Genomic DNA, 72,089 nt, shown 5'->3' with positions numbered 1-72,089 from the left:
TTTACACTTTGGTGAAGAGAAGCAGTTTTGGAAACGCAGACCTCTTCTAAATACTGTATGATCCTGGCTCTAATTGGCTAGCTCCTTCTCAGGTAACACTGTACATCCGCAGTGATTTATGCAGACAGAGTCTGCAGCCTGGACACTGTGCCATGTGACTCCTGTCTCCCACCCTTTCCTTGAGGACTAGATAGCAGAGCCTACCCACCACAGTGGTCCCATGAAGAAGGGTTTGTTACCTGTTGATTCAAGGTAATGAGGAGGAGGTTCTGTTTGTTCTGAAATAGCAGCTTTAGAAGCAGAGGAAAGAGCTGCAGGGAGAAGCATTTTCCAGGAAGGTCATCCAGGGTCAAATGTCATTGAGGATGTAGCATGAGGAGGAAAAGCTTGAACAGATCAGGAGAGCTCTGGATTTAATCCCGACTTCTAGTACAGTAACACAATGATTGGACAGGTCATTTAGAACCAATGTTTCCTCCTAAGAAATCCAGCCTGTGGAGAATAAAAATGGTAAAAATTTACATAATGCTTATCCCTAGTTAGGCACTAAATGTTTTACATTTATTGTAACTTAGTTAATCCACTCAAGGAGTCCTGGAAGCTTGTCAGTCTTAGACAAAATTCTAAATGCTCCACAACGAGCTATCACCTCATACCTGTCAGAATGGCTATCATCAAAAAGAAGAAATAACGAGTATTGGTGATGACGTGGAGAAGAGGGAACCCGTGTGCACTGCTGGTTGGATTGTACAATAAGTTGGAGCAGTCACTACGGAAAACAGTATGGAGGTTCCTCAAAAAATTAAAAATAGAACTACCATATGATCTGACAATTCCACTTCTGGGTATTTATCAAAAGAAAATGAAAACACGAATTAGAAAAGATATATGTACCCCAGTGTTCACTGCAGCAGTATTTACCATAGCCAAGATGTACATACTATATATATATATATATATATATATATATATATATATACACATACAATATATGTGTGTATATATATATCCACATATACACACTATACAATGGAATATTACTCAGCCATTGAAAAGAATGAAATTTTGCCATTTGTGAAAACATGGATGGACCTGGGCATTATGCTTAGTGAAATAAGTCAAACAGAGAAAGATGAATACTGTATGTTTTCACTTATATGTGGCATCTAAAGAACAAAGCAAATAAATATGGAGATATAGAGAACAAACTAGTGGTTACCTGAAGGGAGAGAGGTAGGAGGAGGGGTGAAATAGGTGAAAGGGATTGAGAGATACTAACTACCAGTTATAAAGTAGGTAAGTAGGATGATACGTACTGCACAGGGGATATAGTTAATATTATATAATAACTTTGTATGGTGTGTAATCTATAACAATATCAAATTCTTTTTTGGTATACCTGAACTAATATAACATTGTAATATACTTCGATAAAAAAAATAAAATAAAATGCTCCCCAAGCTTCCTGCCCCCTTGTGTTTATACCCTATGTGATCCCTCCACACACACTTGAGTTTGAACAGAACTTATAAGTATGAAGGCTACCACTCTGTGATTATTTTACTTTAAAAGGTGAGAGAATTTTGTAGATGTTATTAAGATCCCTAATTAGCTGGCTCTGAGTTAATCAAAAGAGTGATTATCCAAGTTGGGCCTGGCTTAATCCAGTGAGCTGTTAAAAGGGACTGGGTCCACCCTAAAAGAAGGGATTCTGCTGCTGACCTTGATCTAGCAAGCTGCCATGTTGTGGAGAGGACCACGTAGCAGGGAATAGCAGGCAGCCTCTAGATGCCTAGAATAGCCCCTTGATTTACAGTCAGCAACAGAGTGGAAACCTCAGTCATATCATCACAAGGAAATGACCAAAGGACCTTAGAAGCAGAGCTTTCCCTAGTCAAGACCCCAGACATGGACGTACCCCACTGACACCTTGACTTCAGCCTTGTGAAACTCTGAGCATAGTACATATAGGCACTAAAATGTGCCTTCTGACCCACAGAAACCGTGAGATAGTACATTTGTATCTACAGAAACTGCTAAGTTTGTGGTAATTTATTATGCAGTGATAGAAAATGAATATACCTGTGTATTGTTACCTCCATTTTACAACAGGGAAACAGAGGTGCAAAGAAGTAGACTAACTTGCCTAAGGTTACTAAATCAGTAAGTAGTAGAACTTGCATTTGAACCTCGATTTCTGGCTCCAAAGTGTATATACTTAACCGTGGCATTGCACTAAGCTCCTGCCACCTGCCTTCTCTTTGTTTCATGCTCCCTGCAAGTTACCACGGCCAGAGTATACATAGGACCCCTCCCTCTGGTATAGTTGGCTGGAAAGCCATTTTTTTTTTAAAAACATCTTTATTGGAGTATAACTGCTTTACAATGGTGCGTTAGTTTCTGCTTTATAACAAAGTGAATCAGCTATACATATACATATATCCCCATATCTCTTACTTCTTGCATCTCCCTCCGTCCCACACTCCCTATCCCACCCCTCTAGGTGGTCACAAAGCACTGAGCTGACCTCCCTGTGCTATGCGGCTGCTTCCCACTAGCTATCTGTTTTACATTTGGTAGTGTATATATGTCCATATATACACTACCACTCTCTCACTTCGTCCCAGCTTACCCTTCCCCCTCCCCGTGTCCTCAAGTCCATTCTCTAGTAGGTCTGTGTCTTTATTCCTGTCTTGCCCCTAGGTTCTTCATGACCACTTTTTTTTTTTTTTAGATTCCATATATATGTGTTAGCCTAAATACCATATGCTAACACATATATATGGAAAGCTATTTTGAAAGCAGTAACTCTAGCCCCTGGCCTCTAGCCAGTCCTCCACTCTGTAACAACTCCCTTTTTTCATAGATGGGAAATCCTAGGCTTCATTCCCAGAGGGTGTTTTTTTTTTCTTCTACTTCTTTTTCTTCCCTTAACACTTCTCTTTTTAAAAAAATCTACAGTTTTTGAATTGTAGCCCTGTGGTTAAGGGACATGACATTTACTGGGGAAGCAACTTGTTATGGTCTTAGGTACTCTGCCAGATGCAATGAAAGGGGAGCTTTTAAATGTCATTTATACATTAAAAAGATTTAAAGAGACACTGAAGAATATACCCGCCTGGCATTGACAAAATCTGTAGGCCTTGTATCCACAAGTGCCCTGAACTAAAATTTAATTTGTTCTTTCATGGGTGAGTAGAGTACATTCTGCCCCAGGTCTGAACCAAAATGTTTAAAAATCACACTTCATTTAAAAGGATTCATGGAGACATGCCAGATCTACAAAGAAGTGTAGATCTGAAGAGTAGGCAGAAGCCTTCATTGCCTAGAGAGTTTTCCTAGTTTTGGAGGAAAAAATAGTAGGAAAATGAGACAATATTCTTTTTTTTTTTTTTTTTTTTTTTTTGCGGTACGCAGGCCTCTCACTGTTGCGGAGCACAGGCTCCGGACGCGCAGGCTCAGCGGCCATGGCTCACAGGCCTAGCCGCTCCGCGGCATGTGGGATCTTCCCGGACCGGGGCACGAACCCGTGTCCCTTGCATCGGCAGGCGGACTCTCAACCACTGCACCACCAGGGAAGCCCCGAGACAATATTCTTTTAAGTAACAGAACTGAACCTGCAAGAGTTTTCTTAAACTTTTTGAAAATTTGGACCGAACCTCCTCTAATTTAAATAAAAGATGACTGAGGTCCAGTTATTTAATAATTGTTAGGAAGTAACCAGGTAGTAATCCAAATTCCTCGGCAATGGTGTCGAGTTAAACCGAGTCTTGACAGTGGCTAGTTTGATCTGATCCCTGTAGAATGAAGGTTGGAGGACGATTTAAAATCTTGAGGATGACAATGGTAATGGTATCGCTGCAATGCATTTCAACCCTTGTTAATTAATTACATCTGTGGCCTTGAATACATTAGCATTATATATATCTCTGTAATTTCATTTTTGTCATTCACGTTTTTTGCTTGTAAAATGCACTTGAGAATCCCTCTCCCATTAAACTTCAAATATCCTAGATATTTATAGCTCATTTACAGCCTTTCACTTGCTTTGTAAACAGTGGCAAAATACTGATACATCTCTCACTTTGTGAGGTTAATGCAGCACACTGACACATTAAAGTGAAAAAAGGGTCTTTATATGTAAAAGTGACATGAGCATCTCGGTATCAGTGGGCTGTGTACATTGAGTTGCTTTCATTATAGGTGATTAATTTGGGTCAAATCATCTAATGCCTTTTAGTCTTCTTTGTGATCAAGAGCATGCAGCATTTTATAAGACCTTCACCAGGAGTAAGTGTGTCCTGGAATGGATTTGCTCACCATACACTGATGCCACAGGCTTTCAGAAACAGAGTGGAAAAGGTTACAAAGGTGAAGCTGTGACTATTTGGTTAAGAAGCTTAGGATGCTAAGGATTAGATATTTTAAATCTAATTAGAACTTAGTTGTATTTGTATAGAACAGGACCTGCATCTTAATAATACTGTTCCCTGTACACAAAGCAAAGCTCTCTTGAAGGTGCTGTCACCTACTCATTATTGTTGTGATGAATTTAGGAGAGAATACATGAGACTGTATGTAAATAATGCTTGGCACCTGGGATTTATTTCATTGATAGTGAAATCTAAAAAACAAACAAAAAGATTTTATTGCATGCCCATCAAATGAATGAACACAGGTATAAAGCATTTTAGATAGTTACTAACAAGTAAGTATAGGATTTGGGGTAATGTGACTATATCATGTTTTATTTTTTATTGTTTATTTATTTTTAACCTGATATCTGGAAGAGTCCTTTTGCTCTTTTTTTTTTAACATCTTTATTGGAGTATAATTGCTTTATATTGTTGTGTTAGTTGCTGCTGTATAACAAAGTGAGTCAGCTGTACATATACATATATCCCCACATCCCCTCCCTCTTGTGTCTCCCTCCCACCTTCCCTAACCCACCCCTCTAGGTGGTCTCAAAGCACCGAGCTGATCTCCCTGTGCTATGCGGCTGCTTCCCACTAGCTATCTATTTTACATTTGGTAGCGTATATATGTCCATGCCACTCTCTCACTTCATCCCAGCTTACCCTTCCCCCTCTCTGTGTCCTCAAGTCCATTCTCTATGTCTGCGTCTTTATTCCTGTCCTGCCCCTAGGTTCTTCAGAACCTTTTTTTTTTAGAATCCATATATATGTGTTAGCGTACGGTATTCCTTTTTCTCTTTCTGACTTACTTCACTCTGTATGACTGACTCTAGGTCGATCCACCTTACTACAAATAACTCAATTTCGTTTCTTTTTATGGCTGAGTAATATTCCATTGTATTCCACATCTAATATTCCATTGTGCCACATCTTCTTTATCCATTCATCTGTCGATGGACACTTATGTTGCTTCCATGTCCTGGCTATTGTAAATAGAGCTGCAATGAACATTGAGGTACATGACTCTTTTTGAATTATGGTTTTCTCAGGGTATATGCCCAGTAGTGGCATTGCTGGGTCATACGGTAGTTCTACTTTTAGTTTTTTAAGGAACCTCCATACTGTTCTCCATAGTGGCTGTACCAATTTGCATTCCCACCAACAGTGCAAGAGAGTTCCCTTTTCTCCACACCCTCTCCAGCATTTATAGTTTGTAGATTTTTTGATGATGGCCAATCTGACCGGCGTGAGATGATACCTCATTGTGGTTTTGATTTGCATTTCTCTAATGATTAGTGATGTTGAGCATCCTTTCATGTGTTTGTTGGCAACCTGTATATCTTCTTTGGAGAAATGTCTATTTAGGTCTTCTGCCCATTTTTGGATTGGGTCGTTTGTTTTCTTGATATTGAGCTGCATGAGCTGCTTGTATATATTTTGGAGATTAATCCTTTGTCAGTTACTTCATTTGCAAATATTTTCTCCCATTCTGAGGGTTGTCTTTTTGTCTTGTTTATGGTTTCCTTTGCTGTACAGAAGTTTTTAAGTTTCATTAGGTCCCATTTGTTTGTTTTTGTTTTTATTTACAATTCTCTAGGAGGTGGGTCAAAAGGATCTTGCTGTGATTTATGTTATGGAGTGTTCTGCCTATGTTTTCCTCTAAGAGTTTTATAGTGCCTGGTCTTACATTTAGGTCTTTAATCCATTTTGAGTTTATTTTTGTGTATGGTGTTAGGGAGTGTTCTAATTTCATTCTTTTACATGTAGCTGTCCTGTTTACCCAGCACCACTTAATGAAGAGGATGTCTTTTCTCCATTGTATATTCTTGCCTCCTTTATCAAAGATAAGGTGACCATATGTGCATGGGTTTTTCTCTGTGCTTTCTGTCCTGTTCCATTGATCTATATTTCTGTTTTTGTACCAGTACCATACTGTCTTGATTACTGTAGCTTTGTAGTATAGTCTGAAGTCAGGGAGCCTGATTCCTCCAGCTCTGTTTTTCTTTTATATTACATTTTAAAATAGTGAAACATTATTTAGGAGAGTTCTTGACATCATTTAGAGCCTTGAGACTGCCACATTCTTTTAGATAGAGAAGAACTTACAGGAAGGGAATTTTGGATATTTGAAGAATCTTGTGATAGGATAAATGGTTATACCAAATTACATAATCTTTAATCAAATTATGTAATGACAGTTGTTTCACAAAGATCTTTCCTGGGTTAAAATGCCTGACCCAGGAGCAGTCAGAATGATATCTTTGTTGATAATAGGCAGTATTTTATCATGCACATCAGTGAAAGTCTGACTCAAGCAGAAGAAAAGCCCAGGGGGAAAAAGGAAACCTTTTTCTCTGAGAACTCCAGCTATGGCCTATGGCCAAGTACGCTGCTTGATACTCTGGACTACTTAAAAACAAATTATTTGAAAAACAAAACAAAAAACCAAATAAGTTGTAAGGATATTGACCAAGTCCTTCTATTCCAGGATCTATGACCCTGCTGTAATTGACAAATAGGTCAGAAAAGCCCAATCATATTATTGTGTGTGAGTCGTTATAAAGTTGAACAGTTTTAGTTATTTAGTTACTTAATTTTTTTTTGCTGGATACTCTTGATGTTCTTTCTTCTTTAAATGTTATTTTTAATGAAAGTTTGCATTTGTCACTCTTTTGTAGCTGGCCAAGTAGTGTAATTGGCAAAGAGTGTTTCTCAGGTGTTGGAGCCCTTTAGCCAGAACTTGCTGTCATTCTCATTGTTCTGGGGAAAAAGAAAACAAACATTCGGAAATGACAGTGGATAAGCCTGAGCCTTGGTTTAAGCAGTGGAAGGAAATGTAGTTAGTAGTTTCAGCACAGAGGAAATCTTCCTTAAAAAAACTGGACTGATTCCTTTAAAAACTAAAAGCCAAAGTGCTCTGTGGGGAAGGTGAGACACTTGGTGACAGTGAGCTTAGCGATCAGCGCAGTCACAAATGCTTGCGAGCCTGGTGACGGCAGTCCGCAGAGGGATCTGCCAGGATAATGGACAGCTAGGTCTAGGGCCTGCTCTGAGCAGATAAGTCATCAAGTTTGTCTTCAACTGCACCTTCACCCCTCACTGCCTCCTTCTTTATCCTCCCTCTCAATTCCAAGGTTTCTTTTCTCCATTTTTTTCCAAAGGCTTAAGGCATTTTAATTACTTGGTTTTTAATTGTTAAAAACATTTTATGTGTTTTCGTTTTGTAGTTTAAAATTCTCTAATCAAAGGAGGACAGTAGTTTGGTAAACTGAATTCATACTAAGGTGATAGAATCACAGGGATTTATTATTTATTTATTTTACTGTTTCCAGGGATCTTTGTACTAATACTTGGAAAGGAATGTGCTTTAACTTAAGAGATTTTCAGATACCTGCGGACGAAAGTGGAAGAGATGAGCAGGCACTTATGGAGAAGGTTAACTGAGTGAACGAAATTGTGCAGTGGATGCCAGCGAGACTCAAAGTGTTGCGTTCCAAATCTGTTTCTGAGGTCTTAAAGAAAGATTATTTCTCCTGAGTAATATATGAAGTAGGCTGAATTACTAACTCATTCTGTCTCATTTCATTTTCATTGCTTCTCAGAGGACGTTTATACTTCTATAAGATCTCATGCCCTATGGAAGCATGAACATTTTTTCTGACAGTGTTTGCCATATAGAGCACCCAGCCATTCTTCCATTATCTTTTTCAACTTTTGTTTTTGTTCACATAGGACTTCGTAGAGCTTTGCATTATACTGAAACTCAATAATATGGGGTTTGAATCTTTTTTGAAGAGATAAAGATGTACTTACACACACCCATAAAAAGGGCAGGTTATAAAGAATAGATTCTGTCCAAGTAGAAAGGATTCCAGAATAGCCATAAGCCATCAGAAAATGCAGAGTCTTTAGCCTAACCCAAAGAAGAAATATATCTCAGTAAGACTGAAGTCTCTTTCCTGGTGTTTTTTTTTTTTTTCCACATAATTACAGTTAACACCTTATTATCCATCTGGGATGTATCTGAGTAGTATCTATTGGGAAAAGAGATTTGGATTTGTAGATGTGAAACTGGGTATTTTTACCTAGTATGCTGCTTCTCTTCACCTCCTCCAGATCCACTCCATCCTCCACTGCCCACTTCTGTGCCTGACTTTTTTTTGGTTGCATCATCCAGTATCTTTATTCTTTAGCTTCTGGTTTATTTTGGTCAATGGGAGACGCTGGCAGAGGAGTGGAGGGTGAGAAAAGAAAAGGATCTGGGTATTTCTGCACTGGCATTACGGTACTCTGCTTTGCCACAGCTCTGGCAGTATCTGTGTCCACCATCCTGTCAGGCAACTCCTCTTTCACAGTGGAACCTCTCACCAAGCTCTGGGAACATTATTCTCTCTTCTTCAGGCCTAGGGGTAGTTGTGACTTTCTGCTTTTTAGTCCCTGAGTGTTTTACATTCCCTTTTTGGCCCCTTCAATCAATTATTTTCAGTCAAATCCTTTAGGTAGGCCATTTGTTTCATGTCAGAATGCTAACAGATACATTTAGGTTCTTGGACAAGTCAGATAATTTCTCTGACCTTTTATTTTCTTCATTTATAAAATCAGATAATATCTACATTGTTTATATCGAAGGGTTGCCAAGAGGACCAATAATGCATGTGAATTAATAAGGTGTCATAAAAATGCCCGCTATGAATAGCAAATGATCTGCTAATATTGAATCTCCAATCAGCTTTCCTTAGATACTTGATTTGTTTTTCATTACCTGTCTCCATGATAAACTGATAGAAGCTTTGAGAATGAAATCTTGGGTTGACCAAAGGCAAGCAGAAGCAGGAAGGGTAATTCCCTACTGCATATGTTCCAAAGCTAAATATATGCTAGCCTTAGGTTTTTACCATACCTGTGTTCCCCTTCTCAGCAGTATGTAATTCAGAGCTGGGAGGGCAATATAGATCATCTTATACCTTTGTTCCTACCCGGCATTTGTACGCTTGATAGTGACTTTGTCAGACATTATTTTCTTGTAGTGTGTCTTGTGTATGTCTTGCCCCTCTGTGAGATTATAAAGTTTCTTTACAGTGTTCCTGAAGATGGGGATCATATCTTACAAGTTTTTTATGAGAGGATAATTCATGTACTATTAAGCATATATTTGATAAAGCAGACACTTGGGAAATGAATGGTTGGTTATTCAGTGCACAGCTCTTGATATTCAAACTTCCAAAGCCTGATCAGGGGCATTTACTGGTTTTATAGAGTGTGCTCTCCCTGATTAGCATGATCCTTTTTACATGCATGGAAAGTGTTTGTTTAACAAATGAAGACTTTATGGACATCTGTTGTGTTTTATATGTGTATTTTATTGTGTGGTTTGGCACATGTAGGACTTAAAATTCAAGAGGAGAAACTCTTTCTCTTTGTTTCCATCTTACTAGGTTGGCGCCTAGTAAAATGATCTTAAAAAGAAAATAAATGTTTATGATGAAAACAACTAATGTTTACTCCATCCAGTCTTCCCAATGCCAATAAAGGAAAGTAATGCTACTCCTGAAGATCAGGTAAACCCAAACTCACACATTCAGGAGAAACATTTAAATTTCAGAATAACAGGCGTGGGAATAGTGACTGCTGGTTTATCCACTGAACCAGCTCTAGAAAGGGCACACGGACAATGGTACAAGAGGTATTTGGCTCACTGATTCTTCCTTTCTTTGTTTTCTTATTTCTGAATAGGCACAATGCACTCTAGAGAACCCTTGCTACTTTTTGTTCCCACTTTCTCACTCCTTCAAAAATAAAAAGAAAAATAACTTAGGTAATCAGGAGCCATATTAAAGGCTCTTGGGAGGCCTAGACTGATCCTACTAATTTCTCTCAGAGAGAGGCCATGTGAAAACAATATCAACAGCCTAGTTAAAGGGATGGTATAAAAGTCCCTTAGCTTACCGAGGTCACCAAGGTGCTGAAAAAAGTAAAGAAATGCTTAGACCCTAAAATATCTTAGGTAAATTGAAGAACTAGCTGGAAACAGAAGACTGTAGGAATATATGTATGTACATATGGTATGAAACTAGAACATAACAGAGGGGTCATGGTAGATTAGCAGCTGACTGAGAGTAACACTTAAGTACAAAAGGAAACACAGGACTGCTGGGAAGTCCCAAGAAGAAAAGAGAATGCACAAGCTTGTTAAATTTCTGATTTATTTGGTATAGACAATAATACCAGAGAAGTTTAGAAAACGGAGAGATTAAAATGGAAGGAACCATCAGGGAACATTCATTGGAAAAAATGAGCCTGAAATTGGCCTCTGAAGGGTTGGCTTGATATAAAGAAGAACAATGGGGGTGATGAAATGCCATATACCTTTTCATGGGAAGATTTATACATTAAAGCAAAAAAATTGTTCAAATAGAATGTCTAGTAAAAAGTAATGAGGTGATATTGGAACGTCTTCTCTAGACCCCTGGGAAGAGAGAGAGGCAGTGTTCTGGATGGTCAGTAGTGATGAGGCTGAGGAAGCAGTCATTTCCAGAATTCTTAGTCGAGAGGATGCAGGGAGTGCCTTGCTTTGCTCAGGGTACCACGACAATCCCATAGACTGGGCAGCTTAAACAGAAATTTATTTCTCTTCCCCTTCTTATTAGGACACTAATCCCATCATGGGGACCCCATCCTCATGACCTCATCTAAGCCTACTTATCTCTCAAAGGCCCCACCACCAAACACCATCATTTTGGGAGTTGGGGCTCACTGTATGCGTATCAGGGGGACACAGTCATTCAGTCTGTAACAGGAAGTAAGTCAGGTGCATGGAAGGGAATTCATTATTCTTTTGGGGGCATCAAGAGAAGCTGTCATGTTAGAGGAGGAAAAAAGTAGATACAGAACAAGAGGAATAGCATAGTCCTGAATACATGGCAATTTAAGAAACCGGGCCCAGAAAAATAGATGAGGAGTTGTGACCTATCTCAGAGCATAACTGACCAACCATAGGAACTAACTAACTAAGGACTGCCTAGTCAGAGAAAAGAATCCAAATATGCAAAAAGGTAATTGGCTAGGGAGAAGACAAATGTGGGGTCTGGTTTCTGCACCTAGAATTCAGATAGAATTAATTTCAGGGAAGGAGATTATAAAGTCTATAGAGGTTGTTTTGGTTCCCAGAGAAGAACACTGTGGGGTTATGTGGGGAATACCCTTTCTCATATAGGGCCAGGAATGAATGCAAAGAGACAGCTGCGGAGTGAGTGCAGAATGATCTAAATTCAAAGAGGACAGGGCCGTGGAGCAGAGACCTGGTATACTGAAGGAAGCTAACTGTATTGTCTTTGGTGGAAATGGAAGGAATAGTGAAAGATTAACACTCTTGGTATGGGGTTAAGGCAAGGATATATTTATAGAGTGGACTAAGCGTCTTGCATAAGCAAAGCCCAAAAGGCTGGTGAGACATCTTAGGAACAAATTAGGACATAGGCCAAGATGAGACATCAGTAAAGAGATCATAGTCATCCTAGGATCTCTCACTTCTAAGCATTGTCTCATTACAGACAGGAGTAGCCTTTCATGTCATACCTTTGAAGCTCTATTACTTCTGAACATATATCTTCTTTCTTTTCTAAGCAAGTTCCTAAGGAAGATAGTGGCAGTATAGAAGGGCAGCTGAAATACTGGGGGTCTAACACGAAGAAGAAGAAACAATTAATTTGATGGATGAAGTAGACTGATGTTGCTTAGTAGAGTAGAGTGGACCTCAAACATTAAACCAGTTCCTGTATAATCAGTGTTCTCCACAGCGAGTAATCTAGCATGCATACTCTTCGTATGTTCAAAAGTGCATTATCGTAATATTAGTAATGTGTTATATTCATGATAAATTATGATATGCTATATATTAATACCGTCACATTCATGGTAAAAAAAACTAATTGGAAAGGCACACTAACAAAAACATTTGAAGCTATATAAATTTAAGGCAATGTGAGCTATTAATTTTTTAAAATATTTATTTATTTATTTATTTTTGGCTGCATAGGCTCTTAGTTGCGGCGCACAGGCCTCTCTCTAGTTGTGGCGTGCAGGCTTCTCTCTAGTTGTGGCACATGGGCTCCAGAATGCTTGGGCTCCGTAGTTGTGGCGCGTGGACTCAGTAATAGTGGTGTGCGGGCTTAGTTGCCCCACGGCATGTGGGATCTTAGTTCCCCGACCAGGGATCAAGCCTGTGTCCCCTGCATTGGAAGGTGGATTCTTAACCACTGGACCACCAGGGAAGTCCCTAAATTTGTATTTTTATTTCTGCCTCTAAATATGTCATTTTGGTGGCCTAGTGGTTAGGATTCAGGGCTTTCACTGCTGTGGCCCGGGTTCAGTCCCTGGTTGGGAACTAAGATCCCACAAGCTGTGCAGCCTGGCCAAAAAAAAAAAAAGTCATTTTATTGGGGTAAATTCCACAAATAGTTTTTCAAGGCTTTATAAAAAAATATTAAAACTTTATACTGCTGCTGGGCCTATAGAATCTACATTATACTGTGACCTCATTCTGAGCAAGTAAAACCTGGGTAAGTTAAGGTAAATTAAAGGAAATAGAGTAAATGAAGACGACATATATACACATACCCTCTGTATGTGTCTTTCTTTTTACCGCTGAATTTTGAACTGTTTTCCCCACTCTTTGCCCTACCATTCTCTCCCATTTCTCTGTCTATATGAAAAGAATCAGAGCCCATCTCAGTGATTGTGAAGTTGTAAGTCTTATCTCTGGAGCAACCAATGTAAATCAGAATTTAAACCCTACCAGCCAAAGGCTGACGAACAGTCTCAGAATGTAGTGTCTCTACCAATGTCTGTTACTTGAGATAGACGGATTTGGTTCTGATGTGGTCATTTTCTGTTGGCAGTAAGGAGCTGTTATGAGACAAAGGGTGCTAGGAAACAAACAAGATATTTCAAATAAAAAATTACAGAACTCCTGTATCCAGAGTGATTATTTTTAAATTAAAAATTATTAAAATGGTACGTTTGAATTTTGGAGATGTTCTGGACTAAAATCTTCTAGCTGCCCACGTCAAAAGAGGATTATTGAAAAACATACAAATAGATGATCACAAGGAAGGCACCAGGTCAGATAAAACCAAGGTCGAGCATGGCTTGAGCAAGTCCTAAGTTTCTAAAACCCTCCAGGTCTGCTCGTGCAACTTTTCATGACAAAGATCAGGAAAACTGATCAAGGCCATGCTAGGTGAGGCAAGTGTTCCATCTCAATGCTTTTACGTGTTTTAAATTTGGAACAGAAGAGCCTTAGTCATTTTTAGTTGAGCATGTATAGGTGAGGAGGTGAACATGCTTTCATGCTTTGGGCCTGCCAGCTTTTGAGTCCTGCCACTGGCAACAAAGCTGGCAAATTCATTCAGGACCAAACTGGGGTGTGGGGTGTGTGTGTGTGGTGTGTGTATGTGGTGTATGTGCGTGCATGTGTGTGTTTTGAAATTTTGAGTGGAAAATTAGTGTTAACAGTGTAATTTTTGGTTTTATAAAATTCTGGCATTTCCAATGCTATCTATTTCTTTCTAAAGTGATATCATTTATATAAACTACAATCAAAGGCTGGTAGTTCCAAATCAGAAAAGAAGAAGTAAAGCTGTCACTGTTTGCAGATGACATGATACTATACATAGAGAATCCTAAAGATGCTACCAGAAAACTACTAGAGCTAATCAATGAATTTGGTAAAGTAGCAGGATACAAAATTAATGCACAGAAATCTCTGGCATTCCTATATACTAATGATGAAAAATCTGAAAGTGAAGTCAAGAAAACACTCCCATTTACCATTGCAACAAAAAGAATAAAATATCTAGGAATAAACCTACCTAAGGAGACGAAAGACCTGTATGCAGAAAATTATAAGACACTGATGAAAGAAATTAAAGATGATACAAATAGATGAAGAGATATACCATGTTCTTGGATGGGAAGAATCAACATTGTGAAAATGACTCTACTACCCAAAGCAATCTACAGATTCAATGCAATCCCTATCAAACTACCACTGGCATTTTTCACACAACTAGAACAAAAAATTTCGCAATTTGTATGGAAACACAAAGGACCCCGAATAGCGAAAGCAATCTTGAGAACGAAAAAAGGAGCTGGAGGAATCAGGCTCCCTGACTTCAGACTATATTACAAAGCAACAGTAATCAAGACAGTATGGTACTGGCACAAAAACAGAAAGATAGATCAGTGGAACAGGATAGAAAGCCCAGAGATAAACCCACGCACATATGGACACCTTATCTTTGATAAAGGAGGCAGGAATGTACAGTGGAGAAAGGACAGCCTCTTCAATAAATGGTGCTGGGAAAACTGGACAGGTACATGTAAAAGTATGAGATTAGATCACTCCCTAACACCATACACAAAAATAAGCTCAAAATGGATTAAAGACCTAAATGTAAGGCCAGAAACTATCAAACTCTTAGAAGAAAACATAGGAAGAACACTCTATGACATAAATCACAGCAAGATCCTTTCTGACCCACCTCCTAGAGTAATGGAAATAAAAACAAAAATAAACAAATGGGACCTAATGAAACTTCAAAGCTTTTGCACAGCAAAGGAAACCATAACCAAGACCAAAAAGACAACCCTTAGAATGGGAGAAAACATTTGCAAATGAAGCAACTGACAAAGGATTAATCTCCAAAATTTACAAGCAGCTCATGCAGCTCAATAACAAAAAAACAAACAACCCCATCCAAAAATGGGCAGAAGACCTAAATAGACATTTCTCCAAAGAAGATATACAGAATGCCAACAAACACATGAAAGAATGCTCAACATCATTAATCATTAGAGAAATGCAAATCAAAACTACAATGAGATATCATCTCACACCAGTCAGAATGGCCATCATCAAAAAATCTATAAACAATAAATGCTGGAGAGGGTGTGGAGAAAAGGGGACACTCTTGCACTGCTGGTGGGAATGTGAAATGGTTCAGCCACTATGGAGAACAGTATGGAGGTTCCTTAAAAAACTACAAATAGAATTACCATATGACCCAGCAATCCCACTACTGGGCATATACCCTGAGAAAACCAAAATTCAAAAAGAGTCATGTACCAAAATGTTCATTGCAGCTCTATTTACAATAGCCCGGAGATGGAAACAACCTAAGCGCCCATCATCGGATGAATGGATAAAGAAGATGTGGCACATATACACAATGGAATATTACTCAGCCTTAAAAAGTAATGAAATTGAGCTATTTGTAATGAGATGGTTAGACCTAGAGTCTGTCATACAGAGTGAAGTAAGTCAGAAAGAAAAAGACAAATACCGTATGCTAACACATATATATGGAATTTAAGGGAAAAAAATGTCATGAAGAACCTAGGGGTAAGACAGGGATAAAGACGCAGACCTACTGGAGAACGGACTTGAGGATATGGGGAGGGGGAAGGGTGAGTTTTGACAGGGCGAGAGAGAGTCATGGACATATACACACTAACAAACGTAGTAAGGTAGATAGCTGGGGGGAAGCAGCCGCAAGGCACAGGGATATTAGCTCGGTGCTTTGTGACAGCCTGGAAGGGTGGGATGGGGAGAGTGGGAGGGAGGGAGACGCAAGAGGGAAGACATATGGGAACATATTTATATGTATAGCTGATTCACTTTGTTATAAAGCAGAAACTAACACACCATTGTAAAGCAATTATACCCCAATAAAGATTTTTAAAAAAAAAAGGCGGGTAGTACTTACATGAGGGGCTTGAGGTTTGAACAGCCAGGCTTCTAAGAGGAATAATCAACTGATTTAAAGGATTTTTTTTTTTTTACTCAATTTCTTTTCTATCAAAGTCTGAACTTTAGTCACACACTAAAGCACAACTATTACTAGATATATGTCTAAAACTTGACTTTTATGAAATCTATTAAGGACTACCTATTTGATATTCTTCAGAATATTAATGTAGTCATTAGGAAGCCTAAAATGTATTTTAATTGACTTTGAAATTCTTTGTAGAAAAATAAAGAACTTGTGCAGAGAAGTGGGGGAGGTAGGTAGAATCAGAAAAAAGTAGGATATGGGAAGTGGACACTGATTATGTAGAGGGATTAATAAAAAAGATTTGATTTTCTGGACTGTGGTGTTTGACCAGAATACTATGGAATGGCAAATGGTAACGTATTTCTGGACAGCCAAGAAGAAAACATTGTCAAAGAATTTGTTAATGTTTTAGAGATTTTAAACTAATTCTTGAAAGGAAGACCGATATAAGAAGAAGATATCGTAAGTGTAACACAGAAAAGGCTATAGTGGAAATGCTGCCCAGCTATTCTTAGCCATCACCTGGCTCATATTATCTCCCCAAGTGTGCCCCCCACCACTCCTTCAAGCGCTTTTTACTCCATGCTTTCTCCGCTTGGAAGTGCTTTCCTCCTTGACTACAGGGCAAACTCTACTTATTTCTCAAGACTTAGTTCAAATATCTCTTTTGCTATGAAACTATCCTTGATACCCTACAAAATTTTACTTTTTATTGCACTAATTGCACTGTCAGGTTATTTACTTATGTACCTTCTCTTCCAGAATGTTCAAAACAGGTAGAGACTTAGTAATCATTTTATGTGCCTAATTCATAAATTCTTTTTAAACAAATAAATGAATGTTGAGTATCATGATTTTAGAAAGATGTGACTGTTTTCATGACATAATTGTGAATAAGATAAAGAACTACAGTCTGGATCTAGTAACAGTGGATTTACGGTTGGTGAAATTACTCATTAGCCCAGAAGGTGATTGGGCAGTATGAATTTGGAGGGGAGTCTCCAGTGAAAGACTTTAAGTCTTTGTCTTAAAGTTAATCTTATACTGTGTAATCAGTGAGTTAAAGAGAGAAACAAAAGAAGATTAAGATTAGTTCATTACATGTATTCAACTCCTGGTAGTCTTTCAAGTTTTAGACTTCCTAATTTACGCTCTGCCCTTTGCTGTACCAACCAATAAGTTAGTTTTGTGGTTTATGTATTACTCTTTTTTTCAGTTGGGTTATTAGGTTGATTTTCCAGACGCAGAAAAATTCTTATTTGAACTAAAAAGAAAAACAAAAAATAAAATAAAACTAAAGTTTTAAAATTTGTAACGGTGAGGTGTCTCTTTCCTTGTCTTTGTTGTTTTCTCCTTAACACCATCTGTGCATCAGTAATTTGTTGAAAACTCCATCTTGATTTTATCATTTTAGTGTATTTTGTTAAATAAGACACAAGACATTGCGTTTCTTCAGTATTTTAGATGGCTTTTAGAGTCCAACGGGAAATGTTAACAGATGAAAATAATAATAATAAACCCTTACATTGTTGAGAACAGTCAGACCCTTCTGGAAAATATGTGAGTTCTTTCACTTAAGAAGCCTACTGTTGGAAAATAAAGAAAACTATGCTCTCATGTGGTCCTGTTGGCCAGGATATAGTCAAAGCCATTAATTCTGAGGTCTTGCTAGTCTTAGCATCTTAAGTCTGTTTTCTCCAGGCCACAGAGAGGAACCCAGTGTCTGGGTCTAAAGACTGATTTGCACGAAAAGCAATGGATGCAAAAGAGAAAAATGGTTTATTCATAGTTTTAGAGCAATCAGGGACTTGAGACATCATCTGGTTTGGAGATTCCCCGACGTGACCTCTCATCAGAATCACCTGGAGAACTTTTAAAATACAGATTTCTGGTCCTCATCCCCTGAGATGTTCTGGGAAGAGGATCTAGAAGATTAAGGCCTCCAGATAGTTTTGATGCCTAGCCAGATTTGGAAACCAGTGATCTGGTCAAGCCTCCCTGAATTCTGGATGCATAAACTGAGGCACAGAAGGTTAAGTGACAGCTCAAGGTTGGCAGAGCAGCATCAGAACCCAGTGCTCCTGATGTCCCGTCTTCAGTGCATCTATATTAAACTATAGAAGTGCAGACGGTATTTTCAGCTGCCTATTTGATATCTTAAGTGACCTTTTATAGTTATAGGAAGCAGTGGAATAGTGAAGGGAAAAATAACTAATTGAAACCAAAAACGCAAAGGACTGTTGTGAGATGGTGAAATGATAGGTTACTGCTTCATAAACCATGAAGTGGTATACCAATATACATATACAGAGTAGATGCAGGGGAGTAAAACTGTCATATGAAAAAAGTTTTTAAGTAAATAAAAGTAAAATTAAAATGCTCTAAAAGAACTTGATGGTGCACTAAAAGTGCTTCAAACTTTTTCCATCTCAGTTAGAGAGGCAGAGTCTGCAGGTGAGCAGGACAGTCTACAGGTGCTTTGTGTCTGTGGTTTGTGTTGTTCTCTAGGAACTGTGGACCAAACAATGAGACTTGAGTTCAAGGTCTTCTGCGTATTTGCTGCTTGAGCACTCTGAATCCCAATTCTACCCCTTATCAAATGAAGTGATTAAAGAAGATAAAAGTTTTGTTCTGGCTTTAATCTTTTGTGATGTTGTTTTCTTTCTGCTGACTTTGCAAATCTCTTTACCATCTTGATTTCTCATGTTTTCTAATTCTGCTTTGAGACTTTCCCCATTTTCATGTCATTTCCTATTATTTCTAGTTTTTAATCCAAGAAATAGTTATTAAGCATCTTTTAAAATATGGGCTTCCCTGGTGGTGCAGTGGTTGAGAGTCCGCCTGCCGATGCAGGGGACGTAGGTTCGTGCCCCGGTCCGGGAAGATCCCACATGCCGTGGAGCGGCTGGGCCCATGAGCCATGGCCACTGAGCCTGCGCGTCCGGAGGCTGTGCTCCGCAACGGGAGAGGCCACAGCAGTGAGAGGCCCGCGTACTGCAAAAAAAAAAAAAAAAAGTATTAAAATATGTTACTCTGCTAAGTATCTGGGATATAAAAATGAAGAGCATGGTGTTCCTGACCTTAAAAGAACTCAAATTCTGCAAGGAAGAGAGCCGTCTAATAACCACATTCTGATAAAATGTGATAAGAGCTACAGTGGTGACATATGTAAAGTATCATGCAAGCATATGGGAGGAAATGATGAATTCTTCCATGGCGATGGAATACACATGGGGATGTTGTCAAAGGTTTACAGAGGTAGGATGATTGGAGTGGATGTATAGAATGAGAGGTATTGGGAGGAGTACTCCAGGTGAAGTATGGATAAAAGTGTGAAAGTGCCTGGTGTGTTCTGGGAATAACTACTAAATCTAGATTGGGGACTGCAGTTTGGTATAGAGTATGGGGTACTTGGGTTAGAGAAGGAAACTTAAAAGGAAGACTCAGATGAGAAAAACATGATAAGTTACCGATTTGAGGAAGATTGCTGTGACAGCAATGTGGTTGTGTTGAAATGGGATAGAATGGAGAGGGGAACCAGTCACTGGGGCTTGTAAATAGTTATGGCTGTAGATGAAGACATCAGAAGTTAGACATTGACATCAGGGTTAGAGAGGAAGGCAGCTGTGAGAGAGATGAGCAGAGAGACTTCAACAAGTTCCTTCCTGAAATTAATTTAGCGCATCCATTAACAACCAAGAAGCAAAGCTACTTGCATGTAGTCTTAGGATTTTTTCCTTTCTCTTTCTTCTCACCTCCCATCCTCCTTTGGTTTTACTTTATTTCAAGCCTTTCCCTTTTTCAGAGAGAGAAAATTAATGCCAGTTTCTAAAGCGTCATTCACTTCGCAAGGCCCTGTGCCATCTGGTTCCCCTTTATCTCTTTCCATTCCTCACTCCTCTTCAACCATGCTGGCTCCATTGCTCCTGCTCAAATGTGCTAAACACTCCCCCTCTAAGGGACTCTACATTTGTTCTTTCTTCTTCCTAAAATGCCCTTCTGCCATGTATCTACATGGCTCAGCTTTCACTTTATTCAAGCTGACCTCAGGGTGATGGAGGTATAAATCCCCTCCCCCGCTAGGATCTGACTGGCTAGCCATTCTCGCTCTTCCTCAATTAATCTCAGAGCCTTTTATTCTACGTTGGGGTTTGAATGCCTCTCTAGAGAAAAGGCTTTTCTACACTCAAATGGATTCCCAGGGGCTTTTTCTAAAGGAGCAAAAGGGGCCTGGGGAGGGTGTCTGAAGGTGAAGGTAGCAATAGATAGCTTCTTCTTCCCCTTTGTAAACAGTATTTTTGTATGCCATCCTCACATCTCAGGCATTATACATGGAAGTCCCCACATGTAGGCGATGGGAGGATTTCTGTTCCTCTCCAGAGTGGATAAGGGTGAGAGAAAGGTGTGTATTTATCGAAAATTAAATTTAATAACAAGTTTCTATGAAAAATCAAAGCTTTCCCTCTATGCTCCTCCTTCTGTCCCCTGAACTGTTGTGTTTCCCTTTATACACTGACTCTACCTGACCTCTTGTATGTATATATTGTTTGTTGTCTGTTCCCACCCATTATAGAATATGAGCTTCCAAGATACAAGGTCTTTTTTTTTTGATCAGGCATAGATTTATTACTTTAGTTCAACCAGTACAGTCAGCACCAATACAAAACCACAATCATGTTTACAAGGCAAAAATTGTACAATAGCTCTGTATACTAAAATATTATCAATAATGCAGTTTGAGAATCAAAATATCAACTGGCTGATTTTGCTTTTATGATGCATACTGGTATCTTTTTCTAGCATTATAATGCCACTTAAAAAAATTTACCATTCTTTCAATAGATTTTCATTCCTAGTACGCATAATTAGTTGGAAAATTCATTTAATTGGCAGTAAGGTGGGAATTTAGTCCAAAGTGCAAAGACCCATTTTGATGAGCTGTGTAATCATAAAACATGCAGTGGTGAACTTTCAATTCATAAACAATTACTATTGTTCAGTAAAGATTATTATTGTAGTGGGCATAATCATGAGAACTTACTTTCACTTGATTATAAGCAGTTCTCACCATCAGATTGCTTATGGCATGCAAGAGGTCCAATAACTCTGCCAAGGGTGTGGCAACTACTCACCAGTATGATCAGCCCACACATTAATGGCTGCCTTGATTACGCTTCAACACAAACTTAACACACTTCTGGAAAACCTGCCTCAACAGAGTCTCTAACACCTTCCTCACTAGCTAACCAGACATGGGTCATCATTGCTTGGCTTGACTTCTCCTGCCAGCAGCAAATTCATCACGACATTTGTCAAATAGCTGCATGTTCCTCTTTTTCCCAGGGGGCGAGTACTGTAAAAGGAAGTCATGTCATCTTGTTTTTCAGCTTCTTTTAGTAGACTCTCATCTTTTTGAAATTCATGAAATGCTTCTTTCGCCGGTTTGTCTAGATCTACTTTGTCTTGAAATTCTAGCTCAGGGTTTCTTTCCAGTACAATGGATACAACCATTAGTAGCTCCACAACTATCTGTCTGTATTTTGGCTGGTCAATATTTCCCAACATGTCTTCAACAAGGAAAGAAATTCATCTCATACATGGTCATATCTGACAGGGTTGGTTGCTGGGGAAATGCCTTCCGGCTACAATGATTCCATTGGGTGTGCGCTCCAGGATCTGCCACACTCAGTCATAGAACTCAGGGGGAGTTCTATTCAAAGACCCATCGATCTGACACCTGTTCAGCCAACATTTTCCATTCCGCTGAGGCTGCAGAATACCCAAGAGAAGCTGTTTCACTTCACTAGGTGACATCTGATATAAGTCTCTGGCTGGCTTGTTTCCGCCACGGATCTGTAGTTCATACCCCATAGCATGGATTATCCACCCAGTTCGTATTTTCAGCATGCCACGGGATAACTCCGGGTTATTGGAGATGATCCAGCCAATGTGAATGACCAGTTCTTGCTGAATGACCGACTCCCTCTCATCATGGGTATTACACTTGTAATAGATGATGTTCTTAATCACTCTTGGAGACAGAGGATTGAGATAACCTCTTCTTCATGTCCAAAGGCACCCAGAGTTACCTGTTTGCCCTGCACTAAAACATTAGTAATGGATGGGGCCAGGCTGTCCACTAGTTTACTTAAAAGACTTGTTGTATGGCGCACCACCAACCAACGTTTTTTGCTGCCAGCTCTTCTATAGACTCTCTCATTGTGATCAGAGACGGTACCTTCCTTTGTGATGAAGTTGGGCCCTTCTCTTTTGAGCAGTATACCCAGCAGGATGGCTTGGCTAGCCAGACAACTACAGTCATTCAGTTTTTGAAGAATTTCACGGGTGGGTTTGTTTTTCCATTCAGTAATGGTGACATCTGGCTGCTGTTCTTGTTCAGGAGCATTGGAGGTGCTGCTTTGTCGTTTGACTTTTGAATGTTCGGGAACTTCTAGTTCCTCAGAACTCTTAAATTCTGGAAGCTCTTCTGTGTCACTGATTCGTAAGAAGTCAAGTTGTTCTACCACAGCTCCAGATATTAGTGTCTGTAGACGATCAACGTGAACTTTGACTCCTCCAACCACTCCTTTCTTAAAAGCTGCCAGCATATCTAATAAGGGATTGAATCGGCTACCTCTTATATTGTCTTCCCGGATGAGAACAAGTAAAAGTGGATGTCCATGCATTTTCCAGTATTGCTTAATAAACTGTAGTGCATTCTTTATGTCATCTATCAGAAGTAAAACATCTTGAGACATGTAGAAATCACTTAGGTCAAAGATGATAGGGTAACAAACCACAGTCTTTCCTAGAATGCGATGAATCTTTGATGTACCAAGGCAGCCAATGGGCCTATCTGGCCTTCCGCAGAGTCCTGATTTTTCATTGATCCCCAGATGGAAATAAGCTTTCACAAGCTCCTGCTGGGCCCAGATCTGAATGGGTTCTACCTGTTGAGGAGTTTGAGTCTGAATACCATATGTGTTGAGGAAAACTTGAAGGCGTTCGCTTTCTGCTATGAGCGCTACATAAACAACCAAATCATTTTCCAGTGGGCCCTGATTGGAAAACCTCATGCTCACATTACGTTGATTGTGTAGTGGGACATAACGCTGAACAGGATCAACGTCTTCAGGACTAATTAATTCATCAGCCAGGAGTTTTGCGATGACATAAAGGGCTTGTCCCCAGAGAAACAGTTTTCCATCGCGGCCACAGTTGCTAGGAAATCGCTTCTGACTACCAGGGTTTCTTTTTTCATATTCTACAAGATCAGCTGGCACAAAGTAGTACTTTGGTATGACAGGATAACCTGAGAGGCTTGTCTGCTCACCCCCCGGGGAGGGTGGGGGCTGGGAGCTGAGGCTCGGGCTTCAGAGGTCAGATCCCAGGGAAAGGACTCGGAACAAGGTCTTTATCCCCAGCTCCTAGAGTACTGTGTGGTTCATAGTAGGCATTCAATAAATATTTTTTAAAGAATATCTATGCAGGCTGGATTTAATTAAGGACCTGATTAGAGTATTTATTTGTACTCATTTATTTTTATATGATGGTAATATTAAGATCGCTTCCTGGAATCCCAGGAATGAGATAGTAGGTTTTGTCTTCTTGGCTGCTTGATTTTTTTTGTCGTTGTTGTTCTTGCTTTCTTCATTCTTTAAATGCATATATGCACATAGATCAGAAAGATAATATTGGGTTGGCCAAAAAGTTCCTTTGGTTAATGAATACCCAAAGTTCTTGGTGAAAATGAAACACGTGTCTTTTATTTTTACTTAAAACCGAATGAACTTTCTGGCCAACCCAATACACATCGAAATAGTTATTAACTGAAATATTTATTAACCGGTTGCTAGTTTTGCTTAAACTACAAAGTGTGAATGTGTGTGTGTGTGTTTGTGGGTGTGTTGGTAGATGGGAAGAAGAGAGCGGCATACTGGGAATAGGTGTTTCTAAAGAAATTGCAGTGTTGATCAAGAATTTATGGACATATAAATGAAAAAGGCCTATAAAAGCACCTGTTAATTTTTCATTCAACAATCATTTTTGAGCAAGAATGCAAGGCCTTAGCAGGGGGGTGAGTGGTGCACAGAATCCCTTATGTTAAAGGATTTACAGTATAGTGAGAGACACAGGCTTATATACCCTGAGCTATGCTACAAGACTGAGGGTACTAACTAAGACCTGCAACAGGAAAGCAAAGTGCTCACAGAGGAAGCAGAATAGAGACTTAAGTACAAACTAACAGAGGTGACTATATGACTATGTCACTTATTAGCTAAGGGATGCCAATAGTTAAGTGACAAGAGCGTTTAAGGTTCATTAGGGAAGGCTTCAGAGGAGAAAGGAGGAAAGTCCGGCGCCCACTTCATACATAGGGGAGAGTGACTACTTCCTGTGTGCCCTACTTCCTGACAGAAAGATGCTTCTCTTTCCAAGGCTGCCTCTTGTATCCTCTAGGAGTAACCCTAGAGGATACGCAAATGGCTCTCTAAACTCTTTACAAGTTTCCTTGTACATGAATACTGGAGGAAAGAGGTACTAGGTTAGGATATTTGTCTTCTAGAGAAGTAAACTAACAACCTGGCTAACTGTCTTATGGTATGGGGAACTTGCTGGGCAATTTTAACATTGTCAGCCAGTGCCTGGGAAGGAAGTCATGTGGGCCCTGACTCCCTTTGAAGACAGGAAAGCCAGAGGAAGGACATGGGTTTGTTTTACTATTCCCTCACCCCTACCCCCAGCCCTCAGTGTGAGAAAAGGTTATCATTTCTTGGCTTTCAAGGTTTTCTCTCAGGAAAATCTTTTCCTTTGTTCTATTTATGCCACAGACCCAGACAAAAGCACTCCGTACCGCAATTCTGGAACAGTGACACTCTAGTCACAGTGCATGGGGAGCTGAGTGAGTCAGCCTGACAGGGACTGGCTTACATCCTAATTATAGAAAGAAAACACGATTGTTTTAGATTTATTAAAAACTGGAAGGTGCTATTGCTGCACATGAACAGAAAATCCTCGCCTCCAGTAACCCTTGATCTTGTTTTAACATAGAAACAGAAAGTGAGCTGAACTATACACTTCCTCTCCTATATGCTTCCTCTCCTTAGCCTCGAGCTTCAGTGAATTAGAGGAATGAGTGAGAAATGAGGGTGTGAAAAAGAGGCTGGACACAGTGGTGCTGCCCACTGAATTATTTTCCATCTGGAGGGAAGGCCGTTGCTTTCAGTATATTCTTCAAAGGAAAAAAAAAAAAATGGTAGTGAGCTCAGTCAAATTTAAATATTACCTTGTAATATATTTAATACTAAGGAAATGGACTTGAGTCACAGCACTGAGGGCTTGGGCAAGGCTCAGTGCATTGGGATGATCTGATGCATTCTGTCCTGTGTTTATCTGAACATCTGCTGAGAGAAAAGAGACTGGAGCAGCATGTTAGTCCTGACAGTGGTAGAGGAGGGAGCAGGATAGCACGGGATGTGTGTGTGTGTGGTGGAGGCAGGCATATCCACATGTACAGAAGACAGTTTAGCAGGTAGACCAGTTAGAGCACCAGAAGCTAGGCAGAGGCAAGGAATGATTCCTCTACAGACTTCAAAGGGAGCATGGGCCTGCTGACACTCTGACTTTAGACTTCTAGCCTCCAGAACTGTGAGATAATGAATTTCTGTTGTTTTAAACCTCCAAGTTTATGGTATTTTATTATAGCCTCCTTAGGAATTAATATACAGTCACTCAGCTGGTAAGTGACAGAAATAGAATTTGAAACCTAGTCTATAATCCATATCCCATGGCCATTTCTAGATGGAGACATTGGAATGTTAGGCTGAATTTCTGTAAATACGGCTTTCCTGACAGTTGAAGTATATAGGCAGTGACTGGTAATCACAGGAGTAGATACAGTCAGGTTGGAAGTGGGGCTGGCTAAATCTGAGCAAGTAAGGATGAAGTTAAGGTGTATAGTTGTTCAGTCTTGCCTAGTTCTGCTTCATCGCACCTAGCCCTAATCCTCAGTCTGACTACCTGCACAGGGGAATAACGAGAGCTAAGTCAGTCCAATGGGTTAGGAAGAAGAAAGCAGAGATTGTTTTAACTTCAGAGTTGGAGGGAAAGGGGAGACTAGTTGGATAACTCAGGGATTTCTAGGTCTGTTGTTGAGTTGCCAAGAGAAACTGTTATTTCCTTCTTTAGAGGTTCCTAAAATCACTCCTAAATTATTCACTGACTGCTAAATGTGTGTTGGGCACATTGGGGAGGTGACGACTGTAAAATAAATATAAGAGCCAATCCCAGTAATCAAGGCTGAAATCTGGGAACACAAAAATTAGTATATCTGAAAATATTAGAGACAGTAAAACTGTTCAGGTTCAACTATAAGTGTAATAGGAGTTCAGGAAGGGATGACAGAAAAAGATCCTCCTTTTATTTATTTTTTTCCAGCTTTATTGAGATATAATTGACATATAACATTCTGTATGTTTAAGGTATACAGTGTTTTGATTTGATACACCCATATATTGCAGAATGATTACCACCATACCATTAGCTAACACCTGCATCACATCACATAACTACCACTTCTTTTTTGTGGTGAGAACAATTTAAAATCTACCCTGTTAGCAACTTCAAGTATATAATACAGTATTACTAACTATAATCACCATGTTGTACATTAGATCTCCAGAACTTATTCTTCCAGTCCATGAATATGGAATATCTTTCCATTTATTTGTGCCTTCTTCAGTTTCTTTCAGCAATGTCTTATAATCTTCAGTGCACAGATTTTTCACCTCCTTGTTGAACTTTATTCTTAAGTATTTATTCTTTTTGATGGTATTTGTAAATGGGATTGTTTTCTTAATTTCTTTTTCTGATAGTTCATAGAAACACAACTGCTTTTTTGTATACTGCTTTTGAGTCCTGCAAATTTACTGTATTTGTTTATTAGTTCTAGCAGGTTTTTTTTTTGTGTGTGGAGTCTTTAGGGTTTTCTACATATATAATACCATGTCATCTGCAAATGGATACAATTTTACTTCTTTTTCAATTTGGATGCTTTTAAAAAAATTGAAGTACAGTTGATTTATAATATTATATTAGTTTCAGATGTATAGCATAGTGATTCAGTATTTTTACAGACTATACTCCATTACTGATTTGTACCCTTTTAAATGTCAGTGTTTCCTAATACTCCATCTTCAGATCTTCTTTACCCTCTCTATGTACTCTATGGCTGATCTCATGATGTCAGCTACTGTCTGATTCCTCTGGAGTTGACTTTTATTCTGAATTTCAGATTTTATTTATAGCTATAACTGCAATCTTCTCACAGAAGAATTTAGAATCAGCCCAGAATCACCATTTCCTGGGTAGAGGGAAGCAAAGTGATTGCTGTATCCCAGATCAAACATAAAATATAGTAATAGCTGCTAACATTTATTGAGAGGCCTTCCAATCATTTGCCTACTTGGCATCAGACCTATTTCCAGCCCTTCCTCTTTCCCAGATAACTATATTTTCTGGACTCCCTTACCAACTGGCTTCTAGCACATTTCAGAAAATAAGCACTGGCGGAAGGTTGGAGGACTGGAGACAGGGTATATCCTCATCTTTATGTTTCCAGTAGGATCTCCGGAAATGGCTATGTCTTTCTCATGGTTCCGGCTTCTTCCAGCTCTTAGGCACTGTTAAAACTACCTCCTCCCTTTGCTTTCCAGTCCTGTGGGGTAGAGAGACTTCCTGTACTTGTTAATTTCTGGATTGCTTCATGTTCCCCTGTTTAATCTTTCAGCACATCCAACATACTTGAAAACAGATTCCCAGGGTTTGGCTTCTCTGCCTGGATCCTGGTTGTTCTGAGTACTTTACATATATTACCTTTCTAATCTATATACAAGTTCTATGAGGTAGACACTATTATTTCCCAATTTTAGAAATGAATAAACCAAGGTAAATAGAGATTAAATGGCTTGTTGAAAGTCCAGCAGAAAGTGGTGGCCTGAGCCTAAACTCTTGAACACTAAATCATGTTGCCTCTCATTAAAACAGTCATTCACCTTTGACTTCAAGCATTTCTAACTGAAGAATTCTTCCCTGAGTTCTGAGCTCCAGGGTCGTTGGCATCTTGCCAAATGTCTCTGGTGATGCTTCTATTTCTAGGAGAGCAAGTGGCCAAAGGACTGCTTATGTTATCCTCCATGAACCTCTAAGTTCTATTTTGCTTTCTCTAATTTATATGTTCCCCCCACCCCACCCGCCATTTCTTCTACAGGCCTCCTACCAGGGTCACTCACTGGGTTGTCTTGATCCCATCACTCAGTGCACTCAGTGTATTCAGAGGTTGCCTCCTGCTTTAGTTTTGCTCCCTGCCTCATTTCTGCCCTTTGCCAATTCCATTGGTACGTAAGGACAGGTCAGAAATACATCACACAGGAACACACTGATTTTTTTTCTAATGATGAATTGAACGCTTCCCAGAAGAGCTTTACCATCTTTTTCAGCATAACTTTTTTATAAATACATACTGGCTTTCTATTTAGGATTCTATGAATATACTATCTAATTTTATATTTATTATAAATACCTATATTAATTTTTTTTTTTTCCCTTATAGTCCTCTTTGCTTGGAATGTCCTTTCCTTTATTTTCTTCCTGGTGAAATCATACTCATCTGGAGAGGTAAGATCTAGCTTAACTGCTGTCTATTCTAGTAGTCTTTCATGACTCTCTCCCCTCCCCCCTGTACCTTGTCCTTACCTAGATTGAATAAATCACCTCCTACCTTTTGGTTCCATATCACCCTGATCACCCCTCTGACCCAGTTCTCAGTGTGTGCATGTCTGTCTCCCAAATAAACTTGACAGTAGAGATCATATCTTTGCTTTTGTGTTTCCTGTCACCTAATACATGTTAAGTAAATTTGGGGGTCGAATCAGACCAAGCAGTTTTGTTGAAATCCGCTTAGGAGACTTGTTGATGACAAGCAAACAATATTTAGTGAATGTTAAGCAGGTGAAGCTGTCTTCTTTATAGATCTGGCTTTTGTTCTTTTAATTTGATATGTTATAAATTGGGACACTTGGTGAGTTTTTAAAAAAGTTTTTTTAAATTAATTAATTTATGGCTGCGTTGTTTCTTCGTTGCTGCTTGTGGGCTTTCTCTAGTTGTGGCGAGCGGGGCTACTCTTTCCTGCAGCACGCAGGCTTCTCACTGCGGTGGCTTCTCTTGTTACAGAGCATGGGCTCTAGGCACGCGAGCTTCAGTAGTTGTGGCACGCGGGCTCCAGAGCGCAGGCTCAGAAGTTGTGGCACACAGGCTTAGCTGCTCCACGGCATGTGGGATCTTCCCGGACCAGGACTCGAACCCATGTCCCCTGCATTGGCAGGTGGATTCTTAACCACTGCGCCACCAGGGAAGTCTGACACCTGGTGATTTTTATAATGAATAATTTGTACCCTAGATACTAAGTTCTAATGCAGAATTGTGTGTGTGTGTGTGTGTGTGTGTGTGTGTGTGCATGTGAGAGAGAGAGAGAGAGAGAGAGAGAGAGAGAGAGACAATGGGAAATTTACTTGAAAAATTTTTTTTTCTTTTAGACAACCACCTCACAATGTTATTTTGAGGAAACATGACTGAACAGTAGCAGAATATTAGTTTGTAAATATAACTAAATTCCTGTGAAATACTCAGCGATGGAGGATAGGTATTACAAAATCATCAATAGGTTATAAGTTGGTTTATTTCTAATAGGAAATACTTAATGTGGAAAGAGTACGTTTTGGTGTAAGGGAGAGCTAATCAATATATATAATCTTAGTTTATGCACACATGGGTTGGGTATTATGTGTGTGACTTACCAAAAGATGATTACCGATTACTGAGCTATGTGGGTATTATAAAGGCCATTTACAAAGAGTTAAATGGCTTACTGAAGGGCTAATATGAGTTAGCTAATCGTTAAGAAGTTTGCAATTTCCAGACTAATATGTTCCCCTTTGAATGGTTTATTAAGTTGGTCGTTTCCCAAAATAGTTTAGCACCCAGATAAATAGATCCATTGCAGTACCAAAAAAAGCACAATAAATATATTTTTCTTACGGTTCATCATCCAGCAAAATCCAGAGAGCATGATCAAAGGATTATAGCCATCAGAGTAACTGTTCCATATTGCTCTGTAGCTTTAGGCCTGTAAATATCAGTGTTCCATCCCATGCTTTTTCTGGCTTGTATCATGGCCACTGAGCCAATTCTTTTCCTTTTTAAGTTTTTTAACCTGTTTATTTATCCCAACATGATCTTTCTTTCTGCTGTTAATTTATGTCAAGGTGAAAAGTTTAGACCCACAGTGCCTGATAAAAAGCATGCAAGTGATTTGGCCAGAAGTACAGCAAGAGTACTAAAGAAGAATATCTTATAATTTGTGAAAATGAAGATTTTCATTGGCTGGAGGCAAGAGAGTACACAAAAGGAAATGTATGAGAGGCCAGATTGTAAATTCAGCAGGATTTTAGACATGGGTGGAAGCCCTTTGACATTGCAAAGGGCAATATAAACATTGCTACAGCTGGGAAGAAGTAACTATCAATTGTGCAAACAGGAGCTGCATTGACTATGATCAGTGCATCATGGGACTTTAGGACCTTTGAAGAGAATGAAACAACAGCTAGTAAGCAGGACTGCAAAATGCATTTCCAGGAAACTACAAATAAGGCATACCCAGGCATACATATAAATACAAGTATAAATATATACCACACATATAAAGTTCTGTTTGATTTTTGTTAAAATAAGACCACACTATGCACATTACTCTGTAACTTGTTTTCCTCATTTAGCAATGTATCATTGAAAGCACTTTCTTAATATATAGATGTATCTCATTGGACTTTCAACAAGGGTGCCAAGACAATTCAATAGGGAAAGAGTAGTCTTTTCAACAAATGGACAACTGGATATATATATATATATATATATATATATATATATGCAAAAGAATGAATTTGAACGTCTTTCTTATACAAAAAAAATTATTCCTAGTGGATCATGGACCTAAGTGTAAGAGCTAAAATTATATAGCTATTTGAAGAAAACATGGGAGTAAATCTTCATGACATGGGGTTAGTTAAAGCCTTCTTAGATACAATCAAAATCACAAGTGACAAAAGAAAAACAGGTAAAATGCACTTCACCAAAATATAAGACTTTTGTGCCTCAAAGGACCCATCAGTAATGTGAAAAGACAACCCAGAATGGGAGAAAATATTTGCATATCATATACCTGACAAGGGACTTACATCCAGAATATATAAAAAATGCTTGCCACTCAACAATAAAATGACAAACGACCACTTAAAAATGGGCACAGGATCTGAATAGATATTACTCTAGAGAAAATATATAAATGGCCAATAAGCACATGGAAAGATGCTCAACATCATTAACCATTTGGAGATCGCATATCAAAATCACAATGAGATACCATTTCACACCCAGTAGGTTGGCTATAACCTAGAAGACAGGCAATAGCAAGTATTAGTGAGGATGTGGAGAATTTGGAATCCTCATGCATCGCTGGTGGTAATATAAAATGGTGTAGCCTCTTTGGAAAACAGTTTGGCATAAACATAGAGTTACCATCTGACCCAGAAAATCTACACCTAGGCCAGACCTCAGAGAAATGAGAACATGCCATACAAAAATTTGTTCATGAGGCTTCGCTGGTGGCACAGTGGTTGGGAGTCGGCCTGCCGATGCGGGGGACGCGGGTTCGTGCCCCGGTCTGGGAAGATCCCACATGCCATGGAGCGGCTGGGCCCGTGAGCCATGGCCACTGGGCCTGTGCGTCCGGAGCCTGTGCTCCACAATGGGAGAGGCCACAACAGTGAGAGGCCCGCATACCGCAAAAAAAAAACCATAAAAAACACAAAACACACAAAAAATTTGTTCATGAATGTTCATAACAGCATTAGTCATTATAGCCATAAACTGGAGACAGCCCAAATGTCCATCAACTGATAAATGGTTAAATAAAGTATAACATAACCAAACAATGGAATATTATTTGGCAATAAAAAGGAATGGAGTGATACATGCTACAATATGTATGAACACTGAAAACTTTATGCTACATGAAAATGTCAGTCAAAAAAGACTACATAATGTATTATTCCACTTATATGTAAGTCTAGTATAGGTAAATCCATAGATACAGAAAGTAGATTAATGGTTTCCAAGGACTCAGAGAGTTGGAGGGAAATGGATAATGACTGCTGTTGGATATGAAATTTGGGGGGAGGATAATGAAACTGTTCCAAAATTGATTGTGGTGATGGATGCACAAGTCTGTGAATATAGTAAAAACACTGAATTGTATACTTTAAAGTGGTAAATTTTGATGGATTGTAAATTATATCTCAGTTTTTAAAATTCAGGACATAATCATATTTGCAAAGTTCTTTTTGCTATGTAAGATAACATATTCACAGGTTCCAGGGATTAGGATATAGACATCCTAATTTTGTTTGTGGGGGCCATTATTCTGCCTATCACATTTAGATTTTATGGAAGTACTTGAAACTGAGTCAGTCAGACCTGACATGACCTTGCTGTCCTCTGTGAGTAGCAGTGCAACCCCACAGAGCATGGGGCTATAGTGAGGTATGATGATCTGCTTCTCAGCAGATGAGGGTAGAAGACAATGCATTTTGTGTCTTCTTCCCTCCTACCACTAAGATATCATGGTACCACAGAAAGCCCTGTGTTAGTCACGTCTTTGTTATGCCTCAATATTTTTAATCTTTAAGTAAATTCTTCTTCTTCATATGATACTGATTTCTTATGTTGTTTAGAAAGGTCTCCCCTATCCCAAGGTTAGAATGACTGCCCTAATTTTTCTTCTATTACTTATTTTAATTTTCCTTTAAAAACTTCAATTTATATGAGATTTATTTATTTATTTATTTATTTTGCGGTACGCGGGCCATTCACCGTTCTGGCCTCTCGTGTTGCGGAGCACGGGCTCCGGACACACAGGCTCAGCGGCCATGGCTCACGGGCCCAGCCGCTCCACGGCACGTGGGATCCTCCTGGACCGGGGCACGAACCCATGTCCCCTGCATCGGCAGGCAGACTCCCAACCACTGCGCCACCAGGGAAGCCCAGTATATGAGATTTATTTTTGTCAGTGATATGAAGTAGGGGTCTGCCTTTGTTTTCTTTTAATTGGATAGCCATTTATGCTAACATCCTTTGTTAAATAATCAATCTTTTTCTCTCTGTTTGGAGACCGTAGTCATATACTAAATTCTCACATGTACTTCAGTTATTTTTGAACTTTCTGTGTTCCACTGATAGCTTTTACATTCAAGAATAAAAACCTCATGCAGAAAAAAATGCAGAAGATCTCTCTTCTATTACAGACTTTGATATTGAGCACAATTAGAAAGTAAAGAAAAGCAGTTTGGGCCATTTTCTTTCCCTGCCATCATACTCCAGTTTACATAGGCCTTATGTGTATAGTCCAGGTCATACAAATGCAAAGCAAGATTGTGTGTACATGTGTTTTTGAGGTACTTCTGCAAAGAACTGCCTGATCGTGCAGATACCATCTAAAATGTACAAATTGAAAGGTGCTGAGAAGCTTCTTCGCTTAAAACTGTCTTCTCCATGGATAAGCAGCCTGGCCTGAGATAGCTACCATTAGAGGTACTCTCTTGTGATAAATTTACCATCTGTAGAAGTTTACCCTCCTGTATGAGAGTTGAATGTAAAACCATTGGCATCCACCACCATCTTAGAAATGAAAATAGATGTGGTGGCATTATGGAATAAAAAAGAATTCTATTCAATAAATTTTCTTAGAATCACTAACTATTGAGGGAGATGTGAAAGCTTTCCAAAGACGTGACACTGTCTTAATAGAAGAAAACAAGTTCTCATGAATTTATTATCCTGAAAAGAAATCTCAGGAGAAAATCCCTGTAGATCAGTGACTCTTGACTTGGCTCTGTCAGGCTTTTTTTTTTCTTTTTCTTTTTTTAGGTTTGTAAGCTTTGCTGTGATTCTTGATGTGGCTTATTTGGAAGCATAATGAAAAAAAATTTTTTCCCTGGCATGGCATGTTTTTAGGGTGAATTCATCTTTCTTCATTTGAAATTTAAGATCTGAGCTCACATAAATATTTCATTTGTTGAAATTTGAGTTGTCATCTTGAAGTGAAGTGGACCATTTAAAAACATGGCCATTTTCTCCTTTAACCCATTTCATTGAAAGGGCATCCAGCAATGTGGTTAGTTATGCAGTGACCCTGAATTTACTCTGTGCTTTGCTTTCTGTGATGCCGTATGTCACAAACATGGTAAGGCAGAAATAGCCAAGTTGGGCTTCCCTGGTGGCGCAGTGGTTGGGAGTCCGCCTGCCGATGCAGGGGACACGGGTTCGTGCCCCGGTCCGGGAGGATCCCACATGCCGTGGAGCGGCTGGGCCCGTGAGCCATGGCCGCTGGGCCGTCGCGTCCGGAGCCTGTGGTCCGCAACGGGAGAGGCCACAGCAGTGAGAGGCCCGCGTACCACCAAAAAAAAAAAAAGAAATAGCCAAGTTATATTAAGAAGGAATGTGTCCTAAACAAATTAATTAGAGTAACAATTTTCTTTTTGAGTTCCTTAGAACCCTTAAAAGTATCTGTGAAGGGACATTCTATATTTAGTAAATTACTTATTATTACCATGGGAATGCAATAGACAATTTTCTCTTCATGGCTTTTTTTAGACTCAGTTCAAGAGAAGGCTTGTTTTCCATAGATGTTTTTCAATAATAGCTTTATTTTACTTTTGTTCTCTTGCTATAACTGAAGCCATTTGAGCTTTCTCCAATCCTGCACCCTCTTTTTTTTTTTTAACATACCATTGTAAATAAAATGACAGGTAGGAAAGAATTCATATTTGGAAAGTAGAAAAAATAAGATTGGGGCATATACATGATTATAAAGCAATATTAGTGTGTGTTTATCTGATTACTGGCCAATGCAAAGGTACCAATTACAGATCTGTTTACTAAAATACTTAAAAATAGTTTTAAATGTGTCTGTGTTTAAATGTGTCATGTTATAGAGTATAGAAGGAAACACTTTCTCGGCAGTATTTAGATGCATTATCTCCCACGATGAAAGGTATGGAAACACGGACAACAACAACAAAAGTGTAATAGCGTGTGGCTTCACCTCTGACTGTGTTCAGAATGTCAGCCATATTGAATGTTTTTATTTGGTCAATCAGGTGCCTAGCTCTATTCCATTTATGGATAGTAGAGAAGAGCTCAGTCTGAGGACCCTTTTCTGAGAACAGTGATAACATCTTGAAATAGAAGGAGGAGTAACATAAAGCACCTATCAGAGAGGTTCCATTTAGGGAAATACACCACTGACAGAAAGGACATTTGAAGACTAGTGTTATTAAATTTTTAGTATAGATTGAAGACTGTAGAATAATGTGCAGTTGTTCTTCAGAGCTGCTGTGTTTATTTCCATACAGATCATAGAAAAATAGCATGTAGAAAAATATTTAATTTTAGTCAGTGTTTAAAGTCAGCTTGACATTTTTTCCAAGTTGGACATGAGTTCTAATCTTAGATAATTCTTCCCCTTGGTTATAAACATAACTTTCCACCTCATTTTAGTTGGTTTTGTAAAACAGCCAGATGATTTTTAATTTGCCCAAGAGTGACTCTAACACATGCACCCCATTTATGGGATTATTTTATGAATATCCTAAACTTATTAAAATGTTTTTGCATGAACTACTTATTCCATATACTGACCATTTCTGGTATTAAAAAATCTCAAATTCTTGCCACTAAAACTCAAATGTTATCTTTTATATTATTTTTTCAAGAAGTGCTTTCTCAACTGTTTATTACATATGGTAATAATATAGCTCATCAAACCTCTATTGTGGATATTCAAGGAAAAAAATGATCCTGTGCTGAGTTCAGTTTGCTCGGAGATTTGGACAAATGTTAAATTTTGCTGTTTTAACTGCAGCTAGGGAAATGAGTGTCATTTTGCAAATGAATTTGTAAGGTTAAAACTGTTGATGTTTCAGTGCCCACCAGTCAAGCAGAACATGTTGAAATTTGATTGCTTTATGATTATACACACATGACATAATCACAAAAAAATCGGTAATTAACCTTTATGCATAAAATTAAATAAAATGAATCAATACAGATAGAGATTTATTAATACTATTAAGTAATTAGACTAGTTTTAGTGTTGTTCAGTCTCATTATGTTCTAGTAACATCATGTATATATAAATTCAATGTGAATTTAAAACTTCCTAAAAAACTTTAATCAAAAATATACTAGCCAATGAGCTAACTTGGTTTATTATACTGAAAAAGTAGCTCTCTTTTCAGATTTCAATGATTCAAAGATTCTTTCTGTTGGAAGATACACCTTACATACTACCAAGAAAGAAAAATATTCTAAGTTGTGACATAGTACTCTCTGCTTAGAATTTTGATTTTATACTTATTAAAAAAGCTATTATAAACCCATTTACACATTTTTTAAATTGCTTTTGGGCATTCATGTAAAAAGAAAATATGAGCAAAATACATTTATTATACTCCTCAAAGTCTTTTTATTCAAAGTCCAATCCATCTGAGTCACTTTTAAATTCAGAATTATCACTATCTTTTTTTTCCATACATATCTTTTCTGTCATCAAGAACGTTGGTATTATAGCGTTGCTTAAAACGGTGTTCCAGTATCACCACAAGTATTTTCTTCCAAGTCATGGACACTCATTTTGCCAATTTTGAAGTTGGCAAGATTTCAGTAAAAGGTTTTTAGATAACAACCAGTCCCTGTTTGACAGAAATTATAAGATGCCATCTACTGTAAAAGATCCTGATTTCAGAAATGTTAATAATATGGGAAAATGTTTTAGAATGAATGAAATATGGTCTTAATATTGCTAAAACTTTCTATAATTGCAATAATTTAAACATTTGTAGCAAATCTTCTCTGCATGCGTCATTTGTCTCCATGCTATCTGGGGCTCCTATGATTAAGTCGCTGCCATTAAACATTTAAAAATGCCTATGCAAGAAACAGCTCAATTGCAAAACAACCTGCATTTCAGAGTTTCATGTTGTAACTTATTAAGGGTCATGGCACATATGCTCACTCACTGGTAACTACTGACCTATGAAAGCAAAGGGCTCGGGGGTAGTTCTAAGGATTCAGAGACATTAGGAATAAGTAAGAGTTTTTCCTTTATTACACTCCATTGAAGAACACAATTATAGGTTTTTCTGGGGTTTTTTTGTTTTTGTTTTTTTTCGGCCATGCATCTTGTGGGATCTCAGTTCCCCAACCAGGGATTAAACCTGGGACATGGCAGTGAAAGCACCAAATCCTAACCACTAGACACTAGGGAACTCCCAGGTTTTTCTGTTATTTTTAAATCTCTAAATTCTGGATTTTGTCACATTATTTTAAATTTCACTGCATCTAACATGATTAAACAATGGAATTGCATATAATCTGAGGTTCTGCATTCTGATTTAGGGATTGACCAAAAAAATTCCAGACATTCAACAGACTTTTAATTTCCTCAGCATACTTAATTTGGAGCCATTATTTTGAAATCATTTATTGCTTTGTCCATAGCACTTTAATTTTTTTTGACAAAAGAAACTCAAACAAAAGTTTAATAACATGTATACATGGGAGAGACCCAGGAAAACTGAGTAACTCCGCAAAATGGCCAAAGCCCTCAAATACCATCTTCAGCTACGGACAAAAGAGGATGCTGAGGGTGGAGAGAGTCAGTTAGGGGAGGTTAACCAAGAGCATTTTAATTCTTTACAGCATGCTTCTTTGCGGTACGCGGGCCTCTCACTGTTGTGGCCTCTCCCACTGCAGAGCACAGGCTCCGGACGCACAGGCCCAGCGGCCATGGCTCACGGGCCCAGCCGCTCCGCGGCACGTGGGATCCTCCCGGACCGGGGCACGAACCCGTGTCCCCTGCATCGGCAGGCGGACTCTCAACCACTGCGCCACCAGGGAAGCCCACGGTATGCTTCTTTGAATCAGCAATCTAATGTCCCTTGAGCTGGACTTTGGCTTCAATTGCCTCTGCAAAAGCAGTCACAGCATATTAAATCTTGAATATAACTGTTTTCAAAAATTACCGTTTGTCTCTTTGTTTGCTCTAATATGTTTCACGTTGGTTCTTAATCTTCTTTGCCCTTATGAGAGTGTACCTCTGTCAATGGGCCCCCAAATGTTCTTCACAAAGGACATCATTACAACTGGCTCCTGAAAGAACCTGTCTCTTTGGACCGGCTTTCAAATAATTATCTCCTTTAGAGAGATTTTTAGACTCTTTCCACTTCTCTCTCCCCTTACCATTTAGCCCTTACTCATATAAAACTAAGATTTGTATATTCTTGGATGACAGTCAGATTGTGAAGAACTAATGAAAATTTGGAACTCAGATTTATAAAAACTGGAGCAGAATTCAAAAAATAGAAGTTTCTGAAAATAACTCATTGAAATCTTTAAAATGATGTACCACTCTACTCTTTTTTAAAAAATTTTTATTGGAGTATAGTTGCTTTACAATGTTATGTTAGTTTCTACTGTACAGCAAAGGGAATCAGCTATATGTGTACATATATCCCCTCTTTTTTGGATCTCCTTCCCATTTAGTTCACTGCAGAGCACTGAGTACAGTTCCCTGTGCTTTATAGTAGGTTCTCATTAGTCATCTATTTTATACATAGTATCAAGAGTGTATATATGTCAATCCCCATCTCCCGATTCATCCCCACCACCCCTTGGTGTCCATACATTTGTTCTCTATGTCTGTGTCTGTATTTCTGCTTTGCCAATAAGATCATCTATACCATTTTTCTAGATTCCACATATATGTGTTGATATATGATATTTTTCTCCTTCTGACTTACTTCACTCTGTATGACAGACTCTAGGTCCATCCACATCCCTACAAATGACCCAATTTCATTCCTTTTTATGGCTGAGTAATATTCCATTGTATATATGTACCACATTTTCTTTATCCATTCCTCTGTTGATGGACATTTAGGTTGCTACCATGTCCTGGCTATTGTAAAGAGTGCTGCAATGAACGTTGCAGTACATGTGTCTTTTTTGTGTGTGTGTGGTACGTGGGCCTCTCACTGTTGTGGCCTCTCCCATTGCGGAGCACAGGCTCTGGACACGCAGGCTCAGCGGCCATGGCTCATGGGCCCAGCCGCTCCGTGGCATGTGGGATCTTCCCAGACCGGGGCACGAACCCGTGTCCCCTGCATTGGCGGGCGGACTCTCAACCACTGCGCCACCAGGGAAGCCCACATATGTCTTTCTGAATTATGGTTTTCTCTGGGTATATGCCCAGTAGTGGGATTGCTGGGTCATGTGGTAATTCTGTTTTTAGTTTTTTAAGGAACCTCCATACTGTTCTCCATAGTGGCTGTATCAATTTACATTCCACTAACAGCACAAGAGGGTTCCCTTCTCTCCACACTCTCTCCAGCATTTACTACTTGTAGATTTTTTGATGATGGCCATTCTGACCAGTGTGAGGTGATACCTCATTGTAGTTTTGATTTGCATTTCTCTAATAATTAGTGATGTTGAGCATCTTTTCATGTGCCTCTTGGCCATCTGAACTCTACTCTTTATGAAAGAAGAAAAGTAGACAAACTTATTTTAGTTGTGATAATTTGGGTTGCTCTAACAATCTCCAAAATATCAGGGACATATAATAATAAAATCTTATTTCTTGCTTCTATAAATTCTTGCAGTTTGCTAAGTGCTTGTGCCATACCTTCCAGAAGCTGGGCTCCTTCCATCTTGTGGCTGTATCTTTCCTCATTCCTTGGACTCTTATCCATTCAGGCAGTACATAGGAGAATAGAGAGAGAATCACATGAGGTAGGATTTTATAAACAAGGCCTAGAAGTGTGCACATCTCTTTTGTTCACATTCTTTTGATCTGAAGTCAGTCACATCATTACATGTAGCTGCATTGGAGACTGCAAAATGTATTCTAGCTGTGTGCCCAGGAGTAAGAGAACAATGTGGATTATGGTGAGTACCAGCTGTCTCTGTCTGAGAGTGAATTTTAGGAAGGCCACCTAAATACCCTAGGCTTGCCCTCCAGTTTTGTTGCAAATGTCCAAACAAAAAATATTATTCATATATATGTGAATAAATATAAACATAGATTCAATCTTTTGCTAATTGAACTCTCACTTAGTATCTAAGGGGAAATTAGAAGTACACTGATAATCTTTTTCTCAATTGAAATGCAGTTCCACATGACATATTCTGAGAAGATTTCACATAGTAAATGTATCACTTTAGGACAATACATAATTTTATTCAATATGTGGGTCCATGTTTAAAGATTCTTTAAGGGGGAAAGCAACTTAACAACAGATTTAAGAGAAACAACTCTAGGGAAATTGGTTTTTAAAAACTAACCTGCAGTTGTTCAGGCCCTCACTACCTGGCTATGGTTGGGTATTCCAGAATACCTGATTTTCATCATATTTGTTCTTATATCTACAGCAGGTATTTATGAATGACATATGCATCCTATGAAAAAGAGAAAGGACAGAAATATTTAAGAGAGTTTAAAAAGAGTTTTAATATTGTCAATCTGTGAAATGCTCTTTATCAAAATCGCTCTACTCTCCCTGGCGTGACTAAATGAGTATTGACTCTGAATAGCCTTCAGTACCCTGTTGTCAACGAGCTGTGAGTTAAGACCCACGACAGAAATTGTCCCCAAGACCGTGTCCTGTCATACATCAGGACAGACCTGATTTTCTTAGTCATTAATTCAAGAAAGCAGGGTTTAAACATTTACTTCCGTATTAAGAGAAGCTTTGGGTTTACACTGTACCCTTCCTTGCTTCTTGGGAATCAGCAATTTTCTCTGTTCATCTGTTCTGATTTATCTTTTTGTTTCTCTTTCCCATTGTACTTGCTTTTAAATTATAGAGATGTAATAGTGGTAAGGGCAGAGATAGGCATATCATTTTTAAAATATTTGTTTTTAAGAAAAATATCAGATGATTCTTGTGATTCTATGACTAACTTTTTTCTTTCCTCCACCTTTTTTAGTGTTTGCTATGTAGACAAGATTGGCTTCAAAGTGAGCAGATCCTGTGTATTTGGATTGATTGCTTGGTTTTAAGGAAGGAAGAGTGCTATTTTATTCTTTTAATTGAAGGTTCGTGAGCAGATGGACAAGCTTCAGTCCTTGAAACTGTGATGGATACTGAGAGTCTCAATGGAACATTAATTCCAAGGCCATACATATCTTGGGTAATAATAGAAAGTCCTTTTCCCGTGAAGTCAGGAATGAGAAAGATTATGCTGTTTGAGAAGGTAGAGTTTTGGAATTAGATTCAAATCACCAGTAATTCTTTTTGTGGAGGATATGGTTAATTTTGATGGTTTATGCAAAGGCCTCCTTTTCCACCACTGGCCTGTCTTATTGCTTGAAATTGAGTCTTTCAGTTTGAGGCTTTGTATCTCTAGGAGTCTCCCTTAAAATGTAGAGGATCACAGGAGAGATAGTAACATCGATTATTAAAAGAATTATTAGAAGAACATTATTTTTAGAAGAGATAGAATAAGACAATAAACATGCATGCTAAACATTTCAGATATATTAATCCATTGAATAATTGATGCTTAGTCAATTCATTCAGAAATACCTATGAAGCATCAACTGTGTGCCTGCCACTATGTTAGAATCTGATTATGCACAGGTAACTAAACATTGCTTCTGACTTCAAGGACTCACAGTCTAATAGGCAAGGCAGACAAGTAAACAAATAACTGTCATGCAGTACAAGTGCTCCTAAAGCCTGTGAAGTGGCTTTTGTGAAGTGTCCTTTCACAAAAAGGACAATTGTTGTTGCCCAACGAAGGGAATCTTATTGAATTAATGGTGGGCACAGAAAGGGGAAACAGAGGAACAATACAGTGTCTGGAAATTAACAGGTGGTCAGAAAATACCCCGTCAGGACTTCTTCTATCCTGTGCTTACAAGGGTCAGTTTTGCCTACCAGTTATGAGAAAGGAAAAGGATTTATAAGACTGTATCTCAGTTTCTCCACTTCTAAATTATACATTCTGATTCTGTAGAATATAATCAGAAGTGAGATTTGAGATATTTAAAAACCTGTAGAGCATGGACACTGACCAATCAAAAGGGACACAGCCATAGCACTGAAACAGCGTCCTGAAGATCCCATGCTATGACAGGCAGTATGCCTTTATTTGTTGGAAAGTAGAAATCACTAGGATCCTGGGGGAGGGGCCTGGGAGGCCAGAGTGGTGGTATGTCACCTGGGAGATTTTAGGTAGTAATTCTTTGCTTACTTATACAAAAGTTTTCAAATATTTTAACAACTGGCTTGGCCATTTTAGTGTGTAGGACTGAATGTCAACATTGAGAATAGCCATGCTCCTGAGAAAGAATAAATGAAACTATGAAGTGGAGGAGTCAAAGTTGTTATGAAAACTGATGGATATTAAACTAAAACCAGATTTCTTCTTGGTATCTGGATGATTTTATGATTCTTGGAATTAATAAAAAAAACTAAGAATCAACCACACGTAGATACTAATTAAGATCAATATAGCACATCTGAATATTTACACCCATGTATTGTCTAGTTTTGCCAGAAAAGGCAACTTCTTTTTAACAGAACTGCAAGAAGAGATAGGCAAGTTTGAATAATATCTCTGATGGTTAATTTTATGTATCAACTTGACTGGGCTTTGGGGTGCCACATATTTGGTCAAATATTATTCTGAGTATGCCTGTGAAGTTGTTTTTGGATGAGATTAACATTGAAATCAGTAGACTGAGTAAAGAGCGTTGCCCTCCATTATGTGGGTGGACCTCAACCAATCAGTTGAATGCCTGAATAGACTAAAAAGGCTGACCCTCCCTTGAGTAAGAGGTATTTCCTCCTGGCTGAATGCCTTCAAACTGGGATATCAGCTTTTTAATGCCTTCTGACTAAAACTGTAACATTAGCTCTTCCTGGGTCTCAAGCCTGTAGGCCTTCAGACTAGGACCATACCATCAGCTCTCCTAGTTTGTGTGTGTGTGTGTGTGTGTGTGTGTGTGTGTGTGTGTAAATCCTATTGTTTCTGTTTCTCTGAAGAACACTGGTCAATATAGTAAATAGCATGTGCAAAAAAAAAAACTAAATGCACAATTTTTTTACTTTAAAATTTTGAGCAGTTAAGTTGAAGGAGAAGAGCTGAATACTGAAAACTTAATTAGTGGCTTAGAATACAAAAAGGGTGAAGCATCTCAAACTACAGTGAAAAATACAAAGAGAAGGGGAGAGGTCAAGATGGCAGAGTAAGAGGACATAGAGCTCACCTCTTCCCATGGACACATCAAAAATACATCCACGTGTGCAGCAATTCTCATTGAAAACAAACTAGAGACTGGCAGAAAAATTCTTTTACAACCAAGGCTTTAACAAACATCCACATGGAGTTGGGTAGGAAGGGAAGAGAAGCAATCAGGTCAGGACCCACACCCCTAGGAGGGGATACAGAAGAAGAGGAGGATTACATGGGCTGGGAGATCCTCTGTGGGGAGTGAGTGGTTTGAACAGCATATTGGGTGCCCCAGCCCTGGGGTCCGACACTGGGAGGATGAGTTCTCTTAGCTCGTTTGAAACTAGGGGCTGTAAGAAACCTAGACTCTGCTTGTGAAGAGTGCACACATATTTGCTTACTCCCCAAACAAGGTGGAGGAACCAGATTGAAACTGCTTGGGACTCTAGTGACTCTGGTCAGTTTCCTATGACTGCCCCAGCTTGGGCCCCAACCTGAGCTGAGTGCCCACTCCGGCCCCTCTTACTCCATTAGCACAGCTCCCCACTAAGGTGAAGGCTGCCAAAGCCAAGGAGAGTGCACAATTGTCGGGGACAGAGGTGGTTCACACCCAACATGGAATCTGAAGGGGGTAAGGGCAGCCATACTGGCTTTCACGGAGGCAGCAGGTCAAGAATGGTCTGAAACTCTGCCATGCTAAGACCACCCCAGCATGCACCCCAGCCCACACCAAGTGCCCTCGCAGGCCCCTTTTGCTCCAGCCTTGCTCCCTCTGGGACAGAGGTGCCAATGCTGCAAGGGGGTAGAGTACACAGTTAGAAAGAACAGAACCAGCTCAGACATGACCCTCAGGGCTTCTGCTCCAGCAACTTGGTACGTGACCCCACCTCCAATAGGGTGGTGCTGACCACTGAACAGAGGAGAAGCCTTGGCTCACACCTAGCTCTGGCTTTAGCCCCTGCATCTCCAGCCCCACCTCTTAACAAGGTGATAGCTGCCAGCACACCCTGGGGGAAGATGTGACTTGTGCTCACTTCATATACAGCTTCCCCACCAAATCCACTGGGCACACAGACTGTGAATATGGTAAATTATTGATATTTTTCTCTGCTTCATTAGTTGTTTTTCCAGGGTTTTCTCTTGTTCTTTTGTTTGAAACAAATTCCTCTGCCTTCTCATTTTGCTTAACTTTCTCTGTCTCTGTGAAATTAGGTGAAATATTTACTTATCACAGTCTTGAAGTGGCATCCAAATATATATATATGTGTGTGCATAAATATATATATATATGTATCAACATATATGAACCCCATGGTAACCACATATCAAAAACCTACAACAGATACAGAAAATATAGAAAGGAACATAAGCATGTCATTAAAGCAAATCATAAAGCCACAGGGGAAGAAACTAAAGAAAGAAGGGAAGAAACTAAAAGAAGAAAAGAGCAGAGAAATACAACCAGAAAACAAGTAACAAAAAGCCATTAAGTACATTCCTATCAATAATCAGTTTAATTATGAATGGACTAAATGCACCAATCAAAAGATTTAGGGTGGCTGATTGGATACAAAATAAGAACCATCTGAATGCTGCTTACAAGAAACTGACTTCAGAGCTAAAGATACACACAGAATGAAAGTGAGGGGATGGAAAAAGATATTTCATGCAAATGGAAACTACAGGAAAGCTGGGTAGCACTACTCATATCCAACAAAATAGACTTTAAGACAAAGTCTAAAACAAAAGACAAAGGTCATTATATATGATAAAGGCATCAATACAAGAAGAGGATATAACATTCGTTGACATTCATGCACTTAATATAGGAGCAACTAAATATATAAAGCAAATACTAACATACATATAGGGAGAAATAGGCAATAGTACAATAATCAAAGGAGATTTTAACACCCCACTTACATCAATGGATAGATCATCCAGACTGTAAATCAATAAGAAAACAAAAGCCTTAAATGACACTTTAGACCAATTGGACTTAATAGATATCTATAGGACATTCCATCCAAAAACAGCAGAATTGAACAGAACCTTCTGTTCAAGTCCACATGGAACATTCTCCAGGACTGATGACATGCTAGACTATAAAACAAGTCTTAACAAATTTAAGAGGATAGAGATTATATCAAGAATTTTTTCCAACCACAACAGTGTAAAACTAGAAATCATTTACAGGAAGAAAATGGGACAAACACATACATGTGGAGAATAAACAACAAGCTACTAAGAAAACCAATGGGTCAATGAAGAAATAAAAGTGGAAATCAGAAAATACCTTGAGACAAATGAGAATAAAAACACAACTTTCCAAAATCCATGGGACACAGCAAAAACTGTTCTAAGAGGGAAGTTTATACAAAAACAAACTCAAAGTTGATTAACAATCTTACTGTAAGATTGGAAACCATACTACTACTATAAAAAAGCATAAGCCGAACACTCTTTGACATAAATTGTAGCAATATTTTTTTGCATTTGTCTCCTAAGGCAAAGGAAACAAAAGCAAACCTAATTAAACTTAGAAGCTTTTGCACAACAAAGGAAATCCATCAACAAAATGAAAAGACAACCTACTGTATGAGAGGAAATTTTGCACATAATATGACCAATAAGGGGTTAATATCCAAAATATATAAATAGTTCATACAACTCAATATAAAAAAAACCTGATTAAAAAATGGGCAGAAGACCTGGATAGACATTTTTCCAGAGAATATATACAGATGGCCAATGGTACCATGAAAAGATGCTTAACATCACTAATCATCAGGGAAATGCAAATCAAAACCACACTGAGATACCACCTGACACCTGTCAGAATGGCTGTCGTCACAGTGTCTACAAACAACAAATGTTGGCAAGGATGTAAAACAAAGGGAACCTTGTGCACTGTTGGTGGCAATTTAAATCAGCGCAGCCACTGTAGAAAACAATATGGAAGTTCCTCAAAAAACTAAAAATAGAACTACCATATGATCCAGGAATTCCACCTCTTGGTATGTATACAAAGAAAATGAAAACACTAATTTGAAAAGATACATGCACCCCAGTGTTCATACAATGGAATATTACTCAGCCATTTAAAAAGAATGGAATTCTGCCATTTGCAACAATGTGGATGGACCTAGAGAATACTATGATTAGTGAAATAAGTCAGGTAGAGAAAAACAAATACTTTATGTGAAATTTTAAAAATAAAACGAATGTATCTAACAAAACAGAAACAGACTCACAGATAATAGAGAACAAACTAGTGGTTACCAGTGGGAAGAGGGAAGGGAAATGGGCAAGTTAGGGCTAGGGGATTAAAAGATACAAACTACTATGTAAAATAAATAAGCTACAAATATATATTGTACAGTACAGGGAAATATAGCCATTATTTTATAACAACTTTAAATTGAGTATAATCTGTAAAAATACTGAATCACTGTGTTGTACACCTGACACTAATATACTATTGTAAATCAACTATACCTCAAAAAACTCATACATATATAAAAATAAATATCAGGGTTCCCCTTCCACATAGTAGTGTAAAAAGCTCTTTTTTCGAAAGAACTTTTTAAAGTCTCTGGAAATGGCCCTAAGGGCATAATGCAAATGAAGAAACATTTATTCATGAAAATCTGCTAAAATTAGGTAAGAACTGCAAGGTTTTATGATATCTGAACAAAAATCCACATCTTCCCCTAACTTGCCCAGCTCAGTAAGACAGAAACTCTAGACTGGTACAACCAAGAACAAGGGGTTCTCTCTCTCTCCTTCCAGCTCCCAACAAGAGGTCTACCTTCCTGAGAAGGGCAGGATTTAAGCATTTCTTATTCCTTCTGTCACCTGTTGCTGAGGCTAGGTTCTAGGTGAGTGCAGCTGAGAGGTTGGGGTTCTCTTCTTCCACTCAGCCCCTCATGGGATAAAGTTGTCTACCTTTGCTGTGGTGCTGGTGAGAATAATGGGGACCTGATTACCTTTACCCCACCTCCTGGGCTGTGGGTTTCTCACTTAGGGAGCCAAGCCCAAAAGACCCTGATTCCTGCTGCCTTCTCTCCCCTCATTTCCAGTCTCCTGAGTGCTCAGCTTCTAGGAGTGTGCTTCACTAGGAAGGAAGCTCACGATTGTCCTTATAAAAGGATTATAGAGGAATACTACAAATAATTGTAGGTCAAAAAAGTTAGTTAATACATGTAGTGGACAAAGTCCTAGAAAGACAGCAACTACTGAGATTGACTCAAGGAGAAATAGGTAATCTGACAGACCTATAACCAGTAAAAACTTTTAATTAGTAATCAAGAAAACTATCAACAAAGAAAAGCTCAGGTTTAAATGACCTCACTGTTGAATTTTACCAAACATTTAAAGAAGAATTGATGACAATTCTTCACCATCTCTTCCATAAAAAAGAACACTTCTGAACTCATTCTATGAGGCTTTTATTTGCTCAGAATCAAAACCAGTCAAATATATGACAAGAAAACACTATACCAATATCTCTTATGAAAACAGACATGGAAATCCTCAACAAAATACTAAGAAACTGAATCTAACAACATATAAAAAGTTATACATCATGACCAAGTGAGATTTGTCCCAGGAATGCAGGGTTGGTTTAACATCCAAGAATCAATTAATTTAATATAAATAAATTTCTTGAAAATTGAACATTCTTATTTTTTTAAAGCTTGTATGATTTTTCTGTTGAGGATATAGTGATATAAGATAAATAAAAACAATAAATAGAGAGAATGAAAAGCAACATCATTTGAAAGATAAAATATATTTGAATGAGAGTCTATTATTTTCTCTCATTATGTCCTGGCAGATGTAGTTTATTTATTCACTAATCTAGTCATTAATCTACTCATTCAAAGTGAATTTGGATCACTCAGTCAGTACATAAGAATCTCCAGACCACTTCTAATATATGTATAATATATAATATATATATACTCTATTGTTTATATGTATTCTAATATATATGGAACTCTCAAGAAGCCTTCTTAAAGAGTGTATAATCATGTTAAATTGGTTTTATTATAAGTGTTCTGGATTAAATGTGGGTAGCTTCCCTTGTTAATAATAATGATAATGTTTTTCAGTTAACTTCTCAGGGCTAAGGAAGTATGGAAGCTAGAAGGAAAATAGAGATTGCTACCAATGATGAGGAGAAATCAAGAAATATGTAAAAGGCAACACTGTGGTGCCTAGCACCAATGCTAAACCTGGGTGTTGTGTATTCAATGCTATTTCATCTTAGTGGTGGTGGTGGTTTTAGATAGAGAGGCCTGATGAGCACCATAAGGCTGACCATAAATAGCTAATGGCCATATTTCTTTGTTTTTTCCATTAGTCTTCCAGTAGTAGTAGGAAGCATTGAATTTGCAACAGAAACATTTGTTCTGTGAATCACTCATGCCTTTCTTTTAGTTAGAAAAACATGTTATATAAAATTGTATTTCCTTGAGAAAACATTAATATAAATGAAAAACACAGGCACCCCTAAGGCTTTTACAGCTAGTTGTCAAATAACAAGAAGAATATTTGAAACTGAAAGGTAATATCAGTTTTTGTGATACAATAGTTTAGAAAATACACTCCCCCCACCATTATCCTTAGAATTGGAAAACAGCAGACAAAAATGTCATTTTGGTAAAGTCTTCATTAAACTTTAACTTTAAAATTTAGTTAAAAATACTTGGGAAACAAGCCTAGGATAATGGCAGTGCCCTCAGTTCATTTGGGCAATTCAAAGAGAAAAAGGACTAATCAAACCAAAATTGATTATTCACTAATTTTCAGTTCAATATATTGGCTTCATATATTTAGGTTTTGAATCCCATGCAGCTATGGACAGTTTGTTGTCTTCTTCTTCAGGAGGACTCATCACTGATTTTAGAACTTGAGTTGGATTGAAGAATGAGTACAAATATTAATTGTTCCAGCCTGGGAAGAATGACAAGTATTGTGGAAGGATTTTTTTAATGTGTTCTACAAATGATCATAATTTAAAAAAATTTTTATTCATAATAAAAAAAGAATAGTGTTGTTATAGGAGGTAGTATATATGAATAGTGGCAGAGTTAGGTTGGATACTATTTAGTAATCTTTGTGTTATACAACATTTGTAAAATTGCTTTATTTTCTGCTAAGCATATATCTAGTTTTCAAATGTCAGACAAATTATTTCTAATTTTAGTGATGATCAGAAGAACTTAATGAGAAGCATTTGACTTTGTATGCCATGCACACCATATTGGTTTGGGTTTTTTTTGGCTGCAGTGGGTCTTTGTTGCTGCGTGCGGGCTTTCTCTAGTTGCGGCAGTTGGGGGCTACTCTTCGTTGTGGTGTGTGGGCTTCTCATTGCGGTGGCTTCTCTTGTTGCAGAGCATGGGCTCTAGGTGTGTGGGCTTCAGTAGTTGTGGCGTGTGGGCTCAGTAGTTGTGGCTCATGGGCTTAGTTGCTCCGCGGCATGTGGGATCTTCCTGGACCAGGGATCCAACCCATGTCCCCTGCATTGGCAGGCGGATTCTTAACCACTGTGCCACCAGGGAAGTCCCTGGTTTGGTTTTTGATTTCTGATCTATTCTAGGAAGTACAATAGTTCAGTTCCCAAATTGTGCTTTATACTACATAAGTGAGCTTAACTAAAGGATGGAGTAGATAGATGAGAAGGCAAGAGGAAGAGGAAATGGTATTTTGATTTGTACAACAAAATAACAGACTTATGGCTTTACTATCAAAGAAAGAAGAATAAATGACAAACCAGCAACATGGCGTGGCATCATCTGTGAGCTTGCTAGAAAGACAGAACCCCACTCTTAATAACAATGTACATTTTAACAAGATCACATAATTCTTATGCATATCAAGTTTGAGTAGCCCTGGTTAAGGTACCCCTCTCCTACATTATTCATAAGCACTTTCTACATGATGTTCTGCTAGGTGGGGATTCTACCCAGCTTAAAGCTTAATAACCCAATGTTTGCATTTAGCTATAAGGCTTTAAGCTTTAAACTACAAAAACATGAGACTTCTGTGTAATTTAAGGCATTAATGAATAAGGGGGAAAGATGTATGGAGCTCCAGGGCCTCTATTTCCTCTAAAGTTGAACCATAGAGGCAGTCTATTCCACATGTAAGTAGCCAGTTTCATCAGTTATACAGAACAAAGTATATTTGTTGAATTTTGGATTTAGCTTGTTGTTAAACATTCTGGGCATAAAAGTCATTATGCAATTTTGAATGCATCTTATGGGAGATGTCAGTTTTTACAGATATTTGTCTTCCAAGAATGAGTACTCTATATACCTGGGGAGAGAGGGCATACTTCTGAAATTCTGGTACCTTTGACTGTAAGGAATGTTTGTGACATGACTGTTTATTCAGATTGCTTGAGGTTACTCTACTAGTACTTTGTAATAGACCCATGATAGAAAAGACAAGTTTTTTTTTTTTTGCGGTACGCGGCCCTCTCACTGTTGTGGCCTCTTCCATTGGGGAGCACAGGCTCCGGATGCGCAGGCTCAGCGGCCATGGCTCACGGGCCTAGCCGCGCCGCGGCATGTGGGATCTTCCCGGACCGGGGCATGAACCCGTGTCCCCTGCATCGGCAGGCGGACTCTCAACCACTGCGCCACCAGGGAAGCCCAGAAAAGACAAGTTTTAAGAAAAATCTTTAAATTATGCTTTTATAGGTTTGAGAATTATGCATTTCATTATCATTGCCTGAGGACATTTGAAGAACTGTCGATATTTTTAAAGGATGTAATAGTCACTAAATGTAGGACCACAGAGAGTGTATTAATCTAAGTATCCTAGACAAATATTAGCAGATTGAATTATGTCAATGTGAACCAGGCAGTTGACAGATTGGAATCTATTGATGCAAGTGGTGGTTACGTTAAGTAATTGGTTTGATTAATTAAACGACAGCTTCATCCCCCAAAATCCCATCTCACTTGTAGTACATGTGATGCAAATGGAGAAGAGAAGATACAATGCAAATATCAGGGTGTTGGTCTTAGTAGTGCCATTTAAGCAATTTTCTCAACACTCTGGTTTATTTTTCTTCCAAAGAATATTTACTTTCTTCTAAAATCTTTCCACCTGCCTAATACTCCAAACTTGATGAAACAAGGTGTCAGTAATTTTTGAAAAAAACAGTATTTTCTAATGCAAATGCCCTCCAGTCAAAGACCACCAGGAACACACCTTTAGCTAAACAAGCTGTTTTTATTACTTGGTACAGTAAGAGAAAATGCACACCATGGAATCATCATGGAATCATGGGGCATCTCAGTAAGAAGATATTATGGACTGAATGTTTGAGTCTCCCCAGAATTCATATGTTGAAGTCCTAACTCCCAAACTTGATGGTATTTGAAGATGGGACCTTTTGGGATGTAATTAGGATTAGACAAGGTTGTAAGGGTAGGGTACGTGTGATGAGATTAGTGCCCCTTTAAGAAGAGACACCAGAGATCTTTCTCTCTTCACTATGTTAGACCACAGTGAGAAGGCAGCCATCTACAAGTTAGGAAGAGAGTTTTCACCAGAAACTGGCCATGCTAGCACCCTGATCTCAGACTTCTAGCCTCCAGAACCATAAGAAAACTAATTTCTATTGTTTAAGCCACCCAGTCTATGGTACTTTGTTATGGCAGCCAGAGAAGAATAATATAAGGCTATTAGAAAGAATCTATTATAGCATTTGGACTTTATAGCATTTGAGTTATTTGAGGGAGGATCTAAAACAGGGATTCACTGTAGATAGGGTGCTGCCAGAAAGTGGGCACAGTTCCATAACTGTGTATGTCAGTAGGTAGATGAAACAGACAAGACAGTGGATAAAGCTGTAATTAGTAAAGAAGCAGCAAACACTCATATTAGCCAGGAGAGAGGGAATTTTGGTATTTTGTGGGTGGCACAGTGACCTTGATTTTGTCTATGCTTAGATAAATTATAAAGTGACCTCGTTTCATCTCACATATCATGGTCTCAGAGTGACTTTGTCTGAGGTTGGTGTCACGTGAGATTATTTATGTATAATGGGGGAACACGTGGCCCAGCTGTGAGCACAAGGCTAGCTTTTTAACAACAGTGAAGCCCGGCCTTATGTGAGACATTAGTTCCCTGATTCTGGTTCCCAGTTTCTTCTTTTTCACTAACTAGTTGGCTTCTAGATGTTTTGGAAGAATTATTCCTTCCAATAGTAAGATATATTTTATTGTAATAAAATATATTTTTATTTTAAAGTCTTTAATTTTTTTCAATAAGCAAACATTAAATAGATAATAAGACTGTACTTATAGAATCTTAAATTTCTTCCTTATGAAAGAAAGCTTAAATCAATCAATAACTTGTTTGATGCTGGTATCCTCTCTCTGGCATCCCTGCTAAAGAGTTGCCCAGGCTATACCGGGATAGTTTCAATAAAAGAGAACACTCATCTACCTGAGACAGTCTATTCCATAAGCCAGACAGTTGAGCTACTCTGATTCATTGTATCTTCATCCTTTGGCTGTTCTTGTACCCTTGAAGCAATAAGAACAAAACTAGTGTTCGTCATAGGAAAAGTATCTTAATCAAGAAAAAGAAACCTACAAAAACTAGTTCAAAGAAAAAAAAGGGAATTTTTTTGAAAGGCTACAACAGGCTATCCCAAAGACAGTGATAAAAAGAAAATTCTCATCACACGGCGGCAACCTAAGCCTCTTCCTCACATCTTCCATAGACTCATACCATTTCTCACTGAGTATCTTTCCCATTTTTTTCTTCTTGACCATCATTTTTCTCTATTTCTGCTTTCACTTATAACTTCAGTCAGCAGATCACTTTGGCTTATCATGTTACCAGCTCCAACAGAAACTGACATGCTATATCTACAAGATACTTTATCTTAAGGGCTTATGAACATCTAAATGACTCAGTCTTGGTCCAGTTCAATTTATTTTTTAATAAATTTATTTATTTTTATTGTTGGCTGTGTTGGGTCTTCATTGCTGCGCATGGGCTTTCTTTAGTTGCAGTGAGCGGGGGCTACTCTTGGTTGTGGTGTGTGGGCTTCTCATTGTGGTGGCTTCTCTTGTTGCAGAGCATGGGCTCTAGGCACACAGGCTCAGTAGTTGTGGCACACGGGCTTAGTTGCTCTGCGGCATGTGGGATCTTCCCGGACCAGGGATCAAACCTGTGTCCCCTGCATTGGCAGGCATATTCTTAATCACTGTGCCACCAGGGAAGCCCCCAGTTCAAGTTCTGAGGTGAAGAAATCTACTTGGATCAGTTCTGCCTATTAATTTCATTCCTCTAGGTCAGATGTTTGGTCTCATCTAATCATTCTACCCCTGAAATAATTAGAGTCAAGGGCCATCATTGTATTCATTACAGAACCCTAACCCAATGCTCAAATAATTATTTGGAAATATACCAGATCAGGGTAAAGGCTATGAAAATACAGTTCACAGAAAAGGAAACGCAGATGGTTCCTAAACATATGAAAATGCTCAACTCACTCATAAGTATAAAATAAAACTACATTGTAATGCCATTTTTTCACCTGTGAAATTGTTAAGAATTAGTGTTAAATATGTTAGATAATACACTGTGTGGGTAAGGCTGTGAGGAAATAGGCCTTTTCATACATACATGGTGGGAATGTACGATTTCTATGGGGATTAATTTGCCAATATGTATTCAGTTTTCATCAATAGGAACTGAATAAGTATATTAAGACACACACATTTTAAATTTAAACTAGTTCCAGCACTGTAATTTGATTACATACTTTCAGGTTACATACAAAAAGAACTTTAAACAAATATTGATTCTAGTTAGTGGGTTTGTTTTTCACAGGGGTATAGATGAAGCAATTCTGAAATATATGAAGTGCATCCTAGTTCTGAGCAAATAAGTAAATACACTGTGGATTATGAGAGCAAGGTTTCTGATTGTCAGAGAAGCAAGTTACAGAGATGTTCAGGAGGATGACTAGAACAAAATTCTGATGTTACATTGGGATTGGAGATGTCAGTATGGACTCATGGTTTTAAATATAATGATAGATACAGATGTTTATGTATTTATGTATTCCTATCTCTGTCCACTGAGATGACCTAGAAACAATGCATTCTAATACTAATAAACATCCCTAGCACCCAGATAGTAGTTTCTAAATACCATTCTTGGCTAAAAAGAACCAGGGATCCTTAGAAAAATGACCAATTCTGGAGCTAGTGTAGCTAAAGTTCAAGCTGAGATTAGAACACTTTTTTTGCATGTGTGCCAGTAAGGAAGGAAGTGCTCAAATAGTGATGGAAACATATGAAAAGGGAGCAGGAACTAGTTTAAGGGCTCCCACTGTCCAAGTTTTGGGCAAATGAGCATCAAAATAAATAATGATGTATTAAAATCCATGAGTTTTTACTTATATACATACATAAATGAATACAGGCATACCTTAGAGGTATTGTGGGTTCAGTTTCACACCACTGCAATAAAGTGAGTCACAAGAATTTTTTGGTTTCCCAATGAATATAAAAGTTATGTTTACACTATATGGTAGTCTATTAAGTGTGCAGTAGCATTATGTCTAAAAAACCCCAATATACATAGCTTAATTAGAATATACTTTATTACTAACCATCATCTGAGCCTTCAGTGAGTCATGATCTTTTTTCTGGTGGAAGTTCTTGTCTTGATGTTGATGGCTGCTGACAGATCAGGGTGGTGGTTGCTGAAGATTGGGGTGGCAATTTCTTAAGATAATCAACATCTATTTATGATAAAAACTCTCTGGGACTTCCCTGGTGGCGCAGTGGTTAAGAATCTGCCTGCCATTGCAGGGGACATGGTTTCGAGCCCTGGTCTGGGAAGATCCCACATGCCATGGAGCAACTAAGCCTGTGCACCACAACTACTGAGCCTGTGCTCTAGAGCCCACGAGCCACAACTACTGAGCCCACATGCCACAACTACTGAAGCCCATGAGCCTAGAGCCCTTGCTCCACAACAAGAGAAGCCACCACAATGAGAAGCCCACACACCGCAACGAAGAGTAGCCCCCGCTCTCTGTAACTAGAGAAAGCCTGCACACAGCAATGAAGACCCAACACAGCCAAAAATAAATAAATAAATTTATTTTAAAAAATGAAAAAAACAAACGAAAAAACTCTCAACAAAGTGGGTAGAGAGGAAACATACCTCAACGTAATAAAGGCCATTTATGAAAAGCCCACAGCTAAAATCATACTCGATGAAAAGCTAAAATTAGCATTTCCTCTAAAATCAGGAATGCCCACTCTTACCACTTTTATTCAACATAGTATTGGAAGTCCTAAACACAGCAGTCAGACAAGGAAAAGAAATAAAAGGAATCCAAACTGGAAAGGAAGAAGTAAATCTGTCACTGTTTGCAAATGACATGGTATTATACATAAAAAATCCTAAAGATGCCGCCAAAACCTACTGGAACTCATCAATGAATTTGGTAAAGTTTGCAGGATACAAAATCAATATATGGAAATCTATTCGTTTTTATACACTAACAGTGAGCTATTAGAGAGAGAAGTTAAGAAAACAATCCCATTTACAATCACATCAAAAGAATAAAATACCTGGGAATAAATCTAACTGAGGAGGTAAAAGACTTGTACTCAGAAAAGTGTAAGACACTGACGAAAGAAATTGAAGGTGACTCAAAGAGATGGAAAGGTATACTGTGTTCATGGATTGGAAGATAATATTCTTAAAATGACCATATTCCCCAAAGCAATCTACAGATTCAATGCAATCTCTGTCAAAATACCAATGACATTTTTCACAGAAATAGAACAAATAATTCTAAAATTGTATGGAAACACAAAAGATTCTGAATAGCCAAAACAATTTTAAGAAAGAAGAACAAAGCTAGGGGTATCTTGCTCCCTGATTTCAAAGTATACTACAAAGCTACAGTAATCAAAACAGTATGGTACTGACTCTCACCATGGTTATTCAACATAGTTTTGGAAGTCCTAGCCACAGCAATCACAGAAGAAACAAATAAAAGGAATACAGATTGAAAAAGAAGAAGTAAAACTGTCACTGTTTGCAGATGACATGATACTATACTTAGATAATCCTAAAGATGCCACCAGAAAACCACTAGAGCTAATCAATGAATTTGGTAAAGTTGCAGGATACAAAATTAATGCACAGAAATCTCTTGCATTCCTATACACTAACAATGAAAGATCAGAAAGAGTAATTAAGGGAACAATCCCATTCACCATTGCAACAAAAAGAATAAAATACCTAGGAATAAACCCACCTAAGGGGGTAAAAGACCATCACTCAGAAAACTGTAAGACACTGATGAAAGAAATCAAAAATAACACAAACAGATGGAGTCATATACCATGTTCTTGGATTGGAAGAATCAATATTGTGAAAAAGACTATACTACAAAGCAATCTACAGATTCAATGCAATCCATATCAAATTACCCATAGCATTTTTTACAGATATAGAACAAAAAGTCTTAAAATATGTATGGAGACACAAAAGACCCCAAATGGCCAAAGCAATCTTGAGGGAAAAAAATGGAGCTGGAGGAATCAGACTCCCTGACTTAAGACTATACTACAAAGCTACAGTAGTCAAGACAATATGGTACTGGCACAAAACAGAAATATAGATCATTGGAACAGGATAGAAAGCCCTGAGATAAACCCACACACCTATGGTCAACTAATCTATGACAAAGGAGGTAAGGATATACAATGGAGAAGAAGACAGCCCTTTCAATAAGTGGTGCTGGTAAAACTGGACAGCTACGTACAAAAGAATGAAATTAGAACACTCCCTAACACCATACGCAAAAATAAACTCAAAATGGATTAAAGACCTAAATGTAAGACCGGACACTATAAAACTCTTAGAGGAAAACATAGGAAGAACACTCTGACATAAATCACAGCAAGATGTTTTTTGATCCACCTCCTAGAGTAATGGAAATAAAAACAAAAATAAACAAATGGGACCTAATGAAACTTAAAAACTTCTGCATAGCGAAGGCAACTATAAACAAGACAAAAAGACAACCCTTAGAATGGCAGAAAATATTTGCAAACGAATTAATGGACAAAGGATTAATCTCCAAAATATATAAACAGTTCGTGCAGTTCAATATCCAGAAAACAAACAACCCAATACAAACATGGCAGAAGACCTAAATAGACATTTCTCCAAAGAAGATATACAGATGACCAAGAGGCACATGAAAAGCTGCTCAACATCATTAATTATTAGAGAGATGCAAATCAAAACTGCAATGAGGTGTCACCTCACACCGGTCAGAATGGGCATCATCAGAAAATCTACGAACAACAAATGCTGGAGAGGGTGTGGAGAAAAGGGAACCCTCTTGCACTATTGGTGGGAATGTAAATTGATACAGCCACTATGGAGAACAGTATGGAGGTTCCTTAAAAAACTAAAAATAGAACTACCATATGACCCAGCAATCCCACTGCTGGGCATATACTGTGAGAAAACCATAATTCAAAAAGACACATCTACTCCAATGTTCATTGCAGCACTATTTACAATAGCCATGTCATGGAAGCAACCTAAATGCCCATCGACAGATGAATGGATAAAGATGTGGTACATATATACAATGGAATATTACTCAGCCATGAAAAGGAACGAAATTGGGTCATTTGTAGAGATGTGGATGTACCTAGAGACTGCCATGCAGAGTGAAGTAAGTCAGAAGGAGAAAAACAAATATCATATATTAATGCATATATGTGGAATTGAGAAAAATATTACAGATGAACCAGTTTGCAAGGCAGAAATAGAGACACAGATGTAGAGAAAAAAACATGTAGACACCAAAGGGGGAAATCGGGGTTGGTGGGTGGTGGTGGTGGGATGAATTGGAGATTGGGATTGACATATATACACTAATAGGTATAAAGTAGATAACTAATAAAAACCCACTGTATAAGAAATAAATTTCAAAAAAAACACCAAAAATCCCAGTATGGTACTGGCACAAAAACAGCCACATAGAACAGTGGAACAGAATAGAGTCCAGAAATGAACCCACACTTATATGGGCAATTAATCTATGATAAAAGAGGCTATAATATACAGTGTGGAAAAGACAGCCTCTTCAATAAATGGTGTTGGGAAAACTGGACCGCTACATGCAAAAGAATCAAACTGGATTATTTTCTCACACCATATACAAAAATACACTCAAGATGGATTAAATACTTAAATGTAAGACCTGAAACCATAAATCTTCTAGAAGAAAACATAGGCTGTATGCTCTTTGATGTATCCAATAATTTTTGGATATGTCTTCTCAGGCATTAGCAACAAAAGCAAAAATTAAAAACCGGGAATCTATCAAACTAAAAAGCTTTTGCACAGCAAAGGAAACTATCTACAAAATGAAAACGCTACCTACTGAATGAGAGAAGATATTTGCAAACAATATATCCAACAAGAGGTTAATATCCAAAATATACAAAGATCTCATACAACTCAACATCAAAAAAACCAAACAACTCAATTAAAAAATGCACAGAGGACCTGAATAGACAATTTTCAAGGAAATCATACAGGTGGCCAACAGGCTCATTAAAAAATGTATGCTCAACATCACTAATCATCAGGGCACTATGAATCAAAACCACAATGAGGTATCACCTCACACCTGTCAGAATAGCTATTATCAAAGATACAACAAATAACAAGCATTGACAAGGATGTAAAGCAAAGGGAACCTTGAGTACTATTGGTGAGGATGCTAACTGGTGCATCCACTGTGGATAACAGTATGGAGAATCCTCCAAAGTTTAAAAATAGAACTACCATATAACCCAACAATTCTACTCCTGCATATTTATCTAAAGAAAAGGCAAACACTAATTCAAAAAGATACATGCACCCCTATGTTCATTGCAGCATTATTTTCAATAGCCAAGATAAGCTACCTAAGTTCCCATCAATAGATGAATGGATAAATAAGATGTGGTATATATGTACAATGGAATATTTCTCAGCCATAAAAAAGAAGGAAATCTTGCCATTTGGGACAACAGGGTATTATACTAGGTGAAACAAGTCAGACAGAGAAAGACAAATACTGTATGATTTCACTTATATGTGGAATCAAAACATAAAAATAAAAACAAAAACAAATGAATAGACATAACAGAAACAGAGCCATAGATACAGAGAACAAACAGGTAGTTGCCAGAGGGGAAGGGGTGGGGCATGAGAGAAACAGATGAGAGAGATTAAGAGGTAGAAACTTCCAGTTATAAAAATCAATGAGTCATGGGTATGAAATGTATATTGTGGGGAATATAGTCAATAATTATGTAATATCTATGTATGTTGACATATGGTAACTAGACTTATGATGATCATCTTGAAAGGTATAGAATAGTGAATCACTGTGTTGTGTACCAGAAACTAGCATAGTGTTGTAGGTCAATTACACTTCAAAAACAAACTCATAGAAAAAGAGATCAGATTTGTGGTTACCAGAGGAAGGGGGTGGGGAGGAGGGAGAATTGGGTGAAGGTAGTAAAAAAAGTACAAACTTCAGTTATAAGTAAGAACTAAGGATGTAATGCACAACATGATAAATATAATCAACAATGTTATATATAAAAGTTGTTAAGAGAGTAAATCCTGAGTTCTCATCATAAGGAAAAATATTTTTCTATTTCTTTAATTTTGTATGTATATGAGATAGTGAATATTCACTAAACTTACTGTGGTAACCATTTCATGATGTATGTAAGTCAAATCATTATGTTCTATACCTTAAACTTACACAGTGCTGTATGTCAAGTATATCTCAATAAAACTGGAAGGAAAAAGAAGACAACAATGAAGTTTGCCACATTGATTGACTCTTCCTTTCACAAATAATTTCTCTGTAGCATGCAGTGCTGTTTGATAGCATTTTACTCACAGAATTTCTTTCAAAATTGGAGTCAGTCTTCTCAAACTCTGCCACTGTTTTATCAACTAAGTTTATGTAATATTCTAAATCCTTCATTGTCATTTCAACAGTCTCCACAGAATTTTTATCAGCAGTAAATTCCATCTCAAGAAACCATTTCCTTTGTTCATTCATAAGAAGTAACACCTCATCCTTTAAAGTTTTATCATGAGATTGCAGCAATTCATTCATATTTTCAGGTTCCACTTCTAATTCAAGTTCCCTTGCTGTTTCCACCTCATGCAGTTACATCTTCCACTGAAGTCTTGAAACCCTCCAAGTCATCCATGAGGTTTGGAATCACCTTCATCCAAACTCCTGTTAATTTTGATATTTCGACCTCTTCCCATAAATCACAGAAGTTCTTAATGGCATGTAGAATGGTAAGTCCTTTCCAGAAGGTTTTCAATTAACTTTGCCAATATTCATCAGAGGAATCACTATCTATGGCAGCTTTAGCCTTACAAAATGTATTTCTTAAATACTAAGACTTGGAAGTTGAAATTACTCCTTGATCCATGGGCTATAGAATGGATGTTGTGTTAACAGACATGAAAACAACATTTATCTCATACATCTCCATCAGAGCTATTGCGTGACCAGATGCATTGTCAATGAGCAGTGATATTTTGAAAGGAATCTTTTTCTGAGCAGTAGGTCTCAATAGTGGGCTTAAAACATTCAGTAAAGCATGTTGTAAACAGATGTGCTATTGTCCAGACTTTGTTGTTCCATTTATAGAGCACAGGCAAAGTAGATTTAGCATAATTCTTAAGGATTCTAGGATTTTGGGAATGGTAAATGAGCACTGTAACTGGCTGCATTAGCCCCTAACTAGACAGTCAGCCTGTCCTTTGAAGCTTTGAAGCCAGGCATTGACTTCTCCTCTCCAGCTATGAAAGTCCTAAATGGCACCTTCTTCCAATAGAAGGCTGCTTTATCTACATTGAAAATCTGTTGTGTAGTGTAGACACCTTCATTAATGATCTTAGCTAGATCTTTTGGATAACCTGCAGCAGTTTATACATTAGCACTTGCTGCTTCACCTTGCACTTTCATGTTGTGGAGACGACTTCTCTCCTTAAACCTCATGAACCAACCTCTGCTAGATTCAGACTTTTCTTCTGCTGCTTTCTCACCTCTCTCAGCCTTCACAGAATTAAAGAGTCAGGGCCTTGCTCTGGATTAGGCTTTGGCTTAAGGGAATGTTGTAGCTGGTTTGATCTTCTATCCAGACCACTAAAACTTTCTCCATATCAGCAATAAAGTTGTTTCACAGTTTAACATTTGTGTGTTCACTGGAATAGCACTTTTAATTTTCTTCAGGAACTTTTCCTTTGCATTCACAACTTGGCCACCTGGATCAAGAGGCCTAGCTTTTGGCCTCTTTTGGCTTAATCATTTCTAAGCGTAATCATTTCTAACTTTTTTCTTTTTTCTCAGAATACTGAGTATTTTATTTTTTTTTTTACATCTTTATTGGAGTATAATTGCTTTACAATGGTTTGTTAGTTTCTGCTTTATAACAAAGTGAATTGGTACAGCCACTATGGAGAACAGTATGGAGGTTCCTTTAAAAACTACAAATAGAACTACCATATGACCTAACTTTCTTTTTTTATTTTTTTTGCGATACGCGGGCCTCTCACTGTTGTGGCCTCTCCCGTTGCGGAGCACAGGCTCCGGACGCGCAGGCTCAGCAACCATGGCTCATGGGCCCGGCCGCTCCGCGGCATATGGGATCTTCCCAGACCAGGGCATGAACCCATGTCCCCTGCATCGGCAGGTGGACTCTGAACCACTGCGCCACCAGGGAAGCCCATTTCTAACTTTTGATTTAAAGTGAGAGACATGAGACTCTTCCTTTCACTTGAACACTTAAGAGGCCATTGTACAATTATTAATTGGCCAATTTCAATATCGTTGTGTCTCAGGAAATAGCGATGCCCAAGAAGAGTGAGAGAGACAGGGACCAGTTGATGGAGCACTCAGAACACACACATTTATTAACTTCGCTGTCTTATATAGGCATAGTTTGTGGTGTCCCAAAATGATTACAACAGTAACATCAAAGATTATGATCACCATAACAAATATAATAATAATGAAAAAGTTTGAAATATTGCAGGAATTACCAAAATGTGACACATAGAGTGAGCAAATCCTTTTGGGAAAATGGCACAAATAGACTTGCTCAACACAGGGTTGCCACAAACTTTCAATTTGTGAAAAACACAACATCTGCAAAGGGCAATAAAGTGAAGCACAACAAAACAAAACTAATGGACAAAAGTTTCCTGATGAGAAATGAGATTTTTACATAATCTCAAAGCATCTCTCCATAAAATAGTAATTAATTATAAAAAGAAAAATAGTAACTTTATGGTGGACAAACCTGAGAGAAACCACCACAACCAAATTGCTGGTAATGGGACGAATATCATGTGCTTCCTGAAAATGTGTACCTGGAAGACACAGAATTTGTTCTGTGTTATTCCTGCCAAAAGTGGAAAAGTGAATCTAACCTTGAGGAAACATCAAGTGAAGCTAAATTGAGGGATATTCTACAAAATATTAAAGTCATTAAAGACTGAGAAACTGATCTAGAATAAAGGAGACATGACTACTAAATCCAGTGTATGATCTTGGATTGGAATCTGGACCAGGAAAAAAAATCATTTTTCTATAAAGGATATTAGTGAGACAACTGGTAATATTTGAATAAGGCCTATAGGTTGGATAATAATGTGTCAGTGGTAGTTTCTGGATTTTGATCACTGCACTAAAGTTGTGTCCGAAGTGTCCTTGGTTTTGTGATATACACACATTGATGTATTTAGGGGTAAAGAGTGAACACATTTGTAGGGATGGGGAGAGGGGAGGAAATGACAAAACAAATGTGGTAAAATTCTTACAATTGGGGGATCTGGGTGAAGGATATGTGGGAATTCTTTGTACTATTTTTGTAAGTCTGAAATTATTTCTAAATAGAAAGTTTCAAATATATAAAAATAAAATAGTACCATTTGCTTTCAAAATCACTATTAAAATAGCTACTTTAGGGATTTGACATTTTGCTAGAGTGTAAGTTAAAAATATATGTAATATTTTTATATAATCTCCAGGTGTTTAAAAACTCTGGTTTGTTCAAGTATTTGTTTATTATTTAAGTTAGTTAAATTAGTCACTGATTAAATTGTCAGTTTGCTAAATACAAGGCTCTGAGCTTATAGTTATAGTTGAGATGGACAAGTCTCCTAGCACTCATGGTGCTTACATTTGTAAAGGGAGAGTGTGTTATGGGGCACAGAGACAATATAAAAGGAAACAAGTGCCATAACTTACATTAGGTATATTGTTATGAAGGAAATAAAATAAGATGGTATGCTAATGGCAGTCACAGAAGGGTATGTGTGGTCAAGAAAGACCTTTCTGAGAGAATGACATTTGAAGTGACACCTGAATAATAAGAAACAGCCAATACTTGAAGAGCTCAGAGAATACTTCATAAAGGAATACCTTGGATTTATGATAGATGTAAAGGTGGACACTGTATTAGCAGCCATTTGGTCTGCAAAAATAATGTATATCTCAATGCCAACTAGAAAATTATTTCATAAGTTACTGAAACATGAGAGGCATGGAATATCATTGGAATGACAATTAGGATATATAGGATCTGTTCTTTTTTACCACTATATATCTATATTATGCAAATTGCTGAAATTATGACTCAGATTTATCTGTAACAAAGGGCCATGAGTAGAAAATCTCTAATGCCTCCTACACATTCAATATTTAAGATTTTACAATCTTATTAAATGTCAATAATTTTACAGTAGAATTATGTAAATACATATAGATAAATTCAAGTTGATAGTAAAGAAAAAGTGATGTTTTGCAGTCTTCCATTAACTATGAGCACTCTCTGGACTAGGCCATACTTTGGGTTTTTTTTTTAATTAATTTATTTATTTTTGGCTGCATTGGGTCTTCGTTGCTGCATGCAGACTTTCTCTAGTTGCAGTGAGCAGGGGCTACTCTTCGTTGTGGTGCACGGGCTTCTCATTGTGGTGACTTCTCTTGTTGCTGAGAACGGGCTCTAGGCACACGGGCTTCAGTAGTTGTGGCATGTGGGCTTAGTAGTTGTGGCTCTCAGGCTCTAGGGTGCAGGCTCAGTTGTGGCACACGGGCTTAGTTGCTCTGTGGCATGTGGGATCTTCCCAGACCAGGGATCGAACCTGTGTCCCCTGCCTTGGCAGGCAGATTGCTAACCACTGCTCCACGAGGAAAGTCCCCATACTAAGGAAAAGGGGGTATTTCCAGGACACCAAGAAAAAGAAACTGGTCAAAGTGTTTCACAAAATATGCAAACTGTAATTCATACTTTAACAACACTCCTCCCCTTTCACTACTGCTTGATGACTTTATATCTTATTAACTGAAAAAAAAAATAATCAGATGTGAATTCCTATATATTCCCAACAGCAAAATGTACCAACCTATTCAAATCTGTGCCAATATTCTCTGCTTTAATTCCTGTTGTAGTGGATTTGTCCCTGCTTCTATCTTCTCTCTTAGCAACTTTCAAATATACAATACAGTATTGTAAACTATAGCCATTATGCTATACATTACATCCCCAGAACTTATGTGTCTTGTAACTGAAAGTTTCTGCCTTTTGATCACGTTCACCTGTTTCCCCTACCCCCAAGCCCCACCTCTGGCAACCATGAATCTGTTCTCCGTTCCATTCCTGTGAGTTCAGTTTTTTTCAGACTCCCAAAAAAGATCATACAGTATTTGTCTTTCCATGTCTGACTTGTTTCACCTAACATAATGCCCTCAAGGTCCATCCATGTTGCTGCAAATGGCAAGATTTCCTTTTTTTATGGCCAAATAATATTCCATTGTATATATATACCACATTTTCTTTAGCCATTCATCTACTGATAGACATCCAGGTTGTTTCCATGTCTTGACTAGTTTAATAATGCTGCAGTCAAGATGGGAGTGCAGATCTTTTTGAGATAGTGATTTTGTTTCCTTTAGATGTATACCCAGAAGTAGAATTGCTGGATTATAGATGGTGAGCATCTTAAGGGAAGAAACGTTATGTTAGTTCTCTTGGTCGTACCACTGCAAAGCACAATACTTGGAAACTAACTGGTAGACAATCAACAAATATTTAATTAACTAGACTGAATTAAATCCACAAGCATTAAGATATGGAAGAATGTTCTCTACTCCTTTGTTGGGAGATAACTCACCCCCCCACACCCATATATACACTAACATAACATGATACACATAGGGAAAGGAGGCATTCTTGTATTAATTAAATTCTCATCTTGTATACTTAGGCTTTTTTCTTGAGATAAGTACCTTAGAGCTAACTCAGCGTATTGCTTGGTGAGAAAGTCTGTGAGGCAGCTGGAATCTCTCCTCAGCAGCTGGGTTCCCCAGCCTATAGCAGGTAATGGAGTGCCTGACAGGATGTAAATGAAACGGTATGGGCCTGGCTGTTTTTTCAGAGCCAGTGGAGGCTAAGAGGCTAGAATGTGATCCATTGATGCTAATTTGAAATGCATGTTAATGTGCTGATTCACATCAAACATAAGTTTGCTTTTATAAATAGTCCTTCTCTCCTCAGTAAATAGGCTAGAAGAGATGACTCTCTGACAGGAATGAGACTTCAGGACTGAGGCACTCCTAAATGAAGGGGCCCATTTAGTTAATTATGGGGCCAACTTGTGAATGTGCTGCTAGAGGCTAGAAATGAATACGATACCTTGTGCTAAAGGACCAGTAGATGGTGGTGTCAGCCAACTTCAGCCCTGTCTATGAAGAGCCCACACTTCCCTGGATAATCAGCCCAACTATTAGGTCTATTTAATAATTGAGAAGCCACATGTTGGTCAGAGCTAACAATGAGAAGTAGAGAGTAAGCGAGGGGTGATTTTTGTCACCCCTTTCTTCAGGGAATGTTCATGAGTATATGTATGTTTGGGGATGGGATTCAGACTTGTGTTCTGAGGCACAGGAGGGTTTTTACTCCAGGGTATCCAAAACAAGCTTACAGTTCAGCATATGGAATTCTAGCTCTGTGTTCTGCTCAAAATTTTTTTGAGGAAATAATACAACCCATAATTTCTACAGGACTTGACGTTTTCCTATAGAAAATTCCATATTTGGAATACATAAAATCAATGCAAGGAATGGCACTCTGGTGGAGTATCTGGTCATTTCTTTCTTTCTTAATCATTTATTACCTTTTGCTCAATACCTATTAGGTGCTGGTAAGAATATCTATTGTCCTTTATCCAACAGAACAGTTCCCAAATTCTGTTGACTGTGCTTTCCTAAGGTCAAAAATATGGACCGTGGTGTCAGAATACCTACATTTGAATTCTGGTTACACATTTATGTGAGCTCAGATCCTTTTTGTGTAAAGTTGTACCTAGTTCATAAGGATGATGTGTAGAAAGAAATGTGTTAATAACATTGTAGGTGTTTAGGCCTAGCATACAGTAAGTAATTTAAAAAATTATCTCCTGAATTTGTTCCATCTTGTTTCTTCTTGCTCCCTTAATCGAAGATTTCATTGTATTTTTTCTGGGTTATGGTTTTCTTCCACAAATCTCCTATCCGCTATTATTTCTCCTCCCTGCATAGCTACCAGAGTAATTTTTCTGAAATGTAAATACAACCATGTCACTCCCCTGGTTATATTCAGACTCTCCATCATGGCATACAAAGCATTCTCCTTTCCAACCTCGATCTCCTACCTACTCTTCCCATTTTGTTCTACCACAGTACTGAAAGGTTCTCAGTGATCCCATCACAGCAGATTCTCTTATGCTTCTATAACTCTGTCTAATATATTCTTTCCCTTCTTAGTTTCCTGGTGAGCATGTTTCAGACTCCTACTCAGGATTTCCTTCTGTTGATAGCCTTCTGTAAGCTTCTTTCATCTGTGACTGAGCTAATTGCTTCTTGCTTTGTGTTCTATTTATCAGTTATAATTCTATTATTTCACATAACCTACTATACTGTGACTTCACATGGGAATGGGACAGGTGTTTCACGTAAATACCTAAGAAGGTGACAGTACACTCTGCCCAGGTGGAGAGAAGTTCTATTTGCTTAGGAAAACGTCCATCTGAAATTAGAGATCCAAGCAGTTAGATAACAGTAGTTATTGAACACTCTGTTATACTGAAAGAGCTGTGGTTCGGAGGTATTTAGAAATATTTGCTTACACCTCATAATATTTGAAAATGAAAAGATCTAACATGGCTATTGTGAACTATAGAATTAAATAAGATAAAGCCAGTGCAAAAATTGGAACAGGATCTGTTGTTGGATTTAGAATATCCATGTGACAGAGATTTGTGGTCACACCCAAATTTCATTTTTCCCTTCTTCCTGAGTGTGTATAATTGGAATCCTAGAAGAGGAGTAGGAAGGATCACAGAAAAAATATTTGAAGAAATATTGGATGAAAATTTCCAAATTTTATGAGAACTATGAAGCCACAGGAACAAGCTAAACAAAACCCAAATAAAAACAAAGTTGTAGGACATCATAATCAAATTGCTTAAAGAGAAAATCTTAAAAACAGCCAGAGGTAAAAGGACACTTTTTTTTTTTTTTTTTTTTTAAGGACACTTTTTATACTAAGGAAAAAAGATGAGAATGACAACAGATTTCATAAGGGAAACAACAATGTGAACCAGAAGATAGTGAAGCAATATCAAAGGTTTTATAAGAAAAGAAAACTTCAGGTCAATATCTCTCACTGACACAGAGAAAGTTTTTTTTTTTTTTAATTTTAGCAAATGGAATCCAAAAGTATATTGAAAAGCTAATATCAATAAATAATCAGGAGAGGTTTATCCCAGAAATGAAAGACTGGTTTAGCATTTGAAAATCAATCAGTATAATTTAACATGTTAATATTTTAAAAATAAAAATCATATGATCATCTAAATAGATGCAGATCATGAATTTCACAAATTTCAACATCCATTTCTGATAAAACTCTCAGCAGACTAGAAATAGAAAAAGTTTATGAACCTAATAAAAGACATACATGAAAAACCTAGGACTGACGTCATATTTAAAGTTGAAAGGTTGAATGCTTTCCTTCTATGATCAAGAATGAGGCAAAGATATTTACTCTCATCACTTCTTTTGAACACTTTACTGGAAATATGAGCAAGTGCAATAAAACAAAAAAAAGTATTAAAGACATATATAATGGAAAGAAAAAAATTTAAGCTGACTTTATTCGTAGATCCATGATCATCTATGCAGAAAATTTTAAGTAATCTAGTCAAAACCTATTACAACTAGTAAGTGAATTTAGAAATGTGGCATATTTCGTATACTAACAATGGCCACATAGAAAATGAAATTAATAAAGTGCTATTTACTGTAACATCAAAAATATGTAATACCCTGATTATTTTGACAAGAGACATTCAAGACCTACATACTAAAAACTATGAAACATTGTAGAGAGAAATTAAAGACCTAAGTAAATGGAAAGATACACCTTATTCATATATCCAAAGACCCAATATTATTTAGATATCAGTTCTCTTCAAATTTATATATAGGTTCTGTGCAACTCCAAACAAAATATAAGCAGAAATTGGAAATTGACAAGATGAGACTAAAATTTATGTAGAAAGGCAAAGGACCTAGAATAGCCCAAGTAATTTTTATAGAGACCCCAAAATGAAGGATTTATATTCCCTGATTATAATATATATGATAAAACTACAATAATTTTTTTAAAAGTTTAGTCCAGTGGAGTCAAGATGGCATACTAGGAGGACGTGGAATTCACATCTCCTCACAACTAGGGCACCTACCATGCACTGGTGGGGGATCACAGACACCTAAGGGGAAGGGAGGAACCCCCAGTGACAGGTAGGACATGTGGCGTGGGGGGAGTGAAGGGGGAGGAGAAGTGGAGGCAGGACAGGACTGGCGCCCCTGAGGGGCAGCTGGGGGAGGGGAAGGGATCCCACACCGGAAGGGGGAAATTGGGGAACCACTGGAAGGGCAGAGGATCAAAAGGGAGTGTAGCCAGGCTTCCCCTGCCCACTTGGACTCCCAGGAACCTGCTGAGATCCCGGGCCTGACCCTCTGCCCACCGAGGCCCCTTCCAGCCCCGTGGGCCCTGAGTGAGTGGGAGGGAGGAAAGGGGGAGCAAAAGTAAAGGCTGGACTTACGGGACCGGCACCCCTGAGGGGCGGCTGGGGGAGGGGAGGAGTTCCTACACACAGAAGGACCCACGTATGGTTAGTGGTCCAGTGGTGATGAGGGAGATGGTGGGGGAGGGGCATGAAGGAACAAAAGGGAATGCAGCCAGTGATTCTCTGCCCTCAGAGCCACCTTCCTGCCACACAGAGCCCAAGCCCTGCCCCTCACCCTCACTCTGGGCCCTACCTCGAAACTCCAGAACTCCACACTCCAGAGGCCCTCTGTTCCATGTGCTGCTTCTCCCGTTCTGCGCAGGTCCTAAGCAGAGGCCCTGCCCCAGGCTTGAGCGTCGCCCCACCTAGGCCCTGCCCCATGCTCAAACGTCACCCCCACCACCTGCCTAGGTCCAGCCCCACCATAAACCCTGCCCCTGCCTAAGTTCCACCCCTGCCTAAACTCCGCCCACATAGCCAAGGCTTTTTTTTTTCTTTTCTTTTTTCCTTTTTGAGATTGGGGTTCTGTTTTACCTTGTTGATCCATTGTTGTTGATACTTACATATTTTAATTTTTCCTAATAGATCTTTTATTTTTCTAATTTTATTTTATTATTTATACTTTGTTATTGTTCTCTCCTTTCCTTTTGGCTTGTTTGCCCCCCGCTTTTTTTTTCTTTTTTCTTTTGTGATTTTATTTTACTTTGTTGCAGTTCTTTCAATTACAGTTTTCTTTTTCCTAATATATTTTTTATCTTTCTAATTGTATTTTGTTCTTTATTCTTTGATACTGTACTGCTCCTTTTTTTCTTCTTCTTTTTTTTTTTTTTTTTTTTTAACCACACCACAAAGCTTGCGAGATCTAGGCTCCCAGGCTGGAGGTCGGGCCTGAGCTCCTGTGGTGGGAGCTCTGAGTCCAAACCACTGGACTAACACAGAACCTCAGTCCCCAGGGAATATTAATCGGAGTAAGGCCCCTCAGAGGTCCTCATCTCAGCACCAAGACCCAGCTCTATCCAACTGCCTGAAAATTCCAGTGCTGGATGTCTCAGGCCAAACAACCAATAAGACAGGAATACAGCACCACCCATCAAAAAGAGAAAAAAAAATGAAACAACAAAAAAATATGTTACAAACGAAGGACCAGGTAAAAACCTACAAGAGCAATAAATGAAGACTAAATAGGCAACCTACCCGAAAAAGAATTCAGTGTAATGGTAGTAAAAATTATCCAAAATCTCGGAAACAGAATGGAGAAAATACAAGAAACATTTAATAAGTATCGAGAAGAACTAAAGAGCAAACAAAGAGTGATGAACAACACAATTCCTGAAAATAAAAATACTCTAGAAGGAATCAATAGCAGAAGAGCTGAGCCAGAAGAACAGATAAGTGAGCTGGAAGGTAAAATGGTGGCAATAACTGCCAGAGAGCAGAATAAAGAAAAAAGAATGAAAAGCCTTGAGGGCAGTCTCAGCGACCTCTGGGACAGCATTAAACACACCAACATTCAAATTACAGGCGTCCCAGAAGAAGAAGAGAAAAAGAAAGGGACTGAGAAAATGTTTGAAGAGATTATAGTTGAAAACTTCCGTAACATGGGAAAGGAAATAGTCAATCAAGTCCAGGAAGCACAGAGAGTACCATACAGGATAAACCCAAAGAGAAACACTCAGAGATACATATTATTGAAACTATCAAAAATTAAATACAAGGAAAAAATATTAAAAGCAGCAAGGGAAAAGCAACAAATAACATACAAGGGAATCCCCATAAGGTTAACAGCTGATTTTTCAACAGAAACTCTGCAAGCCAGAAGGGAGTGGCAGGACATATTTAAAGTGAAGAAAGGGAAAAACCTAGAGCCAAGATTACTCAACCCAGCAAGGATCTCATTCAGATTCGACAGAGAAACTAAAACCTTTAGAGATAAGCAAAAGCTAAGAGAATTCAGCACCACCAAACCAGCTTTACAACAAATGCTAAAAAACTTCTCTAGGCAGAAAACACAAGAGAAGGAAAAGACCTACAAAAACAAACACAAAACAATTAAGAAAATGGTAAGAGGAACATACATACTGATAATTACCTTCAATGTAAGTGGAATAAATGCTCCAACCAAAAGACGTAGACTGGCTGAATGGATAGAAATAAAAGACCCATACATATGCTGTCTACAAGAGCCCACTTCAGACCT

The 72,089-nt window shown here is 38.3% G+C and overlaps 1 pseudogene; it reads right to left on the bottom strand.

The window, feature by feature from the left end:
• Positions 1–21,487: 21,487 nt before the first annotated feature.
• On the bottom strand, positions 21,488–70,273 carry LOC136120129 (phosphorylase b kinase regulatory subunit beta pseudogene; annotated as a pseudogene).
• Positions 70,274–72,089: the final 1,816 nt, after the last annotated feature.

The sequence above is a fragment of the Phocoena phocoena genome, chromosome 3 (assembly GCF_963924675.1).
Source record: "Phocoena phocoena chromosome 3, mPhoPho1.1, whole genome shotgun sequence".
NCBI classification, from domain to species: Eukaryota; Metazoa; Chordata; class Mammalia; order Artiodactyla; family Phocoenidae; genus Phocoena; species Phocoena phocoena.
Note: the sequence above shows the minus strand (reverse complement) of the source record. Positions and strands in the feature narration are given on the sequence as shown.